The 60,948-nt window shown below is 44.4% G+C and overlaps 1 protein-coding gene across 21 annotated transcripts; it reads left to right on the top strand.

Annotated features, from left to right (window-relative positions):
• The first annotated feature begins 341 nt into the window (after window positions 1–341).
• zdbf2 (zinc finger, DBF-type containing 2) lies at window positions 342–29,410 on the top strand. Of its 21 annotated transcripts, none has more exons than XM_073046504.1 (9): window positions 363–415; window positions 5,661–5,741; window positions 6,346–6,477; window positions 9,017–9,170; window positions 12,266–12,916; window positions 21,038–21,083; window positions 22,077–22,182; window positions 24,196–24,323; window positions 26,524–29,410. In XM_073046504.1, the coding sequence occupies exons 5-9, from the start codon at window positions 12,901–12,903 to the stop codon at window positions 29,300–29,302; spliced, it is 3,075 nt and encodes a 1,024-aa protein (XP_072902605.1). In that variant the 5' UTR covers window positions 363–415; window positions 5,661–5,741; window positions 6,346–6,477; window positions 9,017–9,170; window positions 12,266–12,900; the 3' UTR covers window positions 29,303–29,410. The 21 variants fall into 21 exon arrangements, with proteins under 21 accessions (XP_072902601.1, XP_072902595.1, XP_072902605.1 ...); XM_073046512.1 differs by having other exon boundaries at window positions 9,017–9,175; window positions 22,080–22,182; XM_073046503.1 differs by having other exon boundaries at window positions 9,017–9,175.
• Window positions 29,411–60,948: the final 31,538 nt, after the last annotated feature.

Raw genomic sequence — 60,948 nt, 5'->3', positions numbered from 1 at the left:
TCTAATGGTTGGAGAGTAGAGCCCCAGCTTTTCCCAAACCTTGCATGCTTTGACATGGAGTTTGCATATTCCCAGCAATTTAACAATTTCTCCGAAAGCGTTCAGCTCTAAGGACCGGGGCACTCCCCATAGTTGCATACTGGCCTAGGCGTTCGCTGTCATTTCTTCCATCAGCAAGTTCTCTCTTTTCGCTTTGCCGGCCTTCCCTTTTATCTGAAGAGTTCAATTCTCTCCTCTCCCCTTCGAGGCGATGCTGCTCGGCCATCCCTTTAACGGTGGGCGCGGCCAAGCGCTGGCGTCGGCGGTCATAAAAGCAGCAGCGCTGCCCCTTTAAGGGTGGCCAGGAAGTAGTGGGGGCCGAGGCTGAACTCTGACCGTAAGGGTGGAAGCACATTCGGCGCGCTCGAAATGCACGGTAAGGGGAGGGGGAGGCAGATAGAGAGAGAGAGAGGGGGGGCTCAGCTTAAATCCGGGGGCAGGATGTGTGCGAATTGATTGCGAGACTTGAGCCAAGGCCGAGTAGGATTCCCAGCTCGCTTGCTACTACTTTCCAATATTGCTTCAATGTTACAACTTGCATGGTGTCAGTTTCTCCCGGGGGAGGCGGCTTGTCAAGAGTTTGTTATTTTTAATGGTGAGGGGCTTACGTGAGCACTGTAAAGGAGACGAATGTACTGGGTTCTCACCTAAATATGCGCCCGCCTTATCAAAGACTGAAATTAGTTTGAAGATCTTCACCTGCACATTAGAAACTTAATTTTCATCCCTTACCCCCACCCCCACCCCGCCGCCTCCTCCCGCACTCTACGTAATTCCAAATCCGTTTATAAAATTTACAACTGTCAGTGCTAGCTGGGTTTGGTGGAAGAGCGTTACTGGCGGGGAGCTAGAGTTACATCACGTACTCCTTATACACGTGTATATTTTCTAAAGTCAGTCATAACAGGTTCTGAATAAAGTCAAAATAAAAGCAGGTGAAGTACATTTGTCAAAAAATGCACATGGTAAAAATGCCACAATCTTCCTTCTCCCCGCCTTCACGGCCTGTAGATGAACACATTTAGTAATACTAACTTAGTAAACTCAAAGCAGTTAATTTAGTCCTTTCAATCTGTAGTTTCTCACTTTCGGATGGGAGTGTAGCTAGTGTAGGTTAGGCCCATTACAAATGACTGCCTTTTGGAATGATTCTGTTTATCGTCTTTGGAGAGGAGTGCTTTATTGGTTTTGTGACACCAGAAGCTTTAAAACTGCTGTGGCAAATTGTCATTCTTTATGAAATCTTGCAAAGGTAGTGGGGTTCTAGCGGCAGCTCCTGGACTTTTGCACTGTCGAGGCAGTGGATTAGAATTGTTCCCACCCAAGTTGATTGTCAAATGTGAATGCGTTTTAATCTCTTGGCCGGAAAGCCATGTAGACAATTGCCACGGTCTACTGATGATCGTTGTGTTATCTGTTGGTAATTTCGCTGTATCATGAAAGCTGTTATTATTAATTTAAAACTCCTGTTAAAACACAGCTAGCTGAGCAACAGTGGATTATAATGCTTCAGAATATATTTTATTGTCGAGTAGCCCATGCACTAATCGCCATTTTATAAAGGCAGTGAATTGCGTTCATCCCACTTGTAACCTGATACCGAAACACATTGTTTACATAAATTTTTAAGTGTGTTACTAGTGCCGCAGTTTTCAAGGATTGAGGGATACTCATTTATATAGCGGCTCTTGTGAGCCTCAAGTGGTATCAAGTGTTTCATAGGCAATGGAGTACATTGTAAGAAATGTAGTAACCAATTTGTGTAGAAGATCCTACAAATACCAAGCAATAATAGTGAAAGCTAGAATTGCCCTGTGAACGATCAGGAGAGAGTTTATGAAATATTAACTCAGTTTGTCTTTCTACAAAGCGGATGCTTACACAAATATTTCAAGCATTTTATGTTATTGTTTCAGACTTTAAGCATCTGCATGTTTTTTTCCCACCATCTTTCAGATTCTATGTAATATATCGTTAAGATGAGAAATATTAAAGTTGGAAAATATTAGGTCTTCCATTATGACTGTAACCTTCAATGAGTTTTCAGTGGATATTCTTTTAATGTTTTGATTTATAACTCACTCAACTGTTGTGCTTGTGTGTTGGTAACGTGCTGTCGACAGGACATGGTTGGCCACAAATGTTTATGTTGATTCCAAAGCTTCCTCTTTGGCTACGCACAAGTTTGCGTTTGAACTTGTTGGGGTTGACTTTGTTGTTTGGTAAAAGAATCTGCTTAGTTCAAGTTGAGCTCATCTTACTGATGTTCAGGGTCAGAAACGTGTCCTGCCCCCTGGATTCAGTTTCCTTCGCGCTCACATTGTGTATGGCCTACTTGAGATCCTGCCCAGACAGAAATGCATCCTTTTGAGATCCATTACCGTAAGAAGTGTGCAAGAGGATGCAGCAGATCTTCACGAGGAATGTAGTATAAGAATTTTGTAGTTTTGTAGTATAAGAATGAGAATATATCCTTTTTTAACGATTGAGAGGCATTGCACTAGTAAAGGAACCCATGCAACGCAAGTGATCCTTGTGGAGAAAAGAATGAGCCATCGTCTCTGGCTTTTTCCCCATGACCCTGCAAAAAATTTCCCCACCATAAAACCTATCCAACTCCCCTTTGAAAGTTCCGATTTTGTTTCCACTAAAAAGCATGTCACTGCTCGATAGCTCCCCTGTATCTATCTTCAATTCAGAATTATCCTGCTTCAAAGGCAGAGAGACTTGGATAATCCAAAAGCAAGAATAAAAGACTATTGGGTAGTTAGAGATGCTTTGGATGAAATAATGTATTTAAGTAAATAACAGATTAAAATTATATTAAATTAGAAATCACTTCCACTGGCAAAGAAGTCAGTAAGTGGGCAGCACAGATATAGGGTAATTAGCAAAATACTCTAACTGTGAAGGGGGAAAAGTTTAAAGGGAACATTAGGGGGGCTTCTTTACACAGAGTGGTGGGAATGTGGAATGAACTGCCAGATGAAGTGGTAAATGCGGGCTCACTTTTAACATTTAAGAAAAACTTGGACAGGTACATGGATGAGAGGTGTATGGAGGGATATGGTCCAGGTGCGGGTCACTGGGACTAGGCAGAAAAATGGTTCAGCATGGCCAAGAAAGGCCGAAAGGCCTGTTTCTGTGCTGTAATGTGCTATGGTTCTAGTGTACAATACTGATGTAGTCTGTAGCATCCCAAAGAGATGGCAAGGCAGATTAATTGTAAATTAATGTTTTAAAGAACTTTTTGAAGGAGGGCTCAAAGGGGTTGAGGGGGGAGTGAAAGCATAACTAATTAAATACTGTATAATGATACTGAATAAACCCTATACACACTATATGATACTTGATGAAGCCTGGTGCCATATTAGAATGTTTATGTTGTCAGCGTTCCCTTTGTCTATTATGTGGTGTGGGTTTAGAATGTTTTGTTCATCAATTGTTCATGTGTGTAGGTTGGAAGTACAGATACTCAAATTTCCAAACTGGGTATTGTGGCTTGGAACATGTGGTAAGTGCTCAGTGATCCCAGCCTTGTATGTAAACAAGAGGGGAAAAAACAAGGTTGTCACTTCAGCTCCCAAAGGGTAGAACATTGTCTATTCTCTACCATCTTTGCCCCATTGCCTCTCAGTCCTTTCAGATGACCTCTACTTAATGTTCATGTCATTCCAGTCTAGCAGCGGATCAAAGTTTAAAAATGTCTAGGCTGTCTTCAGATCACTCGATGATCTTGCCTTTCTTATCACTGTACCCCTTGTGATCTCTGCTCCAGGTATTATTTGTAACCTGATATTCTTCACTGCACTACTAGAAGCTGTGACTTCAGAGACCTAGGTCTCAAAGATACACAATCTCCTCCAAAATCCGTTCTGCCTCTCCACTTCTCTCTCCTCTGTGCTATTCTATAAAATAGACTCCTTTGTTCATCTGGTGCAATTTTTAAAAAATTAATTGTTGACACGCCCTTGGAACTAATTTGGACATTTACAGCCATACGGATGTATGTTGTCAGGTTTTAATCAATGCGCTTCCTAACAGAACAGTTAGATATGAGGATTGTTCATATTTTTTTGTTTATAGCAGTCTTACCGAGATTCCTCTAGGCTTAAATAACTAGATTCAGTTCTTCTTGGCCTGTGTCAAGGTGGTTGAGTGGTCTGACTTAAATTGGCAATTTATGAAGACTGGGCTATGTTAGATAGATAGATAGATACTTTATTCATCCCCATGGGGAAATTCAACATTTTTTTCCAATGTCCCATACACTTATTGTAGCAAAACTAATTACATACAATACTTAACTCAGTAAAAATATGATATGCGTCTAAAATCACCCTCTCAAAAAGCATTAATAATAGCTTTTAAAAAGTTCTTAAGCAGTTTACTTAAATACATTGAGTCCGAACCCCGGCACTTTAACATATCTTACTCCTGGCGGTTGAATTGTAAAGCCGAATGGCATTGGGGAGTATTGATCTCTTCATCCTGTCTGAGGAGCATTGCATCGATAGCAACCTGTCGCTGAAACTGCTTCTCTGTCTCTGGATGGTGCTATGTAGAGGATGTTCAGGGTTTTCCATAATTGACCGTAGCCTACTCAGCGCCCTTCGCTCTGCTACCGATGTTACACTCTCCAGTACTTTGCCCACGACAGAGCCCGCCTTCCTTACCAGCTTATTAAGACGTGAGGCGTCCCTCTTCTTAATGCTGCCTCCCCAACACGCCACCACAAAGAAGAGGGCCTTGCCACTGCCTCCAAATCAACCTCTGAGCGAGCTTTAAAGTATTTCCTTCCATAGCTCAGTATTTGTACATTAACAACTTGGAGAAGTATTAAAACTACAGGGTTTCAAATCTGATAAATTTTGAAGGTGATCTTATCTTAAGTGGGTATAAGGAAAGAATTCCTTCTTGGTATATGCTAAAATGAATAACACAAAATGGAAGTCTGTAAGACAAAATGATTTCTGCCTATCCTGTGAGTGTGTTTTGAGAAAGAACCACATTACAACCATATTGTGAGAACATGGTGTGAGTAGTGGTCTTCAGCCCTGATGGTTGATAATGCTGAGAAAAATGTTAACCTGGGAAGGGGAAGATGGTTCTCCAGGTGCCGATACCGCCTAATACTGTCCTGTGGAAAAGTATTAGGGTAAATAGCCTTCAAGGCTATAAAGAGGGGTGATTTCTTTGTGCGAAAGAGAGGAAAATCTGTGGGGCACTTAAGGTTTCCTCCGGTGTATTGTGTGGCGTAGCTTAATGTTTGGTTGATAAATATTATTTTGTCTCTTATTTCTACTTTATTAATTGGTTTATATATTTTATTCTTTATATAGCTCAACTTTTGACAGGTGTACGTTACCTCCTTTGATTGTGGGTACTTGCTGCGGAATCAGAAAATAACACGGAACAGATTTTTAAAAATTTCCTTACAGTGGGCACTGGAGTAAATTTGAATATCCCTAGCCGTCTGAACAAAATAATTCCAGTTGCTTTCCTGAATGAATTCCCTGCTGCTCAGCTTTCATGAGTGTTGCAGGTTCTTAAAAAAAAATGCTAGCTCTTCTCAGTTGGGCTTTTCCAGTCAAGTAACCTTGTGATTGTTTATTGTCCAGGCCAGTACTTGAAGAATGTCTCCTGGGGATGAGACAACAGTAGAGTCAAGTCCATGAATCAGTTCACTTTTGATAGAGGAGGTAAGGAGAATAAAATGAAGATGGAGTTCTGATAAGTTGGGACAAGAGCAGTGGGGAAAACTGAATAATTTAATCTTTTATCTATTCCTACACATGTGGGGAGAATCTTCTATTTCACATTGGTCACGCTTATCATGTTATTTAATATAACTTAGAACATTATAGAGCACTACTGACCCTTCAGCCCACAATGTTGTGCCAGCCTTTTAATCTATTCTAAACTCAATCTAACGCTTCCCTTTTACATAGCTTTCTGTTTTATTTTTAATCATCCATGTGCCTATCTAAGTGTTTATTAAGTGCCCCTAATGTATCTGCTTCTACCACCACCTGTCAGAGCATTCTGTGCAACTAACCACTGTTTTTAAAAATTGAAAAAAAATCTTGCACTTTTCTCCAGTCAACTTAAAATGATGCCATTTGTATTAACCATTTCCAACCCAGGGGAAAAAGTCTCAGGCTTTTTCTGAAAGTTTGTCTGAAAACTTCCAAACTTTCTTTCCAAATTTTGGAAAAAATCTCTGTGAAAACTTGACACAGTCAACCTGCTGTTTGGTGGTTGTTTCTGCAATGGTGAATTTTGCTTGCTTGTTCTGTGCATCAGGTCAGGTTGTAGCAATCACTTCTGAGTCCGAAGGTCAGCGATCCGAATCCTGGTGTGAAGACTAAGGCAGGGTGTCTTGATCTGCGAGTCCAAGCACAGTGGTGAAAGACTGAATGGTTGGAGGCTCCTTGGGTAATATGTTCAAATTTCCTGCTATATTCATAAAAGAAAGCACATACTTGGCTGCAAAGATTTAAAATGTCTGAAAGGCACTGTGGAGTCAAGTCCTCATATTCGAGCTGAGAGCCTGCCTACTGAAGCTGTAATTTTTTAAAAACCACACGGCTATATAAATTGTTTTGAAATAATGGAGAGCAGCCCTTAAGTGAGCTCCACTGGGAAGGTAATTAGCTACCTTTTGTCAACACACAATGGCGTCAGTGGCTTGTGTGACCATAATGTAGTATGATCCCTGGTGTTTGAAAGCTTCCTTCCATGCAATATAGTTTGTATTCTTTCCCACCTTGCAACCCCCCCCAGAATTATGTTCAGAGTATAATGTATCAGGCATTGAATAATAATAATAGAGTTTTTTTCTTTTGATGTTGTATGTAATAAAACACTTAATTAACTCCCTTGAGGTAGAAAACGTTGTCAGCAAAGACGCTGCCATTCAGTAGACTAGGTGCACTTTAATTATCATTAATAGTGTACACAGAAGGGTGATGTAAATCCCCATCTTCTCTGCTACTGTATCACCAGAGTTGGTACAGTCATGTGCGCTGTGTCCAGGGTGGTTTCTGCTTGTGGTTACTGGCATTGAGTATAGGAGTTGGGATGTAATGTGAGAATTGTACAAGGCATTGGTAAGGCCGAATCTGGAGTATTGTGTACAGTTCTGGTCACCGAATTATAGGAAAGATGTCAACAAAATAGAGAGAGTACAGAGAAGATTTACTAGAATGTTACCTGGGTTTCAGCACCTAAGTTACAGAGAAAGGTTGAACAAGTTAGGTCTTTATTCTTTGGAGCGTAGAAGGTTGAGGGGGTACTTGATAGAGGTATTTAAAATTATGAGGGGGGTAGATAGAGTTGACGTGGATAGGCTTTTTCCATTGAGAGTAGGGGAGATTCAAACAAGAGGACATGAGTTGAGAGTTAGGGGGCAAAAGTTTAAGGGTAACACAAGAGGGAATTTCTTTACTCAGAGAGTGGTAGCTGTGTGGAACGAGCTTCCAGTAGAAGTGGTAGAGGCAGGTTCGATATTGTCATTTAAAGTAAAATTGGATAGGTATATGGACAGGAAAGGAATGGAGGGTTATGGGCTGAGTGCAGGTAAGTGGGACTAGGTGAGAGTAAGCATTCGGCACGGACTAGAAGAGCTGAGATGGCCTGTTTCTGTGCTGTGATTGTTATATGGTTATAAGATTAGAGCAAGGAAATTGGAAATGTTTTTAGGTGCAATCTTCCAAATGGTGGAAGGGGTACATAAATGCAGCATGGACTACCTTACCACAAAGGCTGTTTTTTTAAATCTCTTAGTTTTATAGCTCACTTTTATAGCTCACACGTTGTTCCAAGGTTACATAGACTCACAAAGACAAACAATTTTTAAAAAAACAATTTCTTAAGTCTGTTTGATTGTACTCTTGAAATGTGGCTAATATGCTCCCTTTTGCCATCAGTTTACAGGATTTTGATCAGCATTGCCTTTTATCAAGTGTTCAATTCAGTGTGATTCTGTCTGATTGTATAAGCAGGTGATAAATGGAGGACTGTGAGTTTGTTATTTACATTGTTAATAATGTATGTGAGCACCTCAATGAAACTTTGACCGTTGAATTTTTATCCTAGCAAAGAAAAGGAATTGCATCTATATGCTGTCACGTCCATGTTGTGATCCCCCAAAAGATGTTTCATGGGATACAAAATAACTTTGCGGCATCTGAAGTCTAGTTTAGGAAAAAAATTCAGCAAAACATTATTGGGAGAAAAGATTGAAAGTATAGCTGTACAGTAAGGATACAAGGCGTTTGGCTCACCACGTGCATGCTGACCCCTTTACACCCACACTTTGTTGTTCTCCCCCTGTTCTAGCTTTGTGTAATTTGGTATTGTGGAATATATTTGGTCTGAGGACAAATTTGTACAGGTAATAGCATTTATGGCCTTTGCAATCGCTGGATGTCTCTGGATTATTGTGTAATTTTAAGAAAAATACAAACTTCCATCTTTTTCTTGTTCTGATGAATAAATAATTGGCGTTATGAAAAGAATGCTCCTGTGACCTTCACACACACACACACACACACACACACACACACACACACACAGACACAGACACACACAGACACACACAGACACACACAGACACACACGCACGCTATCGGGCCAAATGAAAGGGAGAAGGTCTCAGGCCTGCAAGGGGAAGCAGAACGGGACTGATGGGATTATTCTGCTAGGAAACAGCATGGATCTGATGGAGCGAGTGGCCACCTTTTGTGCTTTGATAATTTAACTAAATGGCAGGAGCCCAGTTGCTTTCACTTCTTACATCTCGATGTTGTCATTATTGTTCTGTAATTTATGCTTGAGAAAGAACATGCCTTTGGAAATTGGATTTTCTTTCAACTCCTGGAATGTAATTTTTATTCAGTATTGGTTATAATTTGCTATTTTTGTATTCTATGCATTGACATTGGTAAAATTTACCTTTTGCACTCCCAACTAGAACAAGACACAAAAAGCTGGAGGAACTCAGCAGGTCAGGCAACATAGAGGGAGGTGGACAGCTGATGTTTTGTGTGGAGACCCTTCACCTTTCCCTCTATTCACTGCCGTGTGGTAAACAGGAATACACACAGCATGTGGGATGAGCTCAGCAGGTCAGGTAGCGTCTATGGTACATTTAATGTCAGAGAAATGTATGCAATATACATCCTGAAATGCTTTTTCTTCGCAACCATCCATGAAAATAGAGGAGTGTCCCAAAGAATGAATGACAGTTAAATGTTAGAACCCCAAAGTCCCCCTCCCCCACAACTCCCCTCCCTCCCCTGCGTAAGCGGCAGCGAGCAATGATCCCTCTCCCCCACCAGTAAATAAAAAGCATCAGCACTTGCCACCGAGCACTCAAGCGTGAGCAAGGCAACAGCAAAGACACAGACTTGCAGTACCCCAAAGACTACTTGTTCACCTCTCTCTCTCTCTCTCTCTCTCTCCCTAATAGGGAGAAAGAGGTGTCTCCGTTTCACAGCGAGAGGGGAGACATAACAAAAAATTTGCTGGTTTACGATGTTAAAAGTCCATTGCATTGCTTTTTCCAAGCTCTGTGCCCAAAGATCTCGGGTCTCTGGGCACACAGCCTTAGATATTCCATCTCCCATGACACACCCGTCTTCTGCTTGGACACTGACCTTCAATCTCCCCCGTCTCCAGAGCCACGAAAGCTCAGTCCTCCGAAGGTGAGCGGAGCTCTCAGGCCGAGCCCTTGGCGTGCTGAACAACGGCCAGTTGTGAAACCCCGAGAGCAGGACCCATTCCCGCAAAGAACCAAAATCTGGATGAAGGGGGTTTCAGTTACGTAGATCTTGTTTAAGGTACAGAGGAGATGTCAGGGGTAAGTTTTTTACGCAGAGTGTGGTGAGTGCGTGGAATGGGCTGCTGGCAATGCTGGTGGAGGTGAAAATGATAGGGTCTTTTAAGAGACTCCTGGACAGGTACATGGTGCTTGGAAAAATAGAGGGCTATGAATAACCCTAGGTAATTTCTAAGGTAAGGACATGTTTGGCACAGCTTTGTGGTCCGAAGGGCCTGTAATGTGCTGTAGGTTTTCTATGTTTCTAATCATAGTCAGTGTGTAACTCCAGGTCAGGGTCTTCAAAAGAACCCTGAAAGGGAAAAAGAGGTGTTAAAGATGGAAATAGAGCTGTTCTGGAGATGAAAGCAAAGGAGTCGCTGTTAGGCACCATTAACCTTCCACCTAAACTTGACTTGGCCCAAAACGTTGACTGTTTATTCCTCTCCATAGACGCTGCCTGACCTGCAGAGTTCCTCCAGCATTTTGTGTGTGTTGTTCTGGATTTCCAGCATCTGCAGAATCTTTTGTTTGCAGTAAACAATGAGGCTGGTTTGGGCACACTGATATAAAAGTAATCAGATCATCTGTATCTGTGTGATTAGTTAGTTACGTATTGGCCAGAGCACAGCTTCTCAACCCTATGTGATGGTCTCAGCCTAAGTTTGCGATCAAGCCTCTGGAATGGAACTTGAACTCATTATGAACTGTTTCAGGGAAAGATACTATGACTGAACTGTAGCTGTCCGGTTACACTCTCTACAAAACAAAGTATCTTCTTTGTACACGATCCAGGACAGGAGTGAGACAGATTGGCTGGTTGAGTGATGTTGCAAGAACGATCCTGTGCATAATGTCAGCAGGACCATGGAATTGATTGTGGATTTCAGGAAGGGGAAGCCAGAGCACACACCAGTGCTAATTGAGGGGTAAGCAGTGGAGAGGGTGAGCAATTTTAAATTCCTGGGTGCCAGCATCCCAGAGGATATATCCTGGGCCGAGCATATTGATGTAATCATGAAGGAGGCATGCAAGCAGCTATACTTCATCAGGAGTTTAAGGAGATGTAGTATGATACCAAAGACTCTAGCATATTTCTATAGATATACAGTGAAGAAAATTCTTACTGGTTGCATAATAGCCTGGTATGGGGGCTCCAATGTGCAGGATCAAAAGAGCCTGCAAAGGGCTGTAGATTCAGCCAGATCCATCGTGAGCACGCCCTCTCCATCATAAACTGCAGCCTCAAAAGGCATATCTCAGGAAGGCTGCATTCATCGTTAAAGGCCCTCGCCATCTGGGAAATGCCTTCTTCATGTTACCACCAGCAGGGAGGAGATGGAGGAGCCTGACGGCCCACACTCAATGTTTTAGGAACAGCTTCTTCCCCTGCGCCATCAGATATCTGAACGGTCCATGAATTCATGAACACTACCTCGCTATTCCCTCTTGGCACTCCTGCTTTATTTCTTGTAACTTGTAGTAGGTTTTGTCTTGCATTGTACAAAACAACGATTTTCATGACATATGTCAGTGAAAATAAATATATCTGATTCAATGTTTTTCCCAGTGTTTGATGATGATGTGCACAGTTTAATACAGATATAGGCATGTAAGGTCCCGGTTCTATAGTGACTATTTAAGCATAACCTCAGATTAAAGGGCAGTCAGATAATTCAGGATTCAAATAACCAGTGATCGCATCAGAGTATAGGATTTGGTGAGCTGTTTTTAGTAAAATAACATAAAAATTCAACAAGGGTGCAATTTATTTAGTAATGTTAATTTAAAAAGGCACTTTTAGAAACAGTTGAGAGACTAAGCAGCAAGGTTCAACACATGGTAAGTATTCTAAGTATTATATTGTAGCTTGATGTTGGGGGAAGAGATGTCTCCCAAAAATTTCCAGCATCTTTTCAGCAGGTTCTCCTTCAACATGTGCAGGGCTTCAATACATAAAATCATCGAAGCTTGCTCTATACACAGTCTGTTCAGCTCATCACTTTGTTTACGATAAAGTGTGCAGCCAATCCCACTGTCATTGGACTAATCACCAGAGGTCAGGACACACCAGTAGGAAGAGAATAGAACGCAGAACAGTACAGCAGAGGTGCAGGTCATTTGATCTATGATTCTGTGCTAATTGAACTGCATTATATACTGCTTATACCACCTCCCCCGGCAGTGCATTCCAGGCACACATCGCTCCCCAGAGTGAGTTTTTTTTTCACTGCACCTGTGCATACAGAGTTGTGCATCTGACAATGAACTTCACTGTGTTTATTAAAAGAAAAATAATAAAATTTTAAACTTTTCTCTTCTCGCCTCAAACCCCTGCCTTCCACCACCCAACAATTCCAACCTCAGAAAAGACTACTGACCCTGCCTTTGTCTCTTCACCAGGTCTCCCCTCAGCCCCTGATGCTCTAGAGAAAACAGCCCAGATCTGTCCAACCTTCATCCTGCGTGAGGGTTACCCTGACGGGTTATTCGGTGGATCTGGAATGCATGAACTTTGGTGCTACTATCACAACCTAAGCAGCGTAATGGACACCTGCAGCTTGCAGGCATGGCTAATGGCTGACAGGGCTGACAAAATGTCTTCAACCTGGCTTCTCTTCCCACGGATGCAGCCTAACTGGCTGATTATTTCCGGCATTTTCTGTTTTGTTATATTGTCATTTTGTATTTCAGGCTCTGCAAACGAAAATCAAACTCTTAATGAGAAATAACGTAGGATCAGAAGATGCAGAGTCCTTGTGGGTAGAGTTAAGAAACTAGAGGTGTAAAAAAGACTCTGGTAGGTGTTATATGCAGGCCCCTGAACCGTAGCCAAGGTGTGGCATACAAATTGCAATGGGAGATGGAAAAAGGCATGTAAAGTAGGCAATATTATGCAGGTACATTAATTGGAAAAGTCGGTTCAGTGCTAGATCCTAAGAGAAGAAATTTATAGAATGCCTATGTGATTTTTTTTTTAGAGCAACTTGTGGTTGAGTCCATCTTCTGGTAAGATAGTGGAAGATTCAGTCACTTCCATGGGGTCAACCAAAGGTATTGTCCTTTTTTTAAGAAGTATTTTTTCACAATGGCAAGACCCTGCTGGACATTAAGAGCTTAGAGTACTGCAGGTCTACTCCATCAGCGAGTTGCTCGTTGAGGGAGAAACTGAAGGAGCTGGAGGTGGTGCGGTTTGTGCTGCTGTCTGTGTCAGAGAGACATCGGGGGTATTGGTGTGCGAAGCAGGTGTGCAGTCTTAACAGCAAGTGATCGTTTTAGTCGCTTTTCTTGTGATCGTAAGACCCCGTTGGACATCGTTAATGTGGAATGCTGCAAGTCCGATTCACTGATTTATTGGTGAACGGTTGTAGCAACAACTCGGCTTCAAGCCGTAGTGTTGCCTGTTTACAGCCACCCAAGAGGGAGGCGTTGAAGTTGGTGCCCTCCACCGAAGGCAGTGTGGCACAGCGTCCAAGCTGAAGTTGGTGCTGCACCCCCCCAGGTGTTCGTATGGGAGACCAGCCGTGTTGTGTTTGGCTGCAGATTTCTGGCTGGGACTATATATTTTTTGTGACTGTATTTTACTGAAAACTTGTACGTGCTTTGTGCTATGTGTGATTGTATTTTGCACCTTGGCCCTGGAGTAATGCTATTTCGTTTGGTTGTATTCATGTATGATTCAATAATAATTAAACAAACTGGGGGAAAAGATTCTGGATTGGGTGCTGTGTAATGATTATGGAGCTTAAGGTAAAGGAGCCCTTAGATGGCGGCGAATATAATATGGCAGAATTCATCTTGCAGTTTGAGAGGGAGAAACTAAAATCTGTATTACAATTGAGTAAAGATAACTACATAGACATGAGTGGAGCTAGCCAAAGTTGAATGGATGGATAACTAGCAGTGATGATGGTAGGGTAGGAACGGAAAATCATCTGGGAGTAATTCGGAAACCCAGGAACCATTTAATTGCAAATAAGTGTTCTAAAGGGAGGACAAGGCAACAGTGGCTGACAATGGAAATCAAAATTGGTGGGAAGCTGCAGGATTGGGAAGCTTTTGGAATCCAATAGAAGGCAACTAAAGAAACATTAAGAGGAGAAAAGACTGAATATGAAGCTAAGCTAGCCAATAATGAGAGGAAACTAAAAGTTTGTCAGTTATATAAAGAATAAATGAGAAACGAGTCAGTATCACACTGCTCGAAAATGACACTAGAAAAGTAGTAATGGGGAACAAAGACATGGCAGAATAGCTGATTGAGTATTTTAGATTTGTAGCAGACACCAGCAACATGTCAGAAATTCAGAAGAGACCGGGAGCAGAAGTGAGTCGTTGCAATTACTAAGGAGAAGGTGCTTGAGAAGCTGAAAGTTCTGAAGGTTTAAGCCACCTGAACTACACTCAAGGGTTCTGAAAAAGGTGGCTGGAGAGATTGTGGCGGCATTAGGAATGATCTTCCAAGAATCACTAGAGTGGGGGATGGTTCCAGGCAAATGCCAGGAATTCATAGGCCAGTTAGCCTGACTTCACTGGTGGGTAAGATTTTAGTGTCCATTATTAAGGATGAAGTATCAGGGTTCATGATAAAGTAGGCTGAAGTCAGCATGGAGATCTTGCTTAGCATCTGTTAAAATTCTTTGAGGAAGTAACACACAGGATAGGCAAAAGCGATGATGTTTACAGGGATTTTCAGAAAGTCTTTGACAAGATGCTGCTCATGATATAAGAGGCCTATAATGTCTATGAAGGTTCTTAATTCTGATCCATGGGGGGTAGTTTTCTGTCTTATAAACTCTATGAATTATTTAGAGGTATAGCAATCACAGGAGGGTCACTAAGAGTCATAGTGGTAATGAAAGGGTCATCAGTCTTATCTTTGCATGAATGGAGGTGTGAACTATTGTGGAGATGCCAGGGTAGAGATGTTAGGACTGCATTGCCAGTAGCTGATAGCTGGTGTCGCACCCCACTCCCTCTGTTCAGGGATGGGTTTTCCACTTTGACAAAGATGGCTTCTTTAACCTCTCTTTCAAACCGCCTGTCCTCCCTGTCCAAAATGTGCATTGTTATCATCCTTTGAAAGAAGCAAAGATAAGACTAATAACCCCATTATCTCGTCGACTCTTAATGACCCTCATGTGATTACTATACCTTTTAAACAATTCAGAGTTTATAAGCTGGAAAACTACCCACCATGGATCAGAACTGAAGAAGCCTCTTGGATGAGTGGCGAAACATCTTCTAGACCACACAGCAAATCCAGCTGCCTTGATTTACTACTGCTTGATGAGAGCCCATGGTATTACAGGAAGGGCACTAACATGGATAGAAGACTGGCTGACTGGCAGGAGTTAAAGAGTGGGAATAAGAATGGCAGCCAATGACTAGTCGTGTCCCTCTAATGTCAGAATTGGGCTCACTACATTTTGTTATATGTAAATGGTCTGGATGATAGAATTGATGGCTTTGTGGCAAAGGTTACAGATAATATGAAAGTAGGTGAAGGGACAGGTAGGTTGAGGAAGCAGGGAATCTGCAAAAGGACGTATAGATTGGAAGAAAGGGCAAGGAAGTGGCATACGGAATACAGAATAGGAAAGTGTCTGTTCATGCACTTAGGTAGAATGTTTCCCCTGGCCTTGCAATTTATTCCCTTACCCATGCACTTTAACTGCCCTTTGACTCTTCGGCACCTACCTACACCAGGAATAATTCAATACTGATCACTCTTCTGAATTGCATTAACATCATCCTACAACAGAGAACTTTCCTTATCAACAACCACAATGCTAGGTTTGGTACCATGAGTAAAGTTCTTCTCTTAATTTTGGCCTTTTATGGATCATTAATGTATTTCACAAAAAGCTGCATTCGGCCTCTGAGTTGGAATGAGGAAGTGTTTTAGATGCTTACTGACATTTTGGAGTTAAGTTGCCTTTTTGTTCTGGACTCCTAATGTTAGGAAATGAGATTTGGAAAACATTGAATCCTTTAGTCATTAACCTCTGCAATCGGATTATTCAATATTCCATATTGAAACAAGCACCCAAGTTTCACACCACATTCAGGAACAGTTATCACCTTTCAACCATCAGGCTCCTGAACCAGTCATTTCACTCACCTCAACTCTGGACTGATTCCACAACCCATAGACTCATTTTCAAGGGTCTACAACTCGCGTTCTCTGTTTGTTTATTTATTTACTTTTGTGTTTACAGTTTGTCTTTTGCACATTGGTTGTCAGTCTTTGTGTATATTTTTTCATTGATTCTATTGTATTCTACTGTGAATGCCTGCAAGAAAATGAATCTCAGGATAGTATATGATATTATATGTACAGTACTTTGATCATAAATTCACTTTGAACATTTCTGGCACACCACACAATAGTACACAGACCCTTCATCCTTAATGGCTTGAAGCGTAAAGGATCCTTAAATACACAGTCTTCTGATGTAAAGACAAGCATGCCTGACAAGGGCGTAAGAAATTGCCCTTGTGGGCTCAAACCAATGAAGCTTGTTGAAGTATGAGGCACTGCATTCTGGATCTTGAAAACAATTGGTCTGGTGCTGGAGGAGCTGCAGCCATTGTTGACTGGAATTAATACCGAGACCAAAAAGGTTTAGTTGTAAAAGGTTGAATCTAGGTTTCTATTGAGTAGAGAGGATTATGAAGTGATTGAATTGAGAGTGATTATTACAATTAAATGATTGGGTTGTTCGTCTGTGTTAGCTGCATTTCCTCTGGCACTGGGAAGCATGAGCAAGGAGCAGAACACATGGTGAACCACGTTGTTCGAGAGGGGTGCCAGGAAGGAATCCACACACAGAAAGTAATGGGAATTTAGGTGCCCAGAGATCCCCATCATTGGCCATGTCATTGTCCCAGAGTTACCATTAGGCAGAAAGTGCAGAAGCCATAAGTCCTACATCACCAGGTTAAAGAACAGCTACTTCCATTCCACCATTCAATTATCAATCCTAATCACTGTCTCAGTTTAGCAACACTGTGACAATGTGCACAGCATGGACATTTTTTGTTATAATTATTTTCTTTCTTGTAAATACTGTACAATTGTATATTATGCGTTATGTGTTGTGATGCTGCTGAAAGAAAGTGCAAATACAAAGAGAAAAAAAATAATAAATAAGCAAATAAAGGTTAAGAAAGTGAGATGAAGAGTCATTGAAAGTGAGACCATAGGTTGTGGGAACAGTTCAGTGATGGGGCGTGAAGTTATCCCCTCTGGGTCAGGAGCTTAATGGTTGAATGGTAGTAACTCTCTGAACCTGGTGGTGTGAGTCTTGAGGCTCCTGCGCCACCTTCCTGATGCAACGTGAAGAAGAAAATACGAACTGAGTGGTTAGGGGTCTCTGACAATGGATGCTGTTTTCCTACAACAGCACCTCATGTTGATGTGCTCAGAGTGGCGAGGGTTTTACCCATGATGGACTGGGTCGTGTCCACTACTTTTTGTAGGATTTTCTGTTCAAGGTCATTGCTGTCCTATACCAGGCTGTGATGCAGTCAGTCAATATACTCCACCACACATCTATAGAAATTAGTCAAAGTTGCAGATGTAATCAGGTTATTATCACTGGCGTGTGACGTGAAATTTGTTAACTTAGCACCAGTAGCAGTTCAATGCAATACATAATATAGAAGAAACAAACAAAATAAAATAATATTAAATAAATAAATTACAGTATACATATATTGAATAGATTAAAAATCATGCAAAGAACAGAAATAAAATATATATTAAAAAGTGAGGTGGTGTCCAAGGGTTCAATGGTCCATTTAGGAATTGGATGGCAGAGGGGAAGAAGTTGTTCCTGAATCATAAGTCTGTGCCTTCAGACTTCTGTACCTCCTACCTGATAGTAATCCTGGGTGTTAGAAATCCTTAATAATGGATGCTGCCTTTCTGAGACACTGTTCCTTGAAGATGTCCTGGGTAATTTGTAAGCTAGTACCCAAGATGGAGCTGACTAAATTTACAAACCTCGGCAGCTTCTTTTGGTCCTGTGCAGTAGGACCCCCTCCCCCCCCCCCCCCATACCAGTGATGCAGCCTGTTAGAATGCTCTCCATGGTACATCTATAGACGTTTTTGAGTGTATTTGTTGACCTACCAAATCTCTTCTAACTCCTAATAAAGTATAGTCGCTGTCTTGCCTTCTTTATAACTACACTGATATGTTGGGATCAGGTTAGATCCTCAGATCTGACACCCAGGAACTTGAAACTGCTCACTCTCTCCACTTCTGATCCCTCTGTGAGTATTGGTATGTGTTCCTTTGTCTTACTCTTCTTGAAGTCCACAATCAGCTCTTTTGTCTTACTGGCGTTGAGTGCCAGGTTGTTGCTGCGACACCACTCCACTAGTTGACATATCTCACTCCTGTACGCCCTCTCGTCACCCCCTGAAATTCTACCAACAATGGTTGTATCGTCAGCAAATTTATAGATGGTATTTGAGCTATGCCCAGTCACAAAGTTATATAGAGTAGAGCAGTGGACTAAGCACACACCCCTGAGGTACGCCAGTGTTGATCGTCAATGAAGAGGACATGTTATCACCAATCTGCACAGATAGTGGTCTTCCGGTTAGGAAGTCGAGGATCCAATTGCAGAGGGAGGTACAGAGGCCCAGGTTCTATAACTTCTCAATCAGAATTGTGGAAGTGATGGCATTAAATGCTGAGCTATAGTTGATGAACAGCATCCTGACATAGGTGTTTGTGTTGTCCAGGTGTTCTAAAGCCGTGTGAAGAGCCATTGAGATTACATCTGCTGTTGACCTATTGTGGCAATAGGCAAATTACAATGGGTCCAGGTCCTTGCTGAGGCAGGAATTCATTCTGAATTATGCCAAACTCCTAAGGAAGTAGAGCTGCTGCCATGCTTTCTTCATAATTGCACTTGTATGCTGGGCCCAGGACATTTCCTCCAAAATAATTTCTCCACCTTTGCTAACCCTCTCCTCTGATCCCTGGATGAGGATTGGTTCATGGACCTCTCCTGAAGTCTATAATCAGCTCTTGGGTCTTGCTGACATTGAGTAAGAAGTTGCTGTTACGACACCACTGAGCCAGATTTTCTAACCCTCTCCTCTTTGCTGATTTGTTACCCTTCAAATTTCCATCAGATACAAGCCTAGCCTGTCTACCTTTTCCTCAGATAACCCACTCATTCCAGCTATTAGTCAAATAACTATTCTCCTGTATGTTCCAAAGCTGTTAATATCCTTTAAATAAGGAGACTTGTCCTGCGTCTCTCTCCAGATGTGAACTTGCCAATGCCCCATGAAACTGAGGCATAACATCTGTATTGTGTTCAATTCCCAAAACATTGACTGTTGTGTCCTGAGGAAGGGTCTTGGCCCGAAACGTCGACTGTTTATTCATTTCCATGGATGCTGCCTGACCTGCTGAGTTCCTCCAGTGTTTTGTCTGTGTTGTTTTGGATTTCCTGCATCTGCAGAATCTCTTGTGTTTAACATTATTCACTGTACTTGTAAACCGTGTACTAGAACAGCCCTCTGTTTCTCAAAACTCTGCAATCTCTTGCCAAAATGGCAAATTTCACTTTTTCCCATGTACTTCATTTGACAGATGTCTGCTCATTCATTTAATCCATTTAACCTCTTGCAGCCTCTTTCTGTCCACTTCACAACTTGTTTTCCAGCCTATTTTTGTGTCTTCAGGAAATTCTGCATCCATACTTTTAGTGGCCTCATCCATGTCTCCTAACTTTTGCCAATTAGGAGACACAGTCACACCTATAGTTTATTGTAAGGCAATCAGTCTCCTATCCACCCCTACGAATCTAATTAGATAGCACAAATAAAATGACTTCCCTTTCGCAAGACCACACTGAATTTTCTGGACACCCTGCTATCATGTATAGTGATTTTGGTTAATTGGGATGCATTGGAATGAGTGCATTTTGGCCCAATTAAGCAGCTGCGACAACTGGGTATAAAAAAAGACAAACTACCATTTAACTGAGTAACATTTTAAGTATTTAAATGAAATACAGAACAAATTAGAACATTACTAATACTTTTAGAGTATTCTAATAATTATTGATGGAGGAATTCATCAGCAATGTTCCTATGATTGTAAATGAACAAAATCAGTGCAGACACCGAGTGTAGATACTGAACTGCCTTCATGCAGTGCGTTAGATGACTGCATCCTCGATTGTCGATATCTTCACAATTCCTAACTTGTTGAAGCAGTGAGATCGTTTCATTTTCACTCCCAGCCCTTTCTGGCATCTCCAAGCCTGAATGCTTGAAACGGTGGTGAGCAAAACAGCTCTGAAATGTCTTACTGTGTATTTCTTGCCAACTATCAGTGACAAAAATCATTGCTTTTTGAACACAAACACATGCAACTGATCGCCCTAAGCATGGTGCACGTGACAGGTGCTAGTTAGAAACTGTTCGCCCATGGTTTCCTGCTCAAATTAAGAGGCATAGTGGCCCAAATAATCAAAGGGTATCCCGGCTATTTTCTTGTTTTGGTTTTTCTTTTAAGAGTTGTTCCAAATAACTGACTGCCCCACTTTAAGCAATGGCCCAATTAACCAGAATCCACTCTAGTTATTAATAAGAGCTCCAAATATTTTCCCTGTGGTAGATGTTAAACTAACCGGCAGAGCTTTCTACTTTCCTCCCCATTCTGAATGAAATGGTTCGATTTGCTACTTTCTTATCTACCAGAAATTTCATGGGAATTTTGGAAAATGAAAACCAATGCATTAAGTATCTTATCTGCCACTTTTGAGACCCAGGGTCATATCAATCTGCAGCTCTAAGGATTTGCTCACTGCTGGTAGTAAACTTCCCAGGTATCTTCCCATTTTATACCTATATCTGGATGTTACATATCCACTGGAATGAAAAGGAAACAAAATGCTTATTTAATTTGTTTACCAAACTCAACATTATGCAGCTCTGCTGTGAAAGGCTCTTTATCAATGTAGTTCATTTTATTTTTGCCATCAAGTAACATGTAGTGCAGGTAAACTTGTAAAGTGTTTTGCTGATTAGAGAAATTGTAAGGGACGTGAGAGAGTTTCTAAACCAGCATCTGAATTCATATTCTTGGCAGTAGTAGAACTAAATTTATAATCAAACTCTTCTTTTGATTTATGACAGATGTACAAAGGAATGAACACTTTGCAGAGATGACGGACAATGCCAGGTAATTAGACAAATGTTGGATTAAAAGGTTTTGGGACTTCGAACATTATCTTTTGCATCTCTTATGGCTAGACGGTTAGTTCTTTTTAGGTGGAGAGATGTTGCCCCACCCACTCATGCTCAGTGGCTTAAAGATATTATGTCCTGTTCAGACCTTAATTCGGACATAAAGTTTCAAAAGGTGTGGGGACCTTTTCTTGAATATTTTCATAATTCCTCTTTAACAGTTTATCCATTTTTTTTTGTACTACAATCCCTTACTCAGCCTTTTTTTCCTGGTTAAATTTTACGTTTTTTGTTGTGAAATACATTATAGCTTAGGTAGTAGGTATTATACTTTTTTTTATATTTACAGCTCTGTGGTGACGAAAGCTCTGATTAACTTTTCATTACATTGTAATGGTAGGCTTGGAGTTTTGTAGTGGGAGGGCGGGGAGGATACTAACTTCATATGATTTCATTTTGGGTGCTTTTTCTGTATTGTTATGAATTGTATACGAGACACGTTTGTTTTCGCACTGTATACATCTGCATTTTGTTGTGTTTTTTCTGTTGTCGTGTAGAAACTTATTAAAAAAATGATTTAAAAAAAAAAGTCTTGGGATTATTTGGGAGGTAATGCATATCGGCTATGTACAACACATGATTAGAATGCCGTTACTAAACCCAACAACAGATTGCTTGAGGAGAATTGGAAATCCATTAAGATATATTAAAGTGCTAACCATCTTGAACCCATTGAGGTTTAAGTTGGAATTCTCTGATTATGCAAACATCAAAAGAACAAATAAAGTCTTAAATGTGAGAAGTGACATTAAGAAAAAAGGGGTTATGAAAGAACAGAAGGAACATTATATTAAACATGGACATCATTGAGGTATATAAAAGGTCTCGGGAATTGCTGATGTGAAGATTGTACATAAAACATTGCCCGGTGTAGTGCAAGTTTTAATATCTGTCCAACTCCGTCAGTATTCTGCTTTCCCCTTTGCAGCAGCAGTGAAGCATATACAGAGCAACCTATTCCAGAGAGACTCCCCATGCAGAGCAAACGGGGCTACTGTGCTTGCTGTCAGGAGCTGTACAACTGCCTTGAACAGGTGAGGATTTCTTATGAGCTCAGCAACTACTGTTATCCAGGACTACATCTTGCTGTTGGTCTTACTATGAAAAAATAATTGAGTGCAGCAATATTTATTTTCTTAGTTTAGTGTTAGCATGCTCACTATCATTTGTAAATTGAAACTTCATTTAAGTGGCTTCAGTGCCTAATCTGGGCTGTTAACAACCCATTCTAAGGGAACACTGCATGGTTAGAGGTCCTGTTTGTCACCTCTGCGCCCCCAGTATCAGACAGTAGAATGATCTCCCAGTATTTATGCCCATTGATACTACAAAGACAGGTGTAACTTGGTGGTTTATCAAGTGAAACTCTGCAAACTGGTTGCCATACCTTCTTTATCACATTAGTATCTGCTGTTTGGAAAAATAGGATTAAGCACAGGGATATCCTGAGGTTGTAAAAGGGCAGCTGGTTTGTTAAAAATGTTTGAATAAGTTATGCAGGTACAAATTCTCCTATTCCAACATTGAGAATAATGACTTTTCCTTATGTTCCTGGACAGCAGTTTGCTTATCCCCAAGAGGTACTTGGATGTTGCTTTTCCTGTGGGAGGCTAATGGGTGACATGAATGGGCCAACCTGGAGAGCTGAGTTGACACCTGCCAATCACTTCATCAGGACTCACTGGGGATCTCACTGAAACCCATCGAATATTCAAAAGTCTAGACAGAGTGGACGTGAAGAGGATGTTTTTTGTAGTGGGGGAGTTTAGGACCAGAGGGCACTGCCTCCGAATACAAGGACGTTTCTTTAAGGAATTTCTTTAGCCAGAGGGTGGCAAATCTGTGGAATGCATTGCCACAGATGCTTTGGGTATACTGAAAGCAGAGATTGATAGGTTCTTCTTTAGTAAGGGCGTCAAAGGTTATAGGGAGAAGGCAGGAGAATGGGGGTTCAGAAGGATAATAAATCATGATTGAATGGTGGAGCAGGCTCAATGGGCTTAATTCTACTCCCTTGTCTTGCAATCCAGAATTCTTGGCCCGAAAGGGCAGTGGAAGAGAAGATGGGAAGGAGAATGGTTGCCCTTGCAGACCCCAGGGATTAAATTGTCTCCTGCACTGTGACATGAGCAGAGAGCTGTACCTTCAGATTTATTTTCCAGAGGAGATGCTTAGTTAGGTGCTGCCTGACCTGGGGTGGACACAAGGTTACTTGGGGTGGAGTGTTTAGATGTGCAAAAGATCAAAGACCAAGAGGGGGGCATTGAGAAATTCCGTTGTGCCGTTTCTGGTGTTCAAGCCCCAGTCTCGATGCAGAAGTCTTTGCTAACACCAGTGTGTTGCTGATGGATTGCTACGTGGCCTGAGGTGCCATTGTCGAGATGAGTTTTTGCTCCCTCCATCGGGCTAGAAAGGCTACAGATGGAAGAAATGGGCATTTCCCAAACTTAGCCCTTAAATATCTGTGGAAAGGTGCTGGGAGAAAATTGGCTGCAGTGTTTCCTGACTGAAATTCTCTTCATCTTGTCCGGCACAAAGACGAGCGCTGGATGAATGTTTGAGAAGTTTTTGAAGCAGAGCTAATTCTTTGAATATTGTTGAACATTCCGAACCTGATATTAAGCCCGGATTCATGTACCTCCTTCTCAGTTCACAGACTGATGTTGGATCTCCGCCAAATGGTAGGAAGTGTGGCACGGACATGAAGAAGGATCTAACTTTGGCAATGTGCTTGGCAGATGGCTAATGTCTGGGCCCACAATTGCACCCCTCACAAGTGAAATGTTAATACAGGATACATAGTAGTCTGTATCTATTTCAGAGCAAGATCAGGCTCTGTAGTTGATAAGATGGGGTAAACAGTCCGGAGGCTCTGTCCAGTGGCTTGTTTGACAGAGGGGCTTGGAGTGCTTGGTCCATCGAGTTACTTAGAGTGGACTGCCTGCCCAGGATGATGGTAGGAGCTGGATAGGGGTGGGAAGTAGGTCACAGTGGCACGTGAGCAATGTGGGGTCGATTTCCACTGACTGTGCTTTCTTTCGGTTCAGCACTTGCAGAGCACTCGGCACAAGCAGTCCGCTGGCGAGTCCCAGAATCAGCTGGTGGCAAAAAGCCTCATGGAGCGGTTCCTGCAGGATGTGATACAGTACCATCCTTCCCGATACAAGGACAACAGGTAAAGGAGGGCAGCCATCTCGTAACTCGTATTCCAATTTATTCATCACATGTACATCGAAATATACAGTGAATGGGTCATTCACAGTAACAACCAACACACCCACGGATATGATGGGGACAGCCCACAATTGCTGCCACACGTTCCAGCGCCAACATAGCATTTCCCTAACACAACAACACGAGCAGCAACGACAGAACAAGACAACCACATCAAAACAAGCCTCTTTCCTACTAACACACACACACACACACACACACACACCCCCCCCTCTGGACCTCCAGTCCCTGGCCCTAGACTCTCAGACACTGTGGGCCTCCAACCTCAATCCTCTGGCCTAGACTTTGACTTGCCCTCTACTTCCAGATTCAGTCTTTGGCCTTCAACCATGCAGGCTCTCTACATCCAGAATCGCAGAGCTCTGGACCTTTGACAGGTGGTGTCTGGCTGCTATCTCGACCAGTATATGAATTGGTTTTTTCACTGTGGATGTGTTAATTACTTCATCTTTGTAACAGCAAAGTCAGAACTGCATTGTAACCTTAAGGCTCCATTTTTAAAACGGCAGTCGAGATTGCTTATCTCGTGGTGTCTCTGTAATAGCCCAGGGATATTTCCATATGTTATGGAATGATAATAGTGCTACTGGAACTTCCTATCTCTTGTCAAGACTTGCAACGGTACTGGAGTATTCTGACAGTATTACAAAGTACAAGTTAAAAGCAAAATTCTTCTTTTCTCTTTTCAGTCCGCAATTGGTCACCTGATGGTCTTTGCATATAAACACTTTTGATCCCGAGTCTATAAATGATCCTGTGAAAAATCAGGTCCTATTTTAGTATTCATCCAACATGCAAGGCACAAAATGTTGGAAAAGTTCAGCGGCTCAGGCAGCATCTGTGGAGGAAATGAGCAGTGGATGTTCCTCCAGGTTTTTTGCTTGATTCTAGCATTTGCAGTGTCTCATGTTTCAAAAATATTGACCATTTAATCTCTAAAGGATCTGGGGTAATGATTGTCAGCAAGTTTCCCCAAAGGTTATACCAGTGTGGAAAGGAAGGCAAGAAAGAGAAAAGGAAGAAACCAGTGCCACAGATTCCTTCATGCAGTGTCTGGTGCCATTTCCTGCAGGGGAAGGAGTTTTAAGAGGCAGGATCCTAACTGAAGTGGGATGCTCAGTAAAAGACCTTTCACTGTTGGATTGTGCATCAGGGTTGGGATACCAAAGTAAGTTCTTTCTTTAAATCAAAGTACATACGCCGATTACCTCCTGTACGTCAAATTGGACACCGAGTGTATGTTCATGGTCTTCTGCTGCTGTAGCCCATCCACTTCAAGGTTTGACGCATCGTGTGTTTAGAGATGCTCTTCTGCACACCACTGTTGGAACACATGTTAGGAGTTACTGTCACCTTCCTGTCAGCTCGAACCAGTGTGGCCATTCTTCTCTGACCTCTCTCATTAACAAGGCATTTTCACCCACAAATTGCTGCTCACAGGATGTTTTTTTTTTTATTTTCACACCATTCTCTGTAAACTCTAGAGACAGTTGTGTGTGAAAACCTCAGAAGATCAGTTTCTGAGTTAATCAAATCACCACATCTGGCACCAACAATCATTCCATGGTCAAAGTCACTTGTAGCACATTTCTTCCCCATTCTGATGTTTGTTCTGAACAATAGCTGAACCTGGTGACCATGCCTGCATGCTTTTATGCATTGAGTTGCTGCAACACAATTGGCTGATTAGATATTTGCATTAACAAGCAGGGGTACCTAATAAAGTGGCCACTCAGTGTATCGCATCATATGCTACCTTGAGATTCATTTTCTTACAGGAATTCACAGGAAAAACAAAAATGCGATAGAATTTATGAAAAAGATGAACAAAGACAAACGTGCAATGTGCAAATGAAGACAAATTGTGCAAATAAAAATAATAAATATTTTTTAAAAAACTGAATGTGTTGTAGAGTTCTTGAAATGCAGAATCAGCTAAGTGTTCAGATGAATGAAGTTACCCATGGTGATTCAGGAGCCTGGTGGTTGTAGGGTAATAACTGCTCTTGAACGAGGTGGTGTGAGACCGAGGGCTCCTGTCTGGTCGTACCAATCTTCCCTGCTAGATGGTCTTAATTCTGATGACAGAAGTGTTTAAATTTTCCAATGTGCTAATGTTTGTTTTGTTTTGTTTCACTCAGGCCAACCTACATGGACCTACCGTCAGTCAGCGCCCCACTGATTCCTAGAAAGGAGCTTGCAGACATACACTCCTACCAGGACGACAAGGAGACTGTTGGGACCAGAGAGGAGTTGCCGAGCACCGATAACGAGTCTGTCCAGTCAGCGCATGCGTTCGGTGGAAAAAACATCGCTGACTGCCGCCAGACCAGAGACACCAATGTACCTTCCGTGCCTGTTGGACACCCAACGAGTAGTAAAGTCACCGGAGTTGGAGAGCCAGCATCTGAAGAGCAGGTTGAAGTCAGCTTGCCTTCCTTTAAAGGGTTATGTAGGACTACATTTTTAAATGCAAGCGAGGGCATGCTATCTTGTGGCAAAGCAGAAAGGCATGGCAGTCGTATTGCTTTGGCTTTATATAAACCAGCATCGAGGAGAGGAATCAGGGACTACAGTAAACCAAAAGTCATCTGCTCTCATGAGGATCATGGACACTGGAATCCTACAAGTCAAGTTAGCCTTCCTGATGTCTCCTCGGGGCAAGCTTTTAAGTTTTCCAAATTGCACCAGGTTAACTCTCAGGGCACAATGGCAGGTTCTCCACTTCCGCAGCTCAGGGACCATGGGGAGGGGCGCAGCCTGCACTGTCCTGCTGGGCCAAGCCAGCCGGAGGAGTTTCACAGCAGCAACGCTCTCGCCCACGGTGACAGGCTGACAGAAGGCAAAGCGGCTGCCCAGATGAAGGATCTGGTCTCGGAGACCATAGAGACGGTCATTCAGAAATACTGTACCCGGCGGGCATCGCAGCCTCGAGACAGCGACAGTGAGGACTCCGCTGATGGTCAGCATCAACATCGAGGGGAAAAGGTGCAGGGGAGTCCGCAGGCTAAGAAAGCGCCTCTGGAGAAAGAGTATTGTACACTATCAAACAGCTTCAAAATGGCTTGCAGCAAGCAGGTGCTACAAGAGACGGCGTCTTGCTTCAAGAAAATGCTGTCTTTAACACTCTCCTGTGAAAATAAATCTGGAGGGCAGCACCAGGGCACAGGGGAAGACGTGGAAAGTTCAGGAGGCAGTATCTGCTCCCTGGGCAGTCAGCTGGGGCAGCTGAAGTCCAGCAGCAGCTCCGAATGGAACGCCTCCGTGAAGATGGAGAAGCGCAGTTCGAGAGTGCCAGTGAGGGACCTGGAGCTGATGACGGACGCTCGGATCTCACTTGACGACCATGGCTACAAAACGCAGCTGAGCTCGGTCCTGCGCTCCCAGGAGGAAGAGTGCGACAAGATGGAGATAGAGAACGTCAGCCCTGCAGAGAGCAGCAGGAAAGCCGAGCCTGCTGAAGAGAAACCGCGGCCCCTGGAGCCGGAGCAGAGGCTTCAGTCACTACCGTACGTGCCGCCATCTTTTGCTGGAAAGACTTGGTCGGAGATCATGGCAGAGGATGACCTGAAAGTGGAGGCACTTGTGAAGGAGTTCAAGGAGGGCCGATACTTGTGTTATTTTGACAGCGAATCTTTGGCCAACTATGGAAGGAAACAGAAGAAACCGCACCGGGCTGGGGTGAAGGATGCATTAAAAGGCACGTCCCAGGTGTCGGCCGACAGTCACCCGAATGTCCCTTCACCTGAGGCACTGCCACACTTGAGGGATGACGACGGGGACGACGACCGGGATGACGAGCTGCCCCCTGCCCTGTGCCCGGCATCAGTGGGCAAGAAGCCGGCCTTGAGGCACTGTCGCTTGGCTTCCAGGTGCCAGATCGTCAAGGTCAGTCATGGTACCCAGACCAGTGAAGTCAGCTACCCGGTAGTCAAAAAGAAATCCAGGAGGCTGGATCAGGAACCCGAGAACTTCTGGAGTGGGCTGGAGCAAGCGGAGAGGCCAGATACGAAGACCAGACTGTGCTCTCTGAGGCTGCCCAGATCCTACAGCAGGATTATGAGCCCAGTGCAGCCCAGGACGGTCATCTACGTCCTGTCCTCACCTGACTTTGACTCGCTGGAAGGGAAGAGGAGCACCAGGACTTTGCAGGAAGGCGCCAGCCCAACCAAGTACAAGTACAAGAAATCGCCAGTCAGGTACTACGACCCGGTCACCAACAGAATCCTCAAGATGCCGCCCAGCAGCCTTGCTCCGTCCCACCACGTGCGGCAGCTCTTCAGGAACCTTAGCCCAGACATCAACATGGGGCTGCCCACTGACGAACTCAGAGCTCCTGCCAAGTTGCAGCCAAAGGCCGGTGGGAGCTGCGGCCTGCTGCAGGCTGGTAACAGTGCAGCCTCTGGCTCCCGGCCGCCGGCCACCGCACTCAAGGCCCGGGACCGGGGCCTGGGGGAAGCCCCCAGCAGTGACTGCCCCTCCAAAAGCACGGGCTCCTGGTCAGACGGGGCCTCGCTGCCTTTACCCCAGGTCCAGTCTGATCAGAAGAGTCTGGTCCTGTCACCACTCGGGGCAGACGGGCCCAACCCGCCCTTCAGCAGGCTCAACGTGTACACAGGCCCGAGGAGCAGGCGTGTCCCTGAGAAGGAGAATCCGGACGCCGTCTCCGAACCAGACAGTCCGCCACTCTACAACCTGAGGGATGCTTCATCTTGCTCCCATGTCGGAACCCCGCCAGCGGCTGCAGTCTCCCCCTGCAGCCCTCCACGCCTCCGCTCCAGTCTCCGCCGGCCTGCCGGCAAAGACAGCTCCTTGGGAGAGAAGGTACTGCGGAGGGAAGCCAGGAGTGGGGAGGTGGCTGCCAGAGATAGGGCATCCTACCGCCGGAGCCAGAGACAAGGTCCCCGCAGACGGAAGTGAGTCTTCCCCAACCCTCACACCCGGGCTGGCCAGCATGATCTTTCTGTTTCTTTTGTATGAAGTACTTCAGGGAATTTGCAGTTAAAGCAGCAGCTGTATTTTTATAAAGATCCCTTGTGGGTTTTGTTGTTATTCTTTTAAAAGTATCCGAGTCAAAATAGAAAGAGGCAGCACCTAAGGATGCACACAAGTTGTCTTCCTCACTTGCAACACTTACAGCAAAACTTTCACAATCTTGGCACTACTGTGATGATGAAGCAGCCCTGATAACTGCATCTGACTTGCTCATCGGTCTCAAATGTGGGCTGTGTGTGTGTGACTGAGGTTCAGAAATGCAGCCAAAACTGGGGTTGAAGTGGGGCTGGGTCTACGGTTTAGGCTGTGGGCCATTTTGTGTCACCACAGCATGGGTTGGTGTCTGGGACACTAGGATTGGGAATGAGGGTTATGCTTGCAGCCAGTGTGGAGCACTTGTATATTTTCTATTCCCCTTGAAATTCACCAGGCTTGCTGCTGTAAAATTATGGTGCTACTGTGTTGTGTGTAATGTCCCGAGGATCCCAGGTTATCAGATTTTTACTCTACCTGGATTATACAACACTGAAACAGAACATCTGTTTCAAATTATTAGACGATTAAACCTAGGTGCAGAATTAGGCCTTTAGCACATCGAGCTTACTCCCCCATTCCATCATGGCTATTAACTCTCTCAACCCCCATTCTCTTGCCTTCTCCCCGTAACCTATGACGCCCTTACCTTTCACTTTAAATATAAAATCCAAATCGGGATTTGTGACCCTGACGCACTTTGAACACGCAGCCTTCTGATCTGCAGTTAGATGCCCTACTGTTGCGCCATGAGATCTGATGGTCTTGTGTACCAGTATTTATGCTCTACATGGGAGTTCTCCCAGCCAACCTCCTTCACTCCCTACCCCTTTCTTCTCGTCCTATGTCCCTGTGGAGTTCTTAGCTGTTCTACGTGATAATGAGCTAGCCTGAATTCTGCATTGGGTTTGCCTTGAATCCATTACCTGCAGATGTACACTCTCTACCATCTACTAGCTTCGGAGTCCCTTTATTATAAGGCCTCCCACTGGTTGCCTGTTGACTTTCCTGAACCAGCCTTTGTAGCTGAACCCAGTTCAGCCCCTTTAGTTGGGCCAAGGAGGCTGGTGGCTGATGCTTGGTGGCACCAGGCTAGGACATGTGTCACAGGAAGGAGAATCAATGAGTACTTGTTGGCTGTCCAAATACTCACTGCTCATCAGCTGTTCCTGCAAAGACACTGTGGTAGTGTGTGTCATTAACGCTCAAATCCAGCGGTGAAGAGTAATTGGTCGGTAACTCAGCCAGAAGCCGCGAAGATGAATGAGAATCAGGTTTGTTATCACTGACACACACTCAGTGGCCACTTAATTAGGTACAAGAGTGTTTCAATGTGCTCTTCTGCTGCTGTAGTCCATCCACTGCAAGGTTTGACATGTTGTGCACTCAGAGATGCTCTTCTGCACACCATTGTTAAAACACATGGTTATTTAAGTTACTGTCACCTTCCACCAGTCTGGCCATTTTCCCCTGACCTTTCTCATTAATAAGGCGACCACAGAACTGCTGCTCACTAGATGTGTTTTTGTCTATGCACCATTTACAGTAAACTCTAGAGATTATTGTCCATGTAACACCCAGGAGATCAGCAGTTTCTGAGATACTCAAACCACCCTGAGTGGCACCAACAATCATTCCTCACTCAAAGTCACTTTGATCACATTTTTTCCCCATTCTGATGTTTGATTTGAATAACAAATGAACCTCTTGACCAGGTCTGCATGCTTTTATGCATTGAGTTACCGCCACATGATTGGCTCATTAGATATTTGCATTAATGAGCAGGTGTACCTAATAAAGTGGCCATTGAATGGATGTCATGAAATTTGTTGTTTTGCAGCAGCAGTACAGTGCAATACATAAAATGTACTATAAATTAAAATAAGAAATATAAAATAAATAAGTCATGCAAAAAGAGAGCAAGTAGTGAGATAGTGTTAATGGACCATTCAGACATGTGATGGCTGAGGGGAAGAAGCTGTTCCTAAAACATTAAGTGTGGGACTTCAAGCTCCTGTATGTCCTTCCTGATGGCAGTAATGAGAGAAGGGCATGCCCTGGATGGCAAGGGTTCTTAATGATTGATGCCACCTTCTTGAGGCATCATCTTTTCAGATGTCCCCAATGGTGGAGAGCCAAGTACCCATGATAAAGACTGGCTAAGTTTACAACCTTCTGCCGCTTTTTCTGATCCTGTGCATTGGCCTCTCCTTACCAAGCTGACATAACTAGTCAGAGCGCTCTCTGTGGCACGTGTAGACATTTACTAGAGTCTCTAGTGGCATACCGTTAGCTTGCTGGAGTGAATCGGGAGGGCATTAGTCACTGACAGCCAGCAGAAGAGAGTGCCTGTTGATCCATGTGCAATGTGGATCAATTTGTTGAATGCTGAACGTCAGTCAAAGTTGGGGAGTATGCTACACCTTCTGCACCTACACCATGCTGTGAGTCAGTGGTGGGTTGGGAAGAAAGGTGGAAGAGCAAGTTGCAAGAGGCTTTCAGAGGGTTCTGAATGCAGATTATTGGTCGTTAATTTTGTCTTATCAACTGAATTACCTAGGCATGTATAGATTGCAGAGGCTTTCACTTTCTATTACACAGCATGCTTGGAAAATAGAAATTGAGGGTGCACTTTTAGGTACATTATGGTAACTATTGAAATGTCTCTACATGAAACGCCAATGACCTTGCTGTTGAACAATGGTTTAGCAGGTGCCTCACTGGCTGATTATTCCTGAACTTCTCTCCTATGGTCCCTGGTTCATGCGCTCTCTTTGAATTTACTGGGTCTCTAGAACATTTGCCATTCTACTGTGAATTGTAAGTGACGTATACAAAGCATTAACTGATGTGTTGAGATACATCAGCCTTTTCAGGTGTGATGACCTTGGCTGAACTAAATGGAAGGTAAACCTGAGGCCAAGTTATAGTTTCCTAGATTGTCATTCAAACCAATGGATGTCTAAATTATGGGTGAAGTTACCATGTATGTTAAGAGTAGTCCCTTTCACAGAAAGTGGAGATTATGATAGAACTGAATGAGGAATAGATAGTTTTGAGTGGAGGTAGGTGGATGATCAGGAGAGGAGGGGAAATTGGCAAGGTGAGACTGTGGGAATGGTGTGGTAGGAATGATCAAAAGTTGGCATATCTCTGCAGGACCATGAATGTCCCAAGTTCCAGCTATGCATTGGTAGCAGAGGCATTTTTAGCTTGCCCACAGCAAGCTTCAAACCGTAATTTGAGACTTTGAGTGTGCAGTTGCTACAGAGGGTTGTGGAGGCCAAGTCATTGGATTTATTTAAGGTAGAAAATGATAGTTCTTGATAAGAAAGGGGGCTGGGGTTTCCATGGGAAGGTAGGAGAATGAATGTGGAGCAGACTGAATGGCCTAATTCTGCTCCTATAATCTGTTTTTGTAACCAATGTCAGAAATGCATAGTGCATTGTATACTGCCTGACATGAGTATTGCAAGTAGAAGTAAGTATTAGAAGTAAACGTCACCACTTTACCTTCTGATCTAACCTGAAAACAAGCTTCTAAGTGCAAGGATTAGACAGTACACAAAAGAAAGTTTATCCAGCCTTCTGCAGACCAGATTTTTCCACCTGTCCCTTGCTACAAGCTGCTACACTCCACTCTGAGTGGGAATGCAATGGTCAAAATTATTAGTGAGTTTGCCATGCACCCAATAGGTGAGTTAGATCTCAAAAGAAAAGGACACTTTCTGATTATAGGTGGAGGTAGAGAATGTAGACCTTTAGCCCATACCAAAACCATTTCAATTGACCTGCACTGGGACCATAACCCTCCATACCCCTACCAACTATATACCTATCCAAACTTCTCTAATACATTGGAATTCAGCTTGCATGCACCACTTGTGCTGGCTGCTGTTCCACACTGTCATGACCCTCTTGAGCCGAGAAGTTTCCCCTCCTGTCCCCCTTAAACTTCTCACCTTTAACCCTTAATCCATGACTGCTAGTTGTAGTCCCACCCAACCTCAGTGGGAAAGGCTTACTTGCATTTACCCTATCTATACCCCTCAAAATTTGTATACTTCTATCAAATCTCCCCTCAATCTTCTATGTTCTAAAGAATACAGTCCTAATCTATTCAATCTTCCCTTCTGTACTCATTACATTGATCTATTAAGGCCAATGTGCCATTAGCTTTCATTACGGCCCTATCTATCTGTGACATCACTTTCAATGAATTATGTACATCTATTCTCAGATCCCTTTGTTCTACCACACTCCTCAGTGCCCCACCATTCATTGGGCAAGACCTACCCTGGTTGGTCCTACCAAAGTGCAACACCTTGTACTTGTCTGCATTAAATTTCATCTGCCATTTTTCAGTCCATTTTACCAGCTGATCCAGATCTCTCTGCAAGCCATAATAGCCTTCCTCATTGCCCCTAACACCCATAATCTTGGTGTCAGCCGCAAATTTGCCAATCCAGTTAACCGCACTATCATCCAGATCATTGATATAGATGACAAACAACAAAGACCCAGCACTGATCCCTGCAGCACACCGCTGGTCACACACCTCCAGTCAGATAAGTGACGCTCTGCTGTCACTCTCTGAGTGCTTCCACAAAGCCAATGTCTAATCCAATTTACTACCTCATCCTGAAGGCCAAGCAACCGAACCTTCTTGACCAGTCTCCCATGTGGGACCTTGTCAAATGCCTTACTGAAGTCCATGGAGATAACATTCGCTGCCTTGCCTTAATCCACTTTTCTGGCAACTTACTTGGAAAACCATAAGAGTGGGTAAGCACTACCTACCACCCATGAAGCCATGCTGACTATCCTTAATCAGTCCCTGTCTGTCCAAATATTTATATATCTGATCCCTCAGAATACCTTCCAATAGCTTTCTTACAACTGATGTCAGATTCAACAGCCTTTAATTAACTTATTTCCATTTAGAGGCTTTTTTTAAAAACAGTAGAACATTGGCTATCCTCCAATCCTCTGGTATCTCTCCTGTTACTAAAGATGTTTTAAATATCTGCAGTTTCTGCACTTCTCTCTGACCCTATGGGAGGCTAAACTTCTTCAGGCCCTGGGGATTTATCCACCCTGATTTGCCACAATGTAGCAAGCACCACCTCCTCTGTAATCTGTACAAGATCCATGAAGTTGATGGCACTTTGCTTCACTGCTATAGACTTGGTATCTTTCTCCTGAGTAAATATGGATACAAAGAATGCATTTAAGATCTCCTTTGGGTTTATCGGCCAAAGATTAAAATCCCCTTTCTATTGCTGACTTATTAATTAGATGAAGCCCTGCCTTAAACCTTTCACCCACTTCAAGTGCTAGTCCTAAAGGGACAGCCTTCCAGTGCCCCCTGTCTTGAAAGACCCCCTGCTTGCACTTCAGACACAAACTTTTGGCCAGACATAAGACTGCATACTCTCCTCATCTTTCATCTCCAGGTCCAAAGTGTGAGTCAAACCTGGAATATAAAAGAAAGCCTAATATTAGTAAAGATGAGCATTAAAGCAGCAGATTTCATAAAAATTCAGGTAAGTACGCCTCCCTAATCTCTTGTGCTCTAGACGTGGCTGTAGGTGGAATTATGTAGGTCACGCTTAATTGCCCGTTGGATACAAGGATGATAATTAAACAGTTGACGTTTCAGGCTGAGACCCTTCTTCAGGACTGAGAAGGAAGGGGAAAGATGCCAGAATAAAAAGATGGGGGGGGGGACGAGGCTAACTGGAACGTGATAGGTGAAGCTAGGTGGGTAGGAAAGGTCGAGGGCTGGAGAAGAAGGCATCTCATTGGAGAGGAGAGTGGATCTTAGGAAGAGGGGAACAGACTGAATCAAAAGATGGAGGCTGTTCATTATTTTTGCATAGATGCTGTCTGCGCTGCTGAATCCCACCAGCATTTTGGGTGCTTTGCTTTGGATTTAACACGTCTACCGAATTTCTCGTGTTTATCGATGGCATTTAATTCCCCATGAACAGATGTAAAAAGAAACACAGTAAACTATTACACACAAAATGCTGTAGGAATGTTACGCCGGAGCATCTACAGTGTTTAAAAAATACTGTAATAATGAAAAACCGCACTCTAGGCCAGACTATACACCGCGCGCTAGGGCGGGCTATATAACATTTTTTTCAATTACAAAAATATCTTCAAGTGATTACGTTATTACGGCAGTAAACTATATAAAGCACGTTACAGTTTATAATTTAAATACTGTTAACACTGACCACCACTCGAGTCCCAGAGGGGCCCACCGTTCCCGGTTCCTTCTCCAAGTACCTCCAGACACGGACGTAACCTTGAAAGAGGGGCAGGCAATGGTTTCGGGCCGAACGCTTGACCGACCACCGCGGGCAGGCCCATGGGCCACAGATAAGGAACGTGGGGCTGCAGTGTAGCCGAAATTCGAGGAGTAGACCCTTCAGATAGTGGCTGTAACCTCCCGTGGAACACCGTCTCCTTCCGGCCACAGAAATGACAGGTGGCTCGGGAGTCTGTGGCCGCAAGAGAGACACCGGGATGGCGTGTTGCCTTCTGGGTGCCAGGATGTATTCGAGCGGCTGCAGGATATTCTGAAGGGGGAGCGTAAACACCATGAGGTCGTGGCGCAAAAAAGGGGAAGCGGTCCTACGCAGTGAGTATATGGAACTAGGGAAGGGGTTGAAGAGGTTCCCAAGGCTGTACTCTTCGGATTACTCCCAGTGCCACAGGCTAGTGCTGGTAGGATGGGGTCAGAGCACGGAAGAATGAGTGGCTGGGGACAAGGTTTCAGCCCGTACGAGAGCGACGGTTTGCACCTGAACTGGAGGGAAACCAATATCCTAGCCGGGAGGTTTGCTAACGGTCCTCGGGCGAGTTTAAACTAGTTTTGCATTGGACTAGGAAACGGAGCGCCGGGTCGCTAAGTGAGGGATGGGACCGCAAGGTCGATGTCAGGGAAAGTATTCGAAGGCAAAATCGAAATAACAGGTATGATGGGTCGGATAGTTTGAAGTGTGTCTACTTTAATGCTGGAGTATTATGGGTGAAGGTGATGAACTTAGAACATGGATCAGTACTTAGAAATACATTACGGAGATTTGGTTGAGAGAGGGGCAGGAATGGGTGATTAATGTACCAGAATTTCAATTTTACATAAGAGATTAGTTTTTTAAAGCGGGGGTGGGGGGAGAGAGTTGCACTACGAATCAGGGACAATATCACAGCTGCACTCAGGGAAGACATAGTGGAGGGGTCAGACACCGAGTCCATTTGGGTGGAGCTCAGGAATAGGAAGGGAGCACTCACACTGATGGGATTGTGCTACAGACCTCCTAATAGCCACTGGGACTTTGAGGAGCAGATGTGTAATCATATTAAGGGAATGCGTAAACAATGTTGTCCTGGGGGAATTTCGACTTCCCCAATATTAACTGGGACCTTCTTAGTGCAAGGGGTTTAGATGGGGTAGAATTTGCTAAATGTATCCAGGAGGGTTTCTTAGGAAACCTCCTTTCTACTGGGCATTTCTGGGGATGCGGCTCGTTAGCCCATCGCTAATAGCGACGGGACTCCGCGGCGAGGAACCCACCTTCTTCAGGCTCCGCCCCACTAGGGTGTTTACCACTTTGGTACCACACAACCTCATGGGTTTGGATGTCTCGCCCAGTCAGATCCTGAGTTACTGACTCCCCGCAAAAGCCCGTCGGCAAGAAATAACGGATCGTACACCGCGTACAATTATAAAGAGTATATTTATGAATGTTAACCAAAGAGTTAAAGGGGGGGGGGGACAACAAAAAGAGTCGATATAAACAGTGAAATGTGCATACAAGTTGAAGCTCATCCTGAAGTTGTCAGTAACTCACGCGCCGGACCTTCGGAATGCGTGAAAACACACTTCACTTTCTGAACGTCGCTCGCAATCCATCTCGAATAAACAGGCTCTCCCACGGGAGTACCGGTCTTTCCTCCTTGAGGCCATTCATCACACAAAGCACCTTGTGCAACAGGGACAGCATCCTCAGCCATCTTCCCTCCCGTCTTCTCCCAACTCCCGCCCAACGTTCTCTAGAACCTTCTCCCAAATACCACCACCCTGACTGGCTGACACCACATTCCTAAATTGAACAGCAAAGGCCTTTCTCTCAGCTCAAACCCACACAAGCTGAAAGCAGAACAGACAGCTCTTACAGAACTGCTAAAATACCTATAATGCAGCAGTAAAAATCTTAACCCAGACGTTACACTCCCCCCCCCCACTTAAAATTTTCTCGTCCTCGTGGCTTTGAAACTTATCAACCCATCATTAGTAACAGTTTGCAAAGGAATTTCGAGATGTCAGGAACTCCAATCCATTTGTGATGGTAGTGACATCTCACTAGGGGGATAGACACACTGTTCCCCCGGTGCGCCATAGACCAGCCTATCAGGAGGTGCCCTGACTCTGACACCTCCTCATCCCATCCTCTCTTCTTCAAGCTTCAACCACCCCTTGGCACCCTTCTGGTCTACTAGAGGGTGCCTCTCCCTGTCTATCACCCGTGTCTTCCGTGCCTACTCCACGACCGAATTTAACTTCCGTCAGTTTAAGCCGGTGCTGCAACCTCCGCTGGTGCTAACCGGTGAGACTCCTTTCGGAAAGGTCACTCCAATAGTGTGGCAAGTACTCCTGGAGTGGCCCCCATCAGTCTCTTAAGTGGAAAACTCATCTCCACGTCCCAACATCTTGGTTAAACTCCTTTTCCATTCGTCGGCATTTCAGCAAATTCGAAGCTTCCTGTCACTCTATTTACTCCTCCAGGTTGTAACACGACAGGTTTGGACTGGGTGTACCACACAGGCCCTCGTTTCTGCTCATCATCCTGCTTAGGGGGAACCTGCACCTTCTCAAAAGCAGTTCTGAACAAGGTTCTCTCCTTGCAAGCTCCCAGGAGCATCCTCACAACAACAGTATCTGTTCCCACAAGAATGGAAGCTCCACCCTTTTCAGCCGAATCCCGGCAAACCAGCGCCGCTGTGTCAATATTCTCAGTTACTCAACATCTGCTTCCGAAAACTCCCACTGCAACGACAAGTAACCAGCATAGGGGTACTCCTCAGTACCAAGCCCCCGAATCTCGAGGGTTCTGAGTGGCGACAATGGTAAATACGTCAAATACCGGTTGTGAAAGGAACTATAAAATAATGTAACTTAAGAATCTGTGTCAAATATGGCTCTGGCATAAACACCTTCAATCCGTTTGGATACACAGCTTGGTCCCACTAAACCTTCAGGAATAGTGTTGTGTTCTCTAGTATTTCCCTTGGTACACTGGTAGGAACGTATCCTCTCCGAAACACCGGCTTATTCCTTCAATGGCTCCCTCCGTAGTTTACCTCTTTATCAGCTGTTAAAAAGCGAAGAAAACTTTCCGAAGATTTTCCAGTCCTTCACACTCCCGCTTGAAATGTCCATCTTCTCCACAGTTGTACCAGAAAATACCGGTCACTTCCCTAGTCAAGGGATTCCGTTCAGTCGCAGTACGTCCCATCAGCGGCTCCGGCTCCGTATCGGTTTGCCAGGCTTGGTGACAGCATCGGCCGATATCAACCGGGGTTTAAAATCTTTCACGAAATCCTTTAGAACTCCCACCTGTTGGACATCATGGGTCGCTTTAGCAACAGAGGCTACCATCGAGGGCTGTGCCCTGCTGACGGAGGCCTCCCGCTCCTCCGCCGTGTTTTCCTCCTAACTTCGGAGTAATGGGTAAAAGGAGGAAGAGGGCGCGTCTTGTGGGTCATTCGAATACGTAGAGCAATCACATCACGTGACAGCGCGCCCTTCACAACTTGCTCCACCCTCAGGCAATTTCTCTCAGATAGTTGAATGCCCCCTTTGTGGCATAAACAGCGCAGCAGCGTCTCCAACCCGAAAATGTAGGCATCCTGGATCGGCTGCACTGTTCCAGCAGCGCCAAAAGCGCCTTCCGGAGCTTGAGATCATTAGTTGACGTGGCTAATGGATTTTCTGCCTCGAGGAACCTCACTGTATCAGCCGTCGCCCCCTTTAAGCTCTCTCCCAGTCTTAGTTTTCTCATATTATCTGACCACAGCCATTCATGCAGTATCTATAAATAAAGTATCTATCTATCTATCTGAGATGTCTGCTCAGCCCAGGCGTCATATTCTTCTTCCCCATTGGGACCCCGGAGAACACTCCCAGCCTACAATAACACTGGCTCTCCACAGATACACTTCTGTATTTAATAACCAGTGATGTAATAGCCAAAACAAGCTCAGAATTTAAATCAACAGCTGAAGATCTCATTGGACCTTTCACATCAGACAGCTTCCTTCCCCTCACTCCGCAGAAACGAGAGCAACTTTTCTTTAAGGTCTCCACCCTCATTTACTGGAAACTGAACTTCCAATTCAGCACCCTCGCCTACACTGCTTTCCTCTCTAAGAGGACGGACGGTCCATGGTCCCGCCTCTCCAGGCTCCCCCATTGGTAACAGGCAGATCCACTGCCGTCACGTCATCACTAGTCTGAACTAAAACCACACCTGAGCCGTTGTTCTGTCGAACTGCTCCTCCACGATCGTAACTTTCCCTTGTGTTTCAACAGTACTTAAAACACTATTCAACAATTCATCTGCGCAGCGGATATCCAACCTGCTCAGAACATAAGCATTAGTTACAGGTCATCTCTGAATCGCACCAACACTTAATCCCTGCGGCATCCATAACCACGTATTTTAATCACTTCCCCAGACAATAGCTACACAGGTTTAATACAAACCCACTTAATCAATTCTTAGGGCAAGCACACAGCATTCAACGAATTCAATTCCAGACCAGTCTCCACAATGAAGCCCCTTTTTCACTGGGAATTTCTGGGAATGCGGCTCGCATTTCAGGCTCCGTACGTCTAAGGTGTTTACGAACCCGTGAGGTTGGGATGTGTCGCCCACCCAAACCCCAGTTTGTGTGAATGCTGTGTGATACCACTCCCCCTCCCCCGCAATCTCCCGTTAGCAAGAAATAACAGATCATACACTGCATACAATTATAGAGTATATAATTCAACCAAAGAGTTATTAAAGAAAAGGAAAAAGACCCTATTATAATTAAACAGTCACATGTGCATACTGTATAGGTTGGATGTCATCTTGAAGTTGTCTGTAACTGGCTCGTTGGACCTTTGGTCTGCGTGAAAACTCACACCGCCTTCCGAACGTCGCTCACAATCCATCTGGAGCAAACAGGCTCTCCCACGGGAGTACTGCTCCTTCCTCCTTGAAGCCATTCATCACACAAAGCACCTTGTGCAGCGGGGACGGCATCCTCAGCCATCTTCCCCCAACGTTCTCTAGAACCTTCTTCCCATTCCACCCCACCCTGATTGGCTGACACCACATTCCTAAATTGAAAAACAAAGCCCGTTATCTCAGTTCAAATGCAAACAAGCTGAAAGCAAAACAGGCTACTCTTACAGAACTGTTACAGTTGAATACCTACAGCATAGCAGTGAATATTTTAACGGCTGTTACACTTAAATCAATATGTAGATGGTCCAACGAGAGGAAGGGCCGTACTGGACTTGGTGTTGGTTAATGAGCCTGGCCAGGAGACGGACCTTTCAGTGGGTGAGCAGTTAGAGAGCAGTGACCACCACTCCTTGCCTATAAATAAGGATAGGCGTGGCCCTTGTGGGAGTTTCAAATTGGAGTAGGACAAATTACGTGGGCATTAAGAAAGAACTAGTAAGAGTTAATTGGGTACACCCCTTTTTCTGGCAAGTCCACATCAGACAGTGTGGAGGGTGTTTAAAGATCAATTGTGCAGAGTACAGGAAATGTATGTTCCTGTTAGAAGGAAGGACAGGGACGGGAAGATAATAGAACCCTGGATGTCAAGAAGAAAGTATATAAAGCTTCAGAAGTTCAGATCAAGTGAAGCACACGGGGAGTATAAAGGAGCCAGAAAAGATCTAAAGAAGGGAATTATGAAAGCCAGGAGGGGGTTTGAAAAGTCCTTTGTATGTAGGAATCCGAAGGCATTCTGTATATGTATTGAGAACAAGACGATAACTAGGTAGAGGGTGGGACCCCTCAAGGATAAAGAGGGGAACATTTGCTTGGATACAGAGAATGTGAGTGAAGTACTTGAGTGCTTTGCTTCAGTATTTACCAAAGAAAAGGATGTGGAGGACCTAGAGATCAGTGTTAAGTGTATAAATACTTTAGAGCATTTAGAGGTTAAGGAGGAGGAAGTATTGGGCCTCTTAATGAGTACTAAGGTGGATGTCCACAGGACCTGATGCAATTTACCCCAGGTTATTGAAGAAACCAAGAGATGAGATTGCTGGGCCCTTGACCAGGATCTTTGTGTCCTCTGTAGCCACAGGTGAGGTCCTGGAGGACTGGCGAGTGGCTAATGTTGTTCCATTATTTAAGAAGGGAAAAGGTAAAATCCTGGGAACTGTAGACAGTTGATTCTCACTCAGTTGTAGGGAAATTGTGGAGAAAATTCTTAGCGATAGGACATATGAGCATTTGGAAATCCATGGCCTAATTAGGGAGAGCCAGCATGGGTTTGTGTGGGGCAGGTTGTGCCTTACCAACTTGATTGAGTTTTTTGACAAGGTGACCAGAGAGATTAATGAAGGCAGGGCAGAGGATGTGGTCTACATGGATTTTAGTAAGGCGTTTTGACATGGGAAGCTAATGCAGAAGATTAAGATGCATGGGATATGCAGTGAATTGACTGTTTGGACTCTGGACTTGTTTGTGCATAGAAGACAGAGGCCAGTGTTTGAAGGGACTTAGTTGAGCTGGAGTCTGTAATTAGTGGTGTTCCACAGGGATCTCTGCGGTTTGTGATGTATATAAATGGCCAGGATGAAAATATAGATGGGTATGTTTGTAAATTTGTGGATGATACCAAGATTGGTGGAGTTGTGGATAGTGTAGAAAACTGGGAAAGAGTGCAGCAGAATATACACTTGCAGATATGGACAGAGAAGTGGGAGATGGTGTTTAACCCAGACAACTGTGAGGTGTTGCACCTTGGTAGGGCAAATGAAAGGAGACAGCAAATGGAAGGATGTTGAGGCTTTGGAAAGGGTGCAGAACTTTTTACTCGGAGAGGTGGATGCCTGGTATGGTGGTGGAGGCAAATACATTAGAGGCTTTTAAGAGACGTTTAGCAAGGCACGTGAGCGTGAGGAAGATGGAGGGATTAGTATCTGGGGTTTTTGATTTGCTTTTCAGCTGGTTCGCCACAACATTGTGGGCCGAGGTGCCTGTTCTTTCTCTATGCAACGTTTTCCACCCCACGTCTCCGATTCCTGCGTAAAGAGACCTCCATCGGAGACCTTCCTGGCTGCTGGATGGTAAGGCAGACCGCCATGGTCTGTCCAGCTGGTGGACGAGGGCAAGGAAATGAAGAGTGTGCAAGAACAGCTATTGCGAGAACCGCCTCGGCGCATCACAAAAGGGCACGGGAGGTATCTCTGCAAGGCGGCTCCCGAGAGAAATTTCGGGCGCGGTGGGTAATTCCGCTGAGCACAGAGGGGGCCACTCCACGCTCCTAAATCCCACCCCTCCCCCCATGTCTCCCAGAACAGACGGAATGAATCCCGGAATCGTTCTGTCGTCCGGCAGCACTTGTTGAAATGCCCAAACGCAGATTCCGCCCATGACTGAGCTCTGCCTACACCGGGTGGTGGTCAGAGCACGCCACTGGCTGCTAGGAGGCTGCCGATGATGTGCGCCCTGTCGATCGATACCTGAACCTCCCCCTCCTCCAGACCTTTAAAAGGTAAGGGAGTCAAGATGATGGTTCTGCCAGACTCCGACCAAGTCAAAGGATCCGACCAGCTCCTTCAACTTTTTCACCAGTGCTCAGCTGAGCCAGAATGTGTGCCTCACTACTTGAAATACACCCCCCCCCCCACCTTCCCCGTGGATGACGCACTCGCCTCGGCCGACGGAGTCCAGCAGAGCGGACACTTCGCCAAACAGGTGCGCTTGCATCACGCCTGGCTCGGGGGTGAACGGGTTTACAAGATGCAATTGCGCGCCGTCCAGACCAGGTGAATCAAATGGCCTGGCACAAGCTCCTGAACTTCCAGAATCTCGGGCCCCGAAGGCTTGGAGTTGAGGTGACTCATGTAGACCCCCCCCCCCCCCACTACATAAGCCGGTCTATAGAAGACGACACTTTGTAGGGGAGACTATACCGCATCACACCCAAGAATGGACTTATACAGCATAGCACACTGGAACGTACTAATCAAGATCACGCACTCGGACAGTCTATAGAAGATCGTACAGAAGATGACAGACTATACAGCATCCCACACTAGGATAATTAATACAATATTATATAGATTATACGAATTAATGGGGACAATATCATAATTCCATGTGTTGATCCATGCCCTGAGCTCATCTGCCTTTCCTACAATACTTCTTGTATCCAGACATACATAGCTCAGGACATTAGTCACACCATGCTCAACCTTTCAATTCCTGACTTTGTCTGAGGTCTTACCAACATCTGTCCCCACAATCTCTCTGCTATCTGTTCTGGCACTCTGGTTCCCATCCCCTTGTGACTCTAGCAAATCTCCCTATTAGGTGAGTCGGGAAGGGGCAAAGGGCTGGTGCAGAGTACCCCTGTGGCCATCCCCCTCAACAACTGGTATATCACTTTGGATACTGTTGGGGCAGTTGACCTAACAGAGGAAAGTCACAGTGGTCGGGTACCTGGATTCAGTCTGGCCCTGCGACTCAGAGGGAAAGGTGAAGAGGCATGCTGTGGTGATAGGGGACTTATTAGTTAGGGGAATGGGCAGGAGGTTTTGTGGGCAAGAACGAGATTCCCGGATGGTATGTTGCCTCCCAGGTTCCAGGGTCCGGGATATCTCAGATCGAGTCCTCAGCGTTCTTTAGTGGGAGGGTGGACAGCCAGAAGTCGTGGTCCATGTAGGTACCAATGACATGGGTAGGATGAGTGATGAGGTTCCGCATATGGAGTACAGTGAGTTAGGTGCAAAGTTAAGGCCAGGTCCTCCAGGGTTTTGCTCTCAGGATCGCTTCCCATGCACGTGCTAGTGAGGCCAGAACCAGGAAGATTATACAGTTTAATAAGAAGCTAAGGAGTTGGTGTAGGAGGGAGGGCATAAGACTTTTGGATCATTGGGCTCTCTTCCAGGGAAGATGGGGCCTGTACAGATAGGACATTTTGCACCTGAATTGGGGACTACTATCCTATTGAGAAGGTTTGTTAATGGTATATGGTGGGGATTGAACCAGAGTTGTAGGGGGATGGGAACCAGAGTGCAGAACAGTTAGTGGAGGAGCTATGGAGGTACATGCTGGGAAGACCTGAAAGTTAGGGATCAAAAGATTGAGCATGGTGCAACTAGTGTGTCTATTTCAATGCAAGAAGTATCATAGGAAAGGCGGATGGCAGTGCTGAAAATGTGGTAGCTCGTTTACAAGCAGGCAATGTGTAGTGAGGAGAAGCTGTTGACAGGGCAAAATTGCAGTTAGGATGAGTTACAATGTAAAAGGTGGACAAAATTGAAAAGGGTGAATACAGAACTGAAGATGTTGTATTTGAATGCACGCAGTATATGGAATAAGGTAGATGAATTTGCAACAGAGTTGCAGACCGGCATGTATGATGCTTTAGGCATCACTGGGTCATGGCTGAAATAACATTATAGCTGGGAGCTTAATGCCTAATGATCAACATTATATCAAAAGGACAGGTTGGAAGGCAGAAAGGGTGGCATTGCTCAGTTGGTAAAAAATGAAATCAAATCAATAGAAAGAAGTGACATAGAATTAGAAAGCATTGAATCAGTGGGGGCATAGCTCAGGAACTGCAAGGGTAAAATGATGGGAGTTGTATACAGACCCCCAAACAGCAGTAAGGATGTGGTCTACAAATTACAACAGGAGAAAGAAAAGGCATGTCAAAACGGCAATGTTACGATAGCTATGGGGGATTTCAATATGCAGGTAGATTGGAAAAATCAGGTTGGCGCTGGGTTCCAGGAGAGGGAATTTCAAGAGTGCTTATGAGTTGGCTTTTTAGAGCAGCTCATGGTCAAGCCCACTAGGGGATCAGCTATTCTGGACTGGGTGTTGTGCGATGAACTGGAATTGATACGAGAGCTTAAGGTAAAAGAACCCTTAGGGGACGTGATCATAATATAATCAAATTCACCCTGAAATTTGAGAAGAAGCTAAGGTCAGTTGTATCAGTATCCCAGTGGAGCAAGGGGAATTACAGGAGCATGAGAGAGGAGTTCATTGGAAAAGAACACTAGCATGGATGATGGCAAAGCAGCAATGGCTGGAATTTCTGGAAGCAATTCAACAGGCACAGGATGCATATATCTCAAAGAGGAAGAAGTATTCTAAAGGCAAGATGACACAACCATGGCTAACAAGAGAAGTCAAAGCCAACATACAAGCCAAAGAGACGGCATATGATAGAGCAAAAATTAGTGGGAAGTTAGAGGATTTGGAAACTTTTAAAAACCAACAAATTAGACAGTCATTGAGAAGGTAAAGATGGAATATGAAAGTAAACTAGCCAGTAATATTCAAGAGGATACCAAAAGGTTCTTTAGATACACAATGTGTAAAAGTGAGGCGAGAAACGATATCGGATCACTGGAAAACGATGCTGGAGAGGAAGTAATGGGACAAGGAAATGGTGGATGAACCTAATAAGTATTTTGCATCAGTCGTCACTGTGGAGGACACTAGCAGTATGGTGGAAGTTCTAGGTGTCAGGGGTCATGAGGTTAGTGACATTATCATTACTGGAGAGAAGGTTCTTGGGAAACTAAAGGTCTGAAGGTAGATAAGTCACCTGGACCAGATGGTGTACACACCAGTGTTCTGAAAGAGGTGGCTAAAGAGATTGTGGAGGCATTAGTAATGATCTTTCAAGAATCACTAGATTCTGGAATGGTTCTGGAAGACTGGAAAATTACATGTAACGCTCAACTATATTGGCTCGTACGTATCTGGGGAGCCCCCGTCCCCCGCCCAACCTTGTCTCACGTTTGCATTGGTTGCTGTGCAATGCCACCTGATACAGCCTCAAACATCAATCATCAGTCAGCATACAATGTTCATTTTACAAATTACACTTTATAACTTTTACTAGAACTAGGTAATTAATAGCGATACAATATATATAAAAGAAAAGAAAGAAAAGGCACCAAAACTTATCAGAGTTCAGTCAATTCGTGCACAACCATTGGAGCTCAACTATCGAAGTCTTCGGTCCACTATTCGATCTTCTCTGACCTCCTCGACCCGCTGCCTGGGACCAACCTCGGTGGTTGACCAGAGCGCATCCAGCACGTCCTCCTTCCTCGTGATCTCCTTTCCAACTCCCCAAAAGCCCGCACAACACTAGCTTACAGACCCACAAGAAAGATTAACATCTGTCCCAATTGGTTAACAAATGAATACAATTCTCGTTATCAGTAATTATAAACCAAACAAGCTGCGAGAGAAAGCACCCTTTCACTAGTTACCATAACAAAGCATTCTTACTTTTAACATAACAAAGAAGCCATTTTGATTAACATACGCAGTAACATAAAGAAGAAACCCCTTTACATACAAATGTCACTCCAATCTTCAAGAAGGGAAAGAGGCAGAAGAAAGGAAAGTATAGATCATTTAATCTGACTTTAGTGGTTGGGAAGACGGAGTCGATTAGTAAGGAAGCGCTCTCAGGGCGCTTGGAGGCGCATGGTAAAATAGGCCTTAGTCAGCATGGTTTCCTCAAGGGAAAATCTTGTCTGACAAATCTGTTGGAATTCTTTGAAGAAATAACAAGCAGGATAGACCAAGGAGAATTGGTTGATGTTGTGTACTTGGATTTTCAGAAGGCCTTTGACAAGGTGCCACACATGAGGCTGCTTAACAAGCTATGAGCCGATGGTATTACAGGAAAGATTCAAGCATAGATAAAGCAGTGGCTGATTGGCAGGAGGCGAAGAGTGGGAATAAAGGGAGCCTTTTCTGACTGGCTGCCGGTGACTAGTGGTGTTCCACAGGTGTCTGTAATGTGACTGATTCTTTTTAATTTATATGTCAAATGACTTGGATGATGGATTTGATGGCTTTGTTGCAAAGTTTGCAGATGATATGAAGATAGGTATGGGGGCAGGTAGTTTTGAAGAAGTAGAGAGTCTACAGAAGGATTTGGATTAGGAGAATGGGCAAAGAAATGGCAGATGGACTACAGTGTAGGCAAGTGTATGGTCATGCACTTTGTTAGAAGAAATGTAAGGGTTAAATATTTTCTAATTGGAGAGAAAATACAAAAAACTGAGGTGGAAAGGGATTTGGGAGTCCGTTTGCAGGATTCCCTAAAGGTTAATTTGCAGGTCGAGTCTGTGGTGAGGAAGGCAAATGTGATACTAGCATTCATTTCAGGAGAGCTAGAATATAAAAGCAAGGATGTATTGTTGAGATTTCATAAAGCACTGGTAAGGCCTCACTTGGAGTATTTTGAACAATTTTAGGCTCCTTATCTTAGAAAGGATATGCTGAAACTGGAGAGGGTTCAAAGGAGGTTCACGATAATGATTCCAGGATTGAATGGCTTATATAAAGAGCGTTTGATGGCTGGGAGCCTGTATTCACTAGAACTCAGAAGGATGAGGAGTGACCTCATTGAAATCTATCGAATGGTGAAAGGCCTTGATAGAGTGGATGTGGTGAGGGTGTTTCCTATGGTGGGAGAGTCTTAAGACCAGAGGACACAGCCTCAGTATATAGGGGTGTCCTTTTAGAATGGATATGAGGAGGACTTTATTTAGTCGGAGAGTGATGAATCTGTGGAATTTGTTGCCACAGGTAGTTGTGGAAGCCAAGATTTTAATGTATATATAAGGCAGAAGTTGATAGATTCTTGATTGGTCAGGGCATGAATGGATACAGGGAGAAGGCAGGAGATTGGGTTTGAGAGGAAAATTGGATCAGCCATATTGAAATAGCGAAGCAGAATCGATGGGCCAAATGGCCCAATTCTGCTCCTATATCTTATGGTCTTTTGATATTAATCTCCCTCCAGTTTAGGTGCAAACTATCTCTTCTGTACAGGTCCCACCTTTGCTGGAAGAGAGCCCAATGATCCAAAATTCTGATGCCCTCCCTCCTACACCAACTCGTTAGGCCCCTATTAAACTGTATAATCTTCCTATTTCTAGCCTCACTGGCACATGGTACAGGTAGCAATCCTGAGATCACAGCCCTGGAGGTCCTGTCCTTTAACTTAGCATCTAACTTCCTGAACTCACTTTGCAGAACCTCATCATTCTTCCTACCTATGTCATTGGTATCTACATGGACCATGACTCCTGGCTGTTCACCCTCCCACTAAAGAATTCTGAGGATTTGATCTGGGACGTCCAGGACCCTTAGGAGAATGATGATGCCTAACAGTGACTCCTTTGCTTGAATCTTTGGAAACAGCTCTATTTCTATTTTTAATATCTCTATTTGTCCCTTTCAGGGTTCTTTTGAAGAGCCCGACCTGGAGTTATACACTGACTTCTGTTCTTTGCGGGAATGGGACCTGCTCTCAGGGTCTCACGACGGGCTGCAATTCGATATGCCAAGGACGCAGCCTAGAAGACTAGTGAGCCTTCAGGATTCTGGGATTTTGTAGCTCTGGAAGCGGGTGGACTTGAGGTCGGTGCCGCTGCAGGAAAATGGTGCGTCGTGGGAGACGGAAGATTGAAAGCAGTGAGCTGGCTGTGTGTCCAAAGACTCGAGTTCTTTGGGCACAGAGCTTGGAAGAAGTGACGCACAGACTTCTAACATCGTAAATGAGTGAGTTGTTTGTAATGTCTCCCCTCTTGCTGTGAAATGGAGACACCTCTTTTTCCCTTAGTAGGGAGAGAGAGAGAGAGAGCCTGTGGTATGTTGAATACCGGGTGAACGAGTAGTCTTTGGGTTGCTGTAAGTCTGTGTCTTTGTTGATGCTTTGCTGCATGCTCGAGTGTTTGGTTTGGGGGCACCAATGTGTTTTGCTGGTGGGGGGGTCATTGCTTTGCTGCTGCTTGTGTGTGAGGGGGGCTTTGGGGTTCTAACATTTAACTAATTCATTCTTTGGTGCACTTTTCTGTTTTTGTGGATTTTTGACAATAGATAATAGACAATAGGTGCAGGAGTAGGCCATTTGGCCCTTCTAGCCAGCACCACCATTCACTGTGATCATGGCTGATCATACACAATCAGTACCCCGTTCCTGCTCTCGCCCCATATCCCTTGACCCCGCTATCTATAAGAGCTCTTTCTAACTCTCTCTTGAATGTATCCAGAGACTTGGCCTCCACTGCCTTCTGGGGCAGAGCATTCCACATATCCACCACTCTCTGGGTGAAAAAGTTTTTCCGCATCTCTGTTCTAAATGGCCTACCCCTTATTCTTAAACTGTGGCCTCTAGTTCTGGACTCACCCATCAGCGGGAACATGCTTCCTGCCTCCAGCGTGTCCAATCCCTTAATAATCTTATATGTTTCAATCAGATCCCCTCTCATCCTTCTAAATTCCAGTGTATACAAGCCCAGTCGCTCCAATCTTTCAACATATGACAGTCCCGCCATTCCGGGAATTAACCTTGTGAACCTACGCTGCACTCCCTCAATAGCAAGAATGTCCTTCCTCAAATTTGGAGACCAAAACTGCACACAATACTCCAGGTGGGGTCTCACCAGGGCCCTGTACAGCTGCAGAAGGACCTCTTTGCTCCTATACTCAATTCCTCTTGTTATAAAGGCCAGCATGCCATTAGCTTTCTTCACTGCCTGCTGTACCTACATGCTTGCTTTCATTGACTGATGTACAAGAACACCTAGATCTCGTTGTACTTCCCCTTTTCCTAACTTGATTCCATTTAGATAGTAATCTGCCTTCCTGTTCTTGCCACCAAAGTGGATAACCTCACATTTATCCACATTAAACTGCATCTGCCATACATTTGCCCACTCACCCAACCTGTCCAAGTCACCCTGCATTCTCATAACATCCTCCTGACATTTCACACTGCCACCCAGCTTTGTGTCATCAGCACATTTGCTAATGTTACTTTTAATCCCTTCATCTAAATCATTAATGTATATTGTAAACAGCTGCAGCCCCAGCACCGAACCTTGCGGTACCCCACCGGTCACAGCCTGCCATTCCGAAAGGGACCCGTTAATTGCTACTCTTTGTTTCCTGTCAGCCAGCCAATTTTCAATCCATGTCAGTACTCTGCCCCCAATACCATGTGCCCTAATTTTGCCCACTAATCTCCTATGTGGGACTTTATCAAAAGCTTTCTGGAAGTCCAGGTACACTACATCCACTGGCTCTCCCTTGTCCATTTTCATAGTTACATCCTCAAAAAACTCCAGAAGATTAGTCAAGCATGATTTTGCCTTCATAAATCCATGCTGACTTGGACTGATCCTTCTACTGCTATCCAAATGTGTCGTAATTTCCTCTTTTATAATTGACCCCAGCATCTTTCCCACCACTGACGTCAGGCTAACCGGTCTATAATTCCCTGTTTTCTCTCTCCCTCCTTTCTTGAAAAGTGGGACAACATTAGCCACCCTCCAATCAGCAGGAACTGTTCCTGAATCTATAGAACAGTGGAAAATGATTAGCAATGCATCCACGATTTCTAGAGCCACCTCTTTAAGTACCCTGGGATACAGACCATCAGGTCCCGGGGACTTATCAGCCTTCAGACTCAACAGTCTATCCAACACCGTTTCTTGCCTAATATAAATTTCCTTCAGTTCATCCTTTACCCTAGTTCCTTTGGCCACTATTACATCTGGGAGATTGTTTGTGTCTTCCCTAGTGAAGACAGATCCAAAGTACCTGTTCAACTTATCTGCCATTTCCTTGTTCCCCATAATAAATTCACCCGTTTCTGTATTCAATGGCCCAATTTTGGTCTTAACTATTTTTTTGCTATTCACATACCTAAAGAAGCTTTTACTATCCTCCTTTATATTCTTGGCTAGTTTACCTTCGTACCTCATTTTTTCTTGGAGTATTGCCTTTTTTGTTATCTTCTGTTGCTCTTTAAAAGCTTCCCAGTCCTCCGGTTTCCCGCTCATCTTTGCTATGTTATACTTCTTCTCATTTATTTTTATACTGCCCTTTACTTCCCTCGTCAGCCACAGCCACCCCTTACTCTCCTTAGGATCTTTCTTCCTCTTTGGAATGAACCGATCCTGCACCTTCTGCATTATCCCCAGAAATACCTGCCATTGTTGTTCCACTGTCTTCCCTGCTAGGGTATTGTTCCATTGAACTTTGGCCAGCTCCTCCCTCATAGCTCCATAGTTCCCTTTGTTCAACTGTAATACTGACACATCCGATTTTCCCTTCTCCTTCTCAAATTGTAGATTAAAACATATCATATTATGGTCACTACCTCCTAATGGTTTCTTTACCTCGAGGTCCCTGATCAAATCCGGTTCATTGCACAACACTAAATCTAGAATTGCCTTCTCCTGGTAGGCTCTAGTACAAGCTGTTCTAAGAATCCATCTCGGAGGCACTCCACAAACTCCCTTTCTTGGGGTCCAGTACCATTCTGATTCTCCCAGTCTACCTGCATGTTGAAATCCCCCATGACAACTGTATCTTTACGCAAACGACATGCCAATTTTAACTCTTCATTCAACTTACACCCTACATCCAGACTGCTGTTTGGGGGCCTGTAGATAACTCCTATTAGGGTCTTTCTACCCTTAGAATTTCTCAGTTCTATCCATACTGACTCTACATCCCCTGATTCTATGTCCCCCCTCACAAGTGACTGAATATCATTCCTCACCAACAGAGCCACCCCACCCCCCTGCCAGTCAGTCTGTCCTTTTGATAAGATGTATATCCTTGAATATTCATTTCCCAGGCCCTGTCTACTTGAAGCCATATCTCTGTTATTCCCACAACATCATACTTGCCAATTTCCAACTTTTGTGAAGGAAGTTTGCGAAGAAAAAGAATTTCAGGATGTATATTGTATACATTTCTCTGACATTAAATGTACCTTTGAACCCGGGGTAGCAGCACGCCATCCAGAAGTCTCGTTCTCATCCACAGAACCTCATTTCTGTTCCCCTAACCAATAAATACCCTCTCCTCCCCCTTCCTGTCTGAGTCTCAGTGCCAAAGACCTGTCGTTGTGATATTCCTCTGCTAGGTCAACCCCCCCCCCCCCACCCCCTCCAAACACATATACAACTTTGGATATTGTTGTTGAGAGGGATGGTCACAGAGTGTAACTACCTCTCTACCTGTCCTATCTATCACCCTCTCAGTTGGGTGATCCGGAGTTCATCCGGCTCCAGCTCCAACTCCTTAACGCAGAGTGTTAGAAGCTGCAGTTGGATGCAATTCTTGCAGTTCTAGTCGTCAGAGACACTGGAGGTCTCCCTGTTTTCCCACATCCCCGAAGAGAAGCATTCAACTACCTGGCATCCCTACTGTTCTAACTGAGCAAATATAAAGAAGGAAAAATAATAAATAGAAAAACATCTATTTACAGCTCTTTCTCTGACTGAAACCTCTCTGCGCTGAAACCCCAAAGGGCTAAATCCCCACTCTAACACTGTTGACTCCAACAGTGCCTTCCCCACTTGCCCCTGCCTTACTTTAATTTGTTCTTGCCAATCAATCCTGGTCACTGTTTGGCTGCTGCTCAAAACAACAAGCTGTGGGATGTGGGAGAACGTGCAAACTCCGTGAGACAGAGCCAGGGGTGGGGATTGAACCTGAGTCGTCAGGCAGTGGCTCTCCCAGCTGTGCCACTGTGCTGCTGAGCTGGAAACTTCCTCTTCTGTTGGTAAGTAGGATGAGAATGTCACTGAGAAAGTGCATTGACGCAGTCACGAGGAAGGTGCGCCAATGCATCTACTTTCTTATGAATCACCCTGGTTTCCTTGGCTGTGTAAGTCTAGGGAAGACAACCTCAGGCCCCACCAATTGAGGCACACTCGATCCCATCCCAAACCCCGGTTTGTGTGGATGCTGTGTCATTTGCTACCCTGTTACAAATTAATGCCACGAAATAACAGACAGTACACTGCATACGATTAAAGGAATTATATTTATGAATTTTAACTAAAGGGTTAGTAAAGAATAACAATAAGAAAAGGGCCCATTCTAATTAAACAGTCAAATATGCACAAGTTGGAGCTCATCTTGAATTTCTCTGTCATTCACGCACTGGGTCCTCGGTCAACGTGAAAGCACACACCACCTTCTGAACATCGCTTGCAAACCATCTCGAACAAACGGGTCTCCCACCGGATCATGTGCTCCAACTGGTTCTCCCCAGCATCTTCCTTCTTTACCTCCTTCTGAGCAAAAGAAAAATCGCAAGACCAATCTTATTGTCCCTCACCAAGGAAACCTCCTGCTAATTGGATAGCACACATTCCACATCATCCCTTGTCTTCAACAGTAACCCAAACAAGCTGAAACAGAGCAAGCTGAAAATAAGCAGCTCTTACAGTACTGCCAAAATGAAATACATACAGCGTAACAGTAAAAATATGAACTAGGGCATGATGCTTGGGAGCTTAAGAAGATTCAGCATGCCACCAAACACTCCAAAAAGTTCTACAGATATCCTGACTGGTTTAATCATGGCCTGGCATGGCAATGTGAATGCATAAGAAGCTGCTGAGAGCAGTGGACTTAACCCGAAGATATCACAGGCACATCCCTCCCCACCACTGGTAGTATCTACAGGAGACACCACCTCAAGAAGTCCACATCCATCATCAAAGATGCCCACCATCCAGGCCATCTTCTCACAGCTACCGCTGAGCAGGAGGCACGGAAGTCTAAAATCCCACAGCACCGCGTACAAGAGCAGTGGCTTCCCTTCGACCATTCTGTATTTGAACCAACCTTCACAACCCTAATCTCTACCTCAGTACAACAACACCATGATCACTTTGCCCTACAATGAATTCTGTTTATTTTTTGGCTCTCATTTTGTTCTTTAGAAGCCACAGAACACTACAGCACAGTACAGGCCCTTCAGCCCTCCATGTTGTGCCGACTCATATAATCCTTAAAGAAAATGTACTAAACCCACACTACCCCATAACCCTCCATTTTTCTTTCATCCATGTGCCTGTCCAAGAGGCTCTTAAATACCCCTAATGTTTTAGCCTCCACCACCATCCCTGGCAAGTCATTCCAGGCACTCACAACCCTCTGTGTAAAAAACTTACCCCTGATGTCTCCCCTAAACTTCCCTCCCTTAATTTTGTACATATGCCCTCTGGTGTTTGATATTGGTACCCTGGGAACAGGTACTGACTATCCACCCTATCTATGCCTCTCATAATCTTGTAGACCTCTATCAAGTTTCCTCTCATTCTTCCACGCTCCAAAGAGAAAAGTCCCAGCTCTGCTAACCTTGCTTCATATGACTTGTTCTCCAAACCAGGCAACATCCTGGTAAATCTCCTCTGCACCCTCTCCATAGCTTCCACATCCTTCCTATAATGAGGTGACCAAAATTGAACACAATACTCTAAGTGCTGTCTCACCAGAGATTTGTAGAGTTGCAACATGATCTCTCTACTCTTGAACTCAATCCCCCTGTTAATGAAGCCTAGCAACCCATAGGCCTTCTTAACTACCCTATCAACCTGTGCAGCGACCTTGAGGGATGTATGGATTTGAACCTCAAGGTCACTTTGTTCATCCACACTCTTAAGTAACTGACCATTAATCCTGTACTCAGTCTTCTGGTTTGTCCTTCCAAAATGCATCACCTCACACTTGTCTGGATTGAACTCCATCTGCCCATTTTTCTGCCCAACTCTGCAGCCTGTAATGGTACAATTTTTGCACGATTTACGTTTAATGTACTTTTTTCCTTCTGAATGTTGTGTTTAATGTAATGGGCGTACGATGGTGCTGCTGCAAGTAAGCTTTTCATTGCACCTGTGCATGTGGGCATTTGGGTAGACGGCAATAAACTCGACTTGATTCCAGTGGTGCAGTTGGGTAGAGGGTTTGTGGATTCTGACCCAGCAGTCACGAAAGACTGTGATGCATCTCCAAGTCAGGGACAACTCACTAAAATCCATGTGGACATCATCGACAGCTCGGCCTTCATCAGTCATCTTCATCACCTCCTTGAAAAACTCAGTTAAGGTGTTAGGACGTTACTCACGCTGAACCAAGTCGCGCTGATTGCCCTTAATTGTTCAAGATTGAAGTTTATTTATCATGTCTATCAAAACACACAGTGAAATGTGCTGTTCATGTTAACAGCCAACACAACCCAGCGATGTGCTGGGGGCAGCCCCCAAGACTTACCACACATTTTGGCACCCACATAGCATGCCCACACTGTTCGGCAGAGCAACACAGAACACAACAAGCAACCAAACAACAGCAAAACAAGCCCCTCTTCCCCCCCCCCCCCACCCTCCTACATACACAGTCCTTTAACCCCAACCCCAAGTCAGTCCATCTTCTTCATTTTCTAGCCTTGAAGCCAGACTTGGATATGCAGACATTGGGCTTTCGGCTACTCCAGTGGATTGCAGAGGTCACCATAAATTACCCCTTGTGTGTGGGTGAGTGGTTGGTGGGGATGTGGGGAGAACAAAATAGGTTGGTGGTAAATGGGCTGACGTGAACTCAGTGGGCCGAAGGGCCTGTTTCTGCACTGTGTCTCTCTGACTGCAACTCTATCATCCCCAGGCAATCAGAGCAATGACACGGATTTTCAGCTGTCACCATGCCCTTTCACCTCTCCCAGACGCCACTGCTGTGTATCAGCTGATTTACTAAGATTAACTTGCTAATAAGAATTAAGAGCAAGAGATGGCCCTTTCAATCATGCCCTGTCATCCAGAGAGATTGTGATTGATCAATTTCAGCACTATCTTCCTGCACAATCTCAATGTAAGATCTATTGATCTGTGTTTTGAATGACTCAGTGACTGAAGAAGATGTCGCTCTTTGTTAAACAGTGGCTGTATATCTTTCCCTCTGAAGCATTTCAGGGCAGCCTGAAACTCTGATTGGTTGCATATAATCAATCTTGTGTTTCATTATGTTGTCTCCTGCTTAAAATCTAAGTATCAGGAATGGCATTCTGTAGAACTCGAGTACTAGGTGACTTGGCTGCTACAGAACTGTACCCATTCTGCTTGTGGGCAGAGCACACATGGGAAGAGTGCACGCAGGCAGAGGGAGATTGCGGGCAGAAATTGCAACGTTATCCAGCACGGAGCACAGGTTTAATCACGATTTGTTCATGTGCAGAATTGGAATCACTTAAGATATATCATGAAAAGTGTTATTTTGTGGCAACAGGATAGTCTACTACATAAACATACTATAGGTCGCAATAAGAAATGTAAAAATAAACAAATAGTGTAAAAAGAGAGTAAAATAGTGAAGTAGTGTTTATGGGCGGAGGGAAGAAGCTTTTCTTAAAACAGCATGAGTGCATCCTCAGGCTCCTGTACTGCCTCCCTGATGGTAGTGATGAGAGAAGAGCTTGTCCTGCAAGCTGAGGGCCCCTCATGATGCATGTTGCTGTCTTGAGGCATTGTCTTTTCAAGATGTCCTCAATGGTGGGGAGGCTAGTGCCTGTGTTGGAGATGGGTCCACAACCCTCTGCAGCTGTCTTCAATCCTGTGCACTGGAACCTCCATATCAGACATGTGCAATATGCGAGCTGGGGTTGATCACTTGTTATGAGGTAGGAGGCCATTTGGTTCATGCCAAATTCCAGCAAGGCATTCTCATCAGTTCCTTTCCCTGTAAATGGATGGCTGATGGTCAGCATGGATAAAGGGAATGAGTCTTTTCTCAAGGATTGTATGATATTCTAAGTATCCCTGCTAGTTATTCCCTCTGATACACTCAACAGCTCCCCTTTCATCCTGTTGCCACTTCCCTGCACTTGGACCAATTGACCTACTAGTACATCTTTGGGAATTGGGAGAAAGCCAAGGTGGTCATAGGGAGAACATGCAAACTCCGCAGAGACAGCGTCTGAGGTCAGAATTGAACCTGGGTGACTGGAGCCATTGGCCAGCAGTGTCTTCATCTCTAGTCAAGCCTGCTTTCGGAAGTCAATGGAGAAATGGTGCTGGCAATCCTCGGGAATTGGTGCACTGGCTGTTAAAATAGAACTTATAACGTTGAACAGTACAGCATTGCACAAGTCCTTTGACCCATGGTGTTGTGCCAACCCTTTAAGCTACTCTAACCCATCCCTCCACTTTCCTTTCATCCATGTGCCTATCTAAGAGTCTGTCAGTTGTCCCATATATATCTACCTGTACCACCAATCCTGGCAATACGTTCCATACACCTACCATTCTATGTAAAAACCTACCTCTGACATCCTCCCCTATGCCTTCCTCCTGTCACCTTAGATTATGCATCCTGAAAGGCGAATGCGGAAGGGTGAGAGCCGGCTGCCTGCCTTTTGATCGCTGGTGGGATCGCTCGCTGCTGGAATGGGAAAGGCCTGTCACTGTGCCTGGAGAATGTTACCCAGGTTTTCTGCATTTTGACTATGAACTTGGACTTTTTTATATTCTGTGTTTTTCACCCGATCTTTCTCATTTTTTTGCGTGTGTGGGAGAAGAGGATTTGGAGGTTGATGTGCCTGTTCCATTTTTGTGTAGGGTTTTATGATCGTGCTGCCATTCTTTTCCTTTCTTGGTTTTGTGGCTATCTGGAGAAGACGAATTTCAGAGTTGTTTACTTAGATAATAAATGAACCTTTGAACCCTCATTTCCGCCTTGGGAAAAGGTACTGGCTGTCCGATCCATCTGTGCCTCTTATCATCTAATATAGCAATAGTTGTGTGCCTCTGCAGTTGTACCCTGGACTTCTCAACAGCTGGATGTTGCCCCTCTATAAATATTTTTTTTCCATAGAGTGGTCCTGTTGTAAAGCCTAACATTACCCTGTACTGTGCTCAAAGCCAGATGCCGGAGAAGCGAAGTAAAGGTACAGAATGGTATAGAATAAGCTTCGGCAGGACAGATCGAATGTGAGTTGTCCTGTTGTATTTGAGCAGCTCCAGCTCATCAGGAATCATGCAATGCAGAGAAGTCATCCAGACAAATTCCATTCTCTTCCCAACTCCGCCACAGAATCTGATTCTTTTATAGATTATTCCTTGGGTCTACCTCTGTGAAGACAGAAGAGACTTGAGAGGTTGAAATCCAGAGCAGAAAGCAAACTGCTGGACGAACTCAGCTTATCTGTGGAGGAAGAGGAATTGCCAACATTTTGGGCCGAAACCCTGTATCAGTATCTCATTGAAATTCCTCCACAACCCCCAACAGATGTTTTGTGATGGCTGAATCCCCCCCCAGAAGGTGCTCTTTTGCTTCAGACTCCATGGGTTTATTTAGAGACTTCTCAAACACACTAATGGCTTCCCGTGTGAGGAATGTAATCTTGAGGTATTATCGCCTGCTGATTTCAATCTGTCTTCTATTGTTACTCCATCCGAATGAGCAAGTCGGGCAGTGTCTGGGAGACCATGCCACACGGTTGTGAGTATGTCAGGGCAAGGGCAAGGAGCTGAGGACACAGTTTTGTGGGGCACCTGTACTGCAGATTATCATGGTGGAAGTGTTGCTGCACGGTAGGGCAGAGTGGGAGGTAGAGGCTAGTGTAACACTTCATAGCACCACTGATCGGGGTTCAAATCCCATCACTCTCTCTAAGGAGTTTGTACATTCTCCCTGTGACTGTGTAGTTTTTCTCCTGGTGATCTGGTTTCCTCCCACATTCCAAATGAAGTACGGTTTAGTAAATTGTGGGCATGCTATGTTGGCACTAGAAGCATTGGGACACTTGTGGGTGCTCCAAGCACACCCTTGGGTGTGCTGGTCATTGATGCAAACAATGCATTTCACTGTATGTTTTGATGTGCAGTACAAATAAACCTAATTTTTCTGACTGTCCTTACTGAAAATGGTCTGTTAGTTGGGACGTCAAGGATGCAATTGCGGAGGGAGATGTTCTGACCTAGGAATAAGAGATTGGAGATGAGTTTGTCTGAAATTATGGTATTGAAGGTGGAGCTGTAATGAATAAATAGGAGTCAGATGAAGGTACTTTTGTTAGCCAGATGTTCCAGAAATGAATGTAGAGCCAGGGAGATGGCTTCTGCTGTGGATCTGTTTTGGCTGAAGGAAAATTGTAGTGGGTCAAGGGTCAAAGTCAAAGTCGGATTTATTGTCATCTGCACAAGTACATGTATTAACGCGTGTAATAAAAAAAACTTGCAGCAGCATCCCAGACACGGCATCATGCAAGTGGCATTCACAAGAAGAAACATATATTAAACACGTTAGACACAATTTCTACAAGAAAGAGCATGACTAGAACAAAAAGAACACGTTACTGCAGAGTGATGCCAAACAGTAGGGATTAGTGTTGTGCTAGCCGGTTCAGGAACGGAGTGTTTGAAGGGTTCAAGCCGTTGGTGTGGGGCTTCAGGCTCCTGTACCTTCTGCTCATTAGTAGCAGTGAGAAATAACATGGCCTGGATGGTGGGGATCTTTGGTGATGGATGCTGTTTGCTTGAGACAGTGCCTCCTGTAGATACCTCTGGTGGTGGAGACGGATGTGCCCATGATGCATGGGGCTGAATTTACCCCTCTCCAGCTTCTTGTATTCCTGCGGCAGGCCATGATGTAACCAGCCGGTATCTCAAAGCACATCTTTATGGTGGATGTCAGAGCTATTGGGTGGTAGTCATTAAGGGGCGTCACCTTATTTTTCTTTGATACTGGGGTGATGGTGGTCGGAGTAGAGAATGATTAAAATTGTCTGACACGGTCAGAAACGCCGCACAGGTCAGACACTTCCTGTGGGTTTGCTTGCAGGAATGCTGACCTGATGTCTGCAACGGTGACCGTGGGTACAATCGCACCAGAGGCAGTTGGGCGGCCACTCTCGTTGCATTGCCCTCCTGTTCAAAACGTGCACAGAATGCATTGAGCTGACTGGGGATGGATGCGCTGTGTGGAAACTGTGGCAAGGCGGCGGTTAAGCAGTCCAAGCAGGAAAGGTCTTTGAAGAGCATAGTTTCCCTTTGCATGGTGGGAAACTGTAGACATTTGGCATACGGAGACAAAATAAGGATGTTATTGAAGGATGCTACACACACACACCAACTAGGGAACAATCACTTTAGTAACTTCAAACGGTCATCAGTTGTTACCTTGTAGTTCTACTGACTTTTTACACCTGTATTGTAAATGGCGATTGATCTTGCAAAGTATCTGAACGTGCGCGAGGTTACCAATTGGTCAATGTCCGTAACTGCCAGTCAGTTCTATATAAAAATGCATTTCTCTGTTCAGGCTTTGGAACAGTGTGGTAACAGTGACCATACTGTTCTCCTTGTGCACAGGTAAATAAAGTGTGATGGAGGACTGAGTGTGAGCTTTCAGTGTCCAGTTAATCAGTGACAT

This window comes from Hemitrygon akajei, chromosome 5, assembly GCF_048418815.1.
Source record: "Hemitrygon akajei chromosome 5, sHemAka1.3, whole genome shotgun sequence".
Classification (NCBI taxonomy): domain Eukaryota; kingdom Metazoa; phylum Chordata; class Chondrichthyes; order Myliobatiformes; family Dasyatidae; genus Hemitrygon; species Hemitrygon akajei.
The sequence above is the reverse complement of the archived record's forward strand: the minus strand, read 5'-3'. Positions and strand labels throughout refer to the sequence as shown.

Excerpts from the sequence above, each read along its gene's own strand:
- zdbf2 (XM_073046494.1), top strand. The coding sequence starts at position 5,714 with ATGAATCAGTTCACTTTTGATAGAGGAG. Across the intron at positions 5,742-21,037 it reads GTTCACTTTTGATAGAGGAG|ATGTACAAAGGAATGAACAC; the intron begins GTAAGGAGAATA and ends GATTTATGACAG. Across the intron at positions 24,324-26,523 it reads TCCCGATACAAGGACAACAG|GCCAACCTACATGGACCTAC; the intron begins GTAAAGGAGGGC and ends TGTTTCACTCAG.